This window comes from Callospermophilus lateralis, chromosome 3 (assembly GCF_048772815.1).
Source record: "Callospermophilus lateralis isolate mCalLat2 chromosome 3, mCalLat2.hap1, whole genome shotgun sequence".
NCBI classification, from domain to species: Eukaryota; Metazoa; Chordata; class Mammalia; order Rodentia; family Sciuridae; genus Callospermophilus; species Callospermophilus lateralis.
Genome location: NC_135307.1, coordinates 180,024,011 through 180,096,099, shown reverse-complemented (window position 1 = coordinate 180,096,099; position 72,089 = coordinate 180,024,011). Strand labels below are relative to the sequence as shown.

Sequence of the window (72,089 nt, the reverse complement as noted above, 5' to 3'; positions counted from 1 at the left end):
TCTATGTAAACTCACAATCTCATTATCCTGTCTCCTATAGATGGAGAGGATCAGAAATCCTAGGTGATGTGCCCAGTGTCACATTGCTGGTCAACGCTGGAGCAAGAACTTGCAACCACACACTCTGATTTTCCTATACTGTTTAGTTCCATTCTCAAGCCTGCAAACCAGAAAATGCCAATAGACTTTGTATCTTATTCCACATCCAAACATCCACCGAGCCCAAAGCAGTTTGTCCACTGTCATTTCTTCTGCACCTTCCAATTCAAAGTTTTGGAGCAGGGTTTCTGATTGGTTGGGCTTCAGTCACACACACCCATTTTCTAAGCTCACAAGAAGCACAGACAATGGATATCTTCCCTGTAGAGCTCTAGGTCAGAGTCAAGCTATGCCTTCTCCCCAGTCTCATACAGCAAGAAATTCTCCCAATACAGGAGAAGGTTCATGGAAAACGAGAAATATCCCTTAGCCTCTCCCAGATCTTCTCTGGGCATCTATGAGGCTTTTTGCATAATCTCACAGTCTTCCCGTTGTTCTATTCTGATTGCAATCAGGATTTCATGATTGAGCATTAGGTTCCTATCTTAACCCAACCACTCTGTCTGCTCTAAGAATGCTGGGATCTGTTGTGCATGTGCCTTCTCTGATGACCCCAGTGCCAGGAACACCTATGATACCAAAGCCTCTGTGAAGTCTTCGATGTCCTACAGGCAGCTAGACTATAAGCAAGAGGGGTACTGTCTTAGGCCATTTGAGTTACTAAAACAAAACATCGGAGCTGGAAGGTTTAGAACTATTTCTCGTAGTTCTGGAGAATGAGTAGTCCAAGATGAAGTACCAGCAGATTCCCCGTTTGGCGAAGTCCCACCTTCTGTGTCACAGATGAACTCTTCTCACTGTATCCTCACAGGGTAGAAGGGTCAAATGAGCTCTCAGGGATTTCTTTTATACAGTCAGTATTCCCATCGATGAGGGCTAAACCTTCATGACTTATCAACCCCCCTGAAGGCTGTACCTCCCAACACCATCAGATTGGAGATCAGGTTTCAACATGTGCATTTTGGTGGGTCACAAATCTTATTCTATAGGAGAGGCAAGGCTTCTCTCTGCCCCCTCTGGGTAGCACTGTGCCCCCGAGCTCTAAATCACCAGTCTCATGCCCTGATTTCTAGGGGACTCCAGCTCCTTTGCTTCTTTAACCTGCAGCTTCCTTTTCCTCTCTCCACCATGTTTAAGAATGATTCCATGGGCCTCCAACAAGAAGTCCCTCTCCATGGATTCTCTAAAGTCTTTTCTTTCATCCCTCTTCACCATAGCTGTGTGTGTGCAAACCCTTTCCACTTTCTCATTTTATCCAATAGCTTTCCTGCAAAGCATGTGTCTCCAGTCCTAATGGTTCTGTGCCATGTGTAATTTTAAAACAGGGTAAAGCCAGACACAGGCTAACCAAAGGCCTAAGCCAAGGGATCTGGGAGGAAAAGGAATGACTGGCAAGGTACCTTGGAAGGTGCATAATGTCAATTGCCTTCAGAGTGTGGCTGGCCAGCCCTGTGTGTGCCATGCCAACACACATCTGTCTGCATCTGCTTATTTCCAGCTCAGCGTCCACCGTCATCTCACACCTGGAAGAGGGGTCACCAGGTTCCTCTGCTCCCTTTACTCCATTTTTCCACCGGAGCCAAAGAGGTTGTAAGATAACCAACATTGCCCAGCTCCTTAAATCCTCCAAAAGCTTCCCATAGCACTTGGCGTTAAGTTGAATCAAGCCCAAACTCCCACAAAAGATATGCTGAAGTGCTAACTCTCAACCCGTAAATGTGACATCATCTCCTTTAGAAACAGGTTTTTTGACAATGAGGTGGGATCAAGTTGAGATGAGGTGACCGGGGCGGGCCTTAGTCCAGCATGACTGGTGTCCTTCTAAGAACAGGGAAATTTGGACACAGGCACAGATTGGGGAGATGAGGCAGGGACTGAGGTGTGCTAGGATAAACCAAGAGCTGTAGGAACTCCAGAGCCACAAGAGGAAAGGGAAAGATTCTTTCCAGGGGCTTTGGAGCCTATTTGGCCCTGCAACACCTTGATTTGGGGTTTCTTCCTTCAGAACCGTGAGGCAATAAATTTCTGGTTTTTGAGCACCTGTTATATAGTACTTTGTTATGACATCCCTAAGCAACTAGTATGCTTGGAATACAATTCAGACTCTTTATATGACCACAAAGCCACACATGATCTGGCACTCACATTCCACCTTCATCTCTTATTATTTTTCCCAAAAATGTCTCCATGTTTTGCGTGTGTGCTGGCTGTCCTAGACTGTGCCAAAGTCTCTCCTTTGGCTTCTTAGAACAACTGTCTCCTCTATCTGGTGCTTCCCCCACACCTCACATACCACCCCTTTATGCCTTGGTCTAAATAGCCTTCACTCTGAAGGACCACCCTGACTCCTTGGTTGGATCCCCCAACTCTCCACCTACTTTATCTTCACTAGAGGCTCCATTAATTTATTTCGTAACCCATACCACAATCTGTAGTTCTTCATTTCCTGAACTGTTGGCTATTTTAATAGCTTGCTTCTGCATTGGAATGTCAGCTCTAGGAGAGCAGGGACTTTGGTTTTCAGAGGGCTGGGCACATAGCGTAGACCACATGAATGTGTGTCATATGAATTAGGCAAGTTGCAAACAGGGGAAACAGTGTGGACATACCCACAGCCCAGAACAGCTCTGGGTGTTCTCAGACTGTCAAGCAGCACAGTACTGAAGGAGAGAAGAGGGTCGCCACCTTTTGGGAGACACATAGTGGATGTTACCTGTTGGCAAGGAGTCTGATTGACACCCACTAAGGGCATTCTGAATTAAAATGGGGACCATTAAATATCTTTTATTTGTATATTTTTTACCTTTTCTCTTAATATGATGTACTTTTCCCACGTTTTTTATTGGTACATTATAGTTGTACACAATGATGGGATTTGTTGTTATGTATTTGTTCATGCACACGACGTAACAATATAATTGGGCCAATATCACTCCCCCGCTTCCTCCCCACCTTCCACCCCCTGGCTTCTTTCCTCTACTGATCTTCCTTGGATTTTCATGAGATTCCCTCCCACCACCTGCCTTTCTCTTCCTTTTTCCTCTCTAGCTTCATCATATGAGAGAAAATATATGGCCTTTGACCTTCTGAGAAAGGCTTTTTTTCACTTAACTAAATGATCTCTAGTTTCATTCATTTTCCTGCAAATGACATAATTTCATTTTTCTTTGAGGATGGATAAAACCTGTGTGTGTGTGTGTGTGTGTGTGTGTATGTGTGAGTGTGTGTGTGTATGTGTGTGTATGTGTGTGTGTGTGTGTGTGTGTGTGGCATTTTCTTTATCCATTAATGGACACCTAGGCTGGTTCCATAGTTTGGCTATTGTGAATCATGCCACTATAAATGTAGGTATACATGCACACCTGTAGTATGCTGACTTGAATTCTTTAGGATAAATACTGAGGAGTGATATATCTGGGTCATATGGTGGTTCCATGCCTAGTCTTTTAAGGAATCTCCATACTGATTTCCATAATTGTTGTACTAATTTACAATTCCACCAACAGTGTAAAAGTGTCCCATTTCCTCCACATCCTCTCCAGCATTTATTATTATTTGTATTCTTGATGACTGCCATTTTGACTGATACGAGAGGAAATCTATGTAGTTTTGATTTGTATTTGCTCAATTGCTAAAGATGTTGAACACTTTTTTCATAGATTTGTTGGACCATCAAAGATTTTTTTAACAACAACCTACCCTGACCTACAGTATGAGGAGATCTCTCAGGTAGGAGCAGGGAAAATGGATTAAACAGGGAGGTAGCTAAAACCAAGTAACCCAGCAAGATGTCTATTAAATACCCCAGTTAAGAGATATAGCTTGACCCACGACAGGAGCAGAGGGATGGAAAGGAGCCCAAGATGCAGAGGCTCAATCGACCGAATTTAGTAAATGATTGCATGTGAGAGTGGGAACTCTGGGAGGTTAGGAAGACAAGGAGAGTCTCTGCAGCCAGTTACTGCACACATGGAAAAGGCCCTCCAGTTACCTGGGGAGGTAGCTTTCTAGGAAATGTGTCATCTATTCCCCCAAAGTGAGTAAGAAAATGCTTTTATTGGTTCCTGGTAAATTAAATGGCTCAAGCTTAACTAGCCAGGCCAGTGGCATCTTTAAGACTTTTCTTTCAAAAATACAATAAATTAGAGTTGATTCTTCTGTGTGTCTCCCCTCTTTCAGGGAGAGCTTGGCCATCTGGACCAAAAGGTAAACCATGGAACTGTGGCCAGCCAGCAGGGCCAGCAATGTCCAGCCCAACTCCTGAGCCAAAACCACTCTACTTAGAACTACTCTGAGGCCTCTCCCCTCCCACTGAGCCAGGATGAATTTTTAACTCACTATTGATCAGGCAATTTTAAAATCAATTTTAATTAAATGAAAGATTTCTATCAGGATTGCTTTCTTCTGGACAGTAAATTGAACCTTGTAATAATACTTACATTGGAACATCTCTCATACAAGTAACAGAGCCCATCATAAATAAGTAAAGACCCTTCTCCTTACTTTGCATCTGGGGGAAACAGAGGTTAGAGGTTTTGCCTGAGGCCCTGCAGTAATGGGAACGTAATCAGGAGCCTGAATCATGGGGATGCCAACATCAAATCCCACTAATACCACGCTCAGCCTCCAAAAGCAGAATACAGAGAAAATAGATCCTTGTCAGTTACTGGGGAAGGGAAAATGGGGGCATTTAACTGACAAAGATGAAGCCCATTCCCTGAATGGCGTGTATAGAAGATGCTTTATTATCAGAAGGCATTTCCTATTTAGAAATGGTCATGCTTGGTTGGCCTGTAGAAATATTGCCCCAACAGGAAGAGCTCCTACTTAAATCACTCCTTTACATGAATTACTGAAGCAATCCTGTTCCTTATCTTAGGGCAGTTGCTTGGATCTCATATGAGGGAGACTGGGCTGCTTAGGCCTTTGCTCAGAACCTGTCATCTGAGCAAGTTCTTGCCCCAAATTGCTTTATCTGGGCATTTTGTCATCCTCCATCAGTAGACTCAGCCCTTTCCATTTCCTGAATCAGCCCTGACTAAGCTTCAACCAACCACATGTGAGGTCAAGACTTCATCTTGCTTCCACAGGCCTGAGACTCTATGACACAGGATGAAGTGTGAGTAGAGATTGTGTCAGGACCTGCTATACACCAGGAGGTGTCCTTGTGCATTCTCCAGAGTACACCCAGGTGCTTCTCAACACACAACCTTCAGATTACAGTTTAGGACATGGTCCTTCATCTTGTATCCCAGTTGCTGTCTGAAACTTAATTGTAGTCAAATTTAATAAGGTATAATTCATATACAGAAAAACACCTATTTTTAATGTATGGTTTTATGACATTTGACAAACACATAGTTGTATAACCAGCACCATAATCAATATATATATATAACAACTCCATTAACCACCTCCCATCCAAATTTCCTCATACCTCTTTTTAAAAATGTTTTTAATTAATCAATTTATGTTAATTAGGGATATATGACAGCAGAATGCATTTTGAGTCATTGTACACAATTGCAGCACAACTTTTCATTTCTCTGGTTGTACACAACATAGCATCGAACCATATGTGCAGTTGTACATGTACTCAAGGTAATGATGTCCATATTCCTCATGCCTCTTTATAATAAACTCTTCTCCAAGCTCCTGATGGGCAAAGCTGGCCTGTTTTGTTTCCATAATTTGATTTTTCCAGGCCACCATATGAATGGAACCATACAGAGCACCACCTTTTGAGTCTGGTTTCTTTTACTTATCATAATCCATCTGAGATTCATCTTTGTCACTGTGGATATCAGTTGTCCATCTCTTTTTATTAATAAATAGTAATTCATTGTTTAGATAAACACCGCTTGTTCATTCTTTTCCCAGTCAAAGGACAAGTGGGTTGTTTTTAATTCATTATGAATATTAGTAAAGCTACTACCTATTCACATATAGGTTTTTGTGTTTACTCTTGGTTAAATACTTAGTGGTGGGATTCCCAGATGGCATAGAAGGTATATAAATTTTTAAGAAACTGACTATTGTCACTATACCAATTGGTAATGTCCCAGTGATGTCTGAGAGCTCCAGTTGTTCCACATCTGTGACAGCACCTGATATCCAAGTTTCTCTTTCCCATTCTAGTACATGTGATGGCCACACACTCCCTGCCTTTAGAAACACTGTCTGCTGTGTATCCACTAACCATTCCACCCTTCTTCCTTGCTATCAGAATCAAGATATTTTTTCACTTTCATCCTAATGACTATGTTCTTCGGAGTAAATAGGGCACATTCCCAACCCCTGTTAATGAGAAAGTCCAGATCAGTGGAAACCAGTGTTTTATTCATATTCCTAAGGCTAGGAATCACTTACAGCACTTATTACAGATAAAGTCCATGGCCACTGTCCCGGTAGCTTCTGACTCAGTAAATAGAGAATGTGGGCCAGGAACTTGGACTTCAGTAAGCATCCTGGGGAGTTCCACAGTCAGGAGTCCTGGAGAGTAGAAGGTCCAAATATCTTTCATGGCAGCGACCGTTTCCCTCACCCTGGGATCACCTAGGGTTGGACAGAAGAAAGAGAAGATGTTTGTAGAGGAAGCCCTGGAGTGCTCTAACAATGCAAAGCTAAAAAAGAAGAGAATTCAGCAAAAATGTTAAAAGACTTGACAGTGAGATAGGAGAAAACCTGCCAAGTGTGGAGTCCTCAAGCTGAGTGTAAGGAGGAATGAAAGAAGCTATGACCAGTGGAGAAATGGGAGAACTGAGAAGAATTGTGCATTAGATTTAACAACATAAAGATCAGAAGAGCCTGCAAGAGCTGTTTCCCTAGAATGGTGGGGAAGAAGGGCCATGGGATTAATTCAACAGGGGAGAGAAGGGAAGGATAGGAATTGAAGACCATGAGTATGGACAATTATTCTAAGCAGTTTTCTGTTTTTATTTTCTTTAAATGTGAGGCAGAGAGGGAGGAATAGTGGCTGGAAGATAATGTGGGCTCAAGTTCAGGTTTTCTTAGGGTCAGAGATGTGGCAATGTGCTGGTGGAAATGGAACCTAGTAGCAAAGGGAAAGTTGATGATGTAGGAAGTAGGGAGTCCAATGACTGGGAAGGTGCTCTTGAGCATGGAAAGTGGGATGGGATCCAAGGCATGAACTGGGAAGAGACTGACCTGCCACAGTATCATGAAGAGCTCTCGAGTCGTACCAGCAGGGAAGCTAAGATGCAGATAAGTGAGTAACGTGGTAGCAGGAAAACATGGAAACGCTTTCCTGATTGCTTCAAGTTTTCTCAGCAAGCGTGGGGATGGGAGGTAGATGCCTGACACATGAGGGGAAGGAAGAGAGCTAGAACAGCTGTCCTGGGGATGGGAGAGTGGATTAACTAGTGAAACAGTAAAATTCCCAGGTAGAACTAAGAACCCGCATGATGCCAGTGGTCTCAACTTTAAGGTAAAACCTGTCAATATGGTTGTGTTTTCCTCCCGCCAACTTGGGCACCAGTGCAGAGAAAGTAGAGAATTAGATTTAAGTATGGTTAGAGTTTTAACAGGGCAAGAATGGTGGAACAGAATAACAGTGTGGGAGCTGAGGATATGTTCAAGGGAAGGATTCTGTGGCATGTGACGGATACACAGGGCTGTGCATAATGCCCTGTGCATAAAGGGAGGGTCTCTTCAGCACAGGAGCATCCCTAACAGCTCCTTTGAACTGGAGCTTAGTTCTACTAGTACCAGTCTTTTCCAATCCTCTTCCTACCTTCAGTCCAGACTGTCGATTGTCTAAAAGGAATTTACCAAATCCCCAGCAGGATCGACTAAGGGAGTAAATGTCAGTTTGATGTGAGGTGTCAGTGAAAACCTTATCCAACTGATCATGGATTTTATTCCTGAGATGTCTCACAGAGGCAGAGTTCAGGATAGAGTCATCGTGCCTGGTCTTAAGGCATGGCTCCAATGCTTACTAGCCAGTAACCTTGGGCAGTTACTTAAATTCATAAAGCCTCTCATTTTCCTCTGCAAAAATACGGGTAACTGTAGAATCTACCTTGAAAGTTGATGACGGAGTCCAATGAGTCAACATATGGAAGGTCTCAACCCTGTGCCCAGCAGACAAATGTTATTATTGTATCATCAAATGATCTCTCACTTCCTGCATCATCCTGACCACATGTAGTACTGAAGAAGTTTATACCCCAGGAAAGAGATATTTAAAGACAATCAACCAGATTAAAATCTCACACAAAGATCCAAAACAATTTACTTGTCTCTTGGACAAATAAACAAATGTAAAAGAACTTCATTCTCAAAAAAAGAAGAAAGAAAGAAAAGAGAAAGAAAGCCAGCTACCCCATATAGAGGGCTCGTAGAGGAGACACCTCAATAGTTTCTTTGAACCCACGATTTGCCAGATGTGGGTCTGTGAAGCTGTATACATATGGCAGCCACATCAGACTCTGGCACCAGTAGATAAGGATTGGCCCAAAATGATTTCTTCTCCAGGCACAATCCCAACCCATGACCAGTCATGGCTACTGGGGGTCCTGTTGCCCATTAGTGAGAGGAATCTCCTGTTGATTGTAAGATTGAAGGGGTCTAATTTTGATTTTGGACCATTTACTTTATATTCTAGATGTACTGTGGAACATCTGTGTTCTTAAAGAAAACTGTCTAGCCCTCCCATTTAAGTCTTGGCAATATATGGCTGTCCCCAGGCTCCAGACAAATAAAGGGGAAATAGTAGATAAGACATTGAGAGAATCTAAACACTGTTGGTTTAGGCTCTGATCTCATATTCTAGAAGAACTGCAGATGTTTTCCAAGAATAACTAGTTCTTTAAGACCTTATACAAGTGTTTCTCACCAATTAGCACACTATCTCTATTAGAGGTATCTGGAAGTAGGCTCCAGAATCTGAAATACAACAAGTTCTCCAGATCGTTATTAAACACATTCAAGTTTGAAAACCACGGCTTTGAAAAGATGCTGCACTCTGGAGCATGAGTCAAATCCTGCCTCTGCCTGTTTTTATGAGTAAAGTTTTGTTGGAACATAGAGAGCCACATTCATTTGTTTGCTTAGAGTCTGTCGCTGCTTTGTGCTAAAGCGATTACTGAGTAGTGGTGAGAGAAAGGGTAAGGCCTGCAAAGCCTAAATATTTACTATCTTATTCTTAACTGAAAGAAAGGTATCAATCCCCACTCTATAGAAAAATGTCATATGATATTTTCATTAAAGTAATAGCATGAAAAATAGGAAAACATTCTAGGTCTATTAACCATGGATTGTTATCCTGCCTCTTATTCTGTATAAATATCATTTTAACTAATAATGTCAGACAATCAACACATATGTATTGAGCATCTCTTACAGGCCCACAGTGTGCTATGTGTTGAAATATGGTGGTCTCGGTCCCCATAGAGCCTCTGGGAGGCTTATAGATACAATTTGTTTTATCAAATCTGAGTCATCATTGATTAAAGGCATATTATTTTATACACTAAGGAAAAAAATGCTACATGTTAAATCATGTCACAGCATTTCCTTATACTGTAGAAATTTTATTTTCTAATTATTAAAAAGCTCTTTTAGATTTATTTTCATCACTCCTGGCAGCCATAAAAATCATATGCAATATTACGGGTTAAAAGCTACAGTCTCTGGGATACTCTTCCATCTCATTGACCCCTCACTCTGCAAGTCTCTTGCAGGCATCCTCTTGGTCTTATCAGAAAGTATCAATAAAAAATTTTCAGAACAAGTCCACATATGTGACAAATGTGTCACAACTGTGCTGGGCCAACAGTGTTTGCAAGAGTCAATCAATTACAGCTTCTTTTCAGATATGTTCAAAGGTTTTTAAAATATGTGCATCATAGAACTGACAAGATACAACTTATTGCTTGATGAAGAAGAAGTCAAGAGATATAGGCCAAGTCCCACACTGGCCGAAGGAGTGGGAGGATGCAGAACTCCTTCCTTGTGACAGGAAGAAGCAAGGATGTCCTCCAGCTGTCCCCAGCACCCCAGTCCACAGCACACTGTACTGCTTGCACATCAATAAGTTGTCTGTTTCCTCTTGAGACTCTGATAGGCTTCAGGGTATCGGCTGGGCCTCCTCTAGTTCTGAGCACTAAAAGAATGAACAGGATGCTGGAAAACAGCTCATAGTTCTTGTTTGTTTCTTAAATGAACAAGTGAAGAGATTCACAAAGGAAACAAAAAGGAGGGGATTTTGCAAAAGGAGCCCCAACGATGAATCCATGGAGCAAGGTCATGTGAGCAGAGGTGATTGGGAGTCCCAGAGTTGAAGAGGATCCTCGGCAGGAGCTTGGTCCAGGCTAGAGGCTGCTTCATGGACAGACACAGAGACACTTCAAAGGAAAGGCTTGGGCCAGTGGCACAGCAGGGCTGTACCTGCATATGGACCTTATCCTCTGGCCACTATGCAACCCCAGAAGGCCTGCAGTAGAAATCTACTGTTATTATCGGTTCAGTGTCACAGTGTCAGGGAAGTGTCACAATGTCAGTGATTCCATTGGGAATGACAATTGTGGGCCTTGCCCTTCCCTGAATGATCCCAAGAATAGGCATGTCCAACTTCTAACCATAGTAGACGCTATACCTGTGGCCAACAAACCTTTTTAGGGGCTCAGGGAAGTGTTCTAATTTCTGTGAAAATCAGAACATGGGTAACCCAGCCTGGATCCTATTTGAACTTTCTTATACCACTCTAATCATAAAATATATTTTTAATTGTTTTAATGGAGAAAGGAGTCATTAAGATAAAATTGAAGTCATGATGAGGCCATGATGGCAGGCATATGACACAAGAACACCTCAGTCTTCCCCAGCAATTCAGCTCTTGGGGTAAGAATTATGCTGACATCTGGATCAAGACAGAGGTAATCCACCACATTGCTTATAAAGATGCACATAAATCAGAAACTCTGGAAGCACGTACAAGTTCAAAGTGGTGTTCACCTCTGGACTGTGAGTAGACAGACAGATGAGACTTGAAGCTGAGAAGAAGTTATGTTGGTTCCGTACCACTTGATTAGCAAAACCAAACAAGGATGGAGAACAAAACCAATAAGAAAACCACAACAACAAAAAAAAGATCAGCAGAAGCAAATAAAGCAAAATGAATGCTAACTCACTAATTCTGACTGGACAGAAAAAAGAATTCTTGATTTGTTATTTCTGTTTATATGTTTTTATTCACCCTTCCCCCAAAAGGGCAACTTACAAAAATCTCCAAGTGAAAGATGATAGTGGCCATCTTTTAAATTGTCCCTTTCCTTTCTGAGACATAGTGGCTCGATTTTTTTCTTTAAATCTATGAACTACAGTTAGAACTAGGCTCTGTATTTGCTTCATTCCACTTAATCCTGAGGCTATCTCTGTTCCTTACAGCCAACGAGCCTTAATTCATCCAAGTTCACCATCAGCTGTTGGTGATGAAGGTGAATAATTTTCTAAGGTGGAAGGGATTCATTAACTTGGCTCTAATCCAAACTGGAGGCCCTTAGATGCTAGTTTTATGTGGCACTGTTAGGTCTGGGATGACCACTAGGCCAAGCTAGCTGACCCACCCCAGCATCATCTCTAGACTGGGCTGGGCAAAGTGTTCCTTATGAAAAATTACTCTGCTTTCCCAAGAGAATTGGAGTTGGGAAATAAGAACAACCCTAGGGGGTTTGAACTTTCAGCCCTACTCCCAGACCTCTCAGTTAATAATCTCCAGGCCAATCATTTCCTATTATGAAAACTCTGTAAAAAGAACTCTATATGATAGAGTTCAGTTCCCAGTTGGTGAACACATCAAAAAGCTCTGAGTTCCTGTATCCATGTCTTACCCTATCCATCTCTTCCATCTGACCAGTCCTGATATGTTTTATTCTTAAATGGATCATCCAGATCAGTATACACTTAAGAATAAAACTGGGCAAGAAACCCAATCAGAACAGTCCTCGGCTGTCAAGATGTGTGGCCACCTCAGTTATGAACTTAGTCACATGCCTCACCTAACACCATAGAACTAATCAGTGGGCAAGCTGGGCTCTATCTGGGTTTATCTACAAGGAGAAAACTCTTACTGGGAATTCTGAGATTCCATGTGTTGGGGGCAGAATTGTATTTCCTTAAAATTCATATGTTGAAGTCCTTACCCCCAATACCTCTGGGAACGTACCCATATTTGAAGACAAAGTCTTTAAAGAGATGATTAAGTTAAAGTGAGGCCTTCAGAACCAACAGCTGATGCCCTTATAAGAAGATGAAACTTGGACTCATGGCGAGACAACAGGAAAGACCACATGAGAATTCAGAGAGGAAGCGGCCATCTGCAAGCCTGGGAGAGAGGCCCCAGGAGAAACCAAGCCTGTCAGGACCTTGATCTTAGACTTCCAACCTCCAGAACTGGGCAGGATGCATTTCTGTTGCTTAGATCACCTCGTCTGTAGTGTTTAATTAAAAGAGCCCCAGAAAACTAACACACAGTAGAAGGAGAGCCAGCCGTGGCCGTGCAGACTCTGGGACTGTGGAACCCTCGCCATCTGCCCTGCTGTGTCCCTGTGGAGATCAGCGGTAACGCACTCCACCCTGAGGAGCCCTGTGTGCTGGTACTCCTGGACAGTGCACCCTAGGCTGCCACTCAGCAGCCAGAAACAGTCACTGGCAGGATGAGCAGCGACAGTCCTCAAGAGGACAGGGAAGGGGGCTGTGTCCACTGGTGAAAGAAGCACTTCAGGAGCCCGCTGAGCCCAGGGCAGCCCCCACCCCCACACCTCCCCACAGACTTGAAAGTCAGAAGGTCTGTGCTCCATCCCCCGCCCCCCACCAGACTCCAGGAAGATTCAATTACATTTAGAGACACAATGTCTGCCTCCCCTGGATTAATTTCCGGATCCTGCCAAAGCTTGTCCTTATCTCTTTTTTCGTGCTGAGAGTAAGAACCCTATAAAATTGTTTCTAACAGGGACCAAGAAATGAGCCAGGGTAAAGTGAACATGAGGAGCAGGGCCTGTGTCTTTCCTCTAGAAGGCCCCAAGCATGACAATAGGCCCTGGAGCTCACACACCTCCATTCTGTCCAAAGGGATCTGTTCGTTAGGGCAGTGCCCGGTGGCCAGTCACATACTCTATCTCAAAGCCTGCAGGACCCCAGGTTCTATGTCACTGCTCTTAAGGATCTTTATAACAACATTAGTAGCAAAGAAGACAACAAAAGATGGCATGGTGCTGACCAAATGCTAGCCTCTTCCATGCATTGCCTTATTTAATCTGCCCAACAGCCCTGTGAAGTAGATAACATTTTTACCCCCAATTTGTAGACTGATAAACTGTACTTTGAACAAATTAAGCAGCTTGGCTCCAGTCATGTAAGCGATAAGGAGAAAACAAAAATCGTTTTTGATGCTGACACCAATAGCAATGATCATCTCAAGAATCAGTATAAGGTACTCCATAGAGTGTGAAGTTATGACCAAATGCTGATGGACACTGTGAGTTTGAAATATATGTATATGAAACATTCATTGAGTAGATACTACGTGCCCACATTTTACATTCTTTGCTCATTTAAACTCTACAGCAACCTGTGCATTTTTCAACATCACTATTTCACAGGTTAGAAAGATCTCGCCGAGGTTAACCAGCAAGGAAGTGGAAGAACACAAATTCTAAGTTCAACACATTACTCTTCCTTCTGATTCTATTTTCTGTTCTCATTCTTCTACTGAGATGTTTTTCAGGTTGACCAGTTGGCCTCCTGGGTGAGGTAAAAGACATATGATGTGGTATAGCCAGAGCTACATGCTGTAACACAGTCCCTAGAGCATGGCTTTCCCCAAAATTCAGTTGAAAATGTATGTCTCCCCTACCCAGCTCAAATTCCCTAAGAAGGCTGGACGGTATTGGATTTCTCAGATGTTGTACTGTTTAATGTTCTTTCAAAGTGTGTTAGACCCCATCGCCCACGATTACTCCCAGGTGCAAAATTGTATGCACAAACAGTTGCGGCAGCAATTTACTGACTGTGAGCTCAATCAGCCAATTGTGAGCACAATTAGCTGCTCCCTGCTCATTTGGAAGGAGCTGGGGCGATGATTGCCTATGCAATTAGCCAGTTGTGGGCAGCTCGGTTTGCTTGTGCAATTTTGCACCCTCAGACAGGGAATGTGCAAAAGTGATACATGCTCAGAAACTTTACACTCTGGGCTCCAAATATCCAACCTGACGTCCACTCACCAGTCTCTACACATGGCCAACAGGGCCTGCCTCTCTAGAGGCTGAAGCCTTAGAAAGAGAATGAGAACAAACCTCACAGAACACTACACCGATTGTAGAAACACACCTTTCCATTTTGGCAGAGGTCAGAGGAAAAGAAGTGAAACACTAAGTTGGACTGGCAAAGGGAAGATGTGCCCATGATTGGAAAAGACTTAATCATTAACAATTTGTAGTCAAGAAAGATCCACATGAAAAATTTTCAGCTCAGGATTGGGAAATATTTGTATCATCAGATTGGGATTCAATAGAAACCAGAAAGTAAATTAAATTTTAAGTCACTAGTTGCCATCAATAATTTTCTGTTCCTTCTTCCTGTATCCTGCTGAAAAAAGAACAAATCATATGACTGGAGTTGAACTGTTTGCTACCCACCTGTCCCTGCTGTCGGAAACCTGGAAACTCAGAAATTTGCAGCCATCCACAAAATGAACCACAATCTGATTGAATTTGTTCTAGTTTTCCTTTAATTATGAGTTGATTTAAAAAACAACAGTTTACTGTATTTTAAGTGAGATTGTGTTGCATTGATAGGCCTTTATAACTAGAAGCAATCTGTTCATAGGATTATAAAGGAAACCAAAAGTAATGGTAACTCACTGTATCAGACTTAACTATTTGGTTACCCAACCATCCTATGTGACTTCTGTGAACCAAGGGTATGGATTCACTCTTCCTAACTACTCTAGGCCTACTAGAACAGCACTGTATTATTAATAACAGCCAAATATGGAAACAACCAAAGATTCATCAACTGATTGATAAACAAAGTGTGGTATGTCCATACACTAGAATATTATTCAACCATAAAACAGAATGAAATACTGATGAGCTTTGACAACATTATGTTAAGAGAAAAAAATCTAGGAGTAAAGGCAACTATTGCATGATTCCATTTATATGAAATGTTCAGAAGAGGCATGTCCATGGAGACATACGTTGAATCATGATTTCCACTTTGGGGTAAATGAGAATCAGGAATAACTCTTAATGGATTTGAGGTTCTTCTTGGAGTGATTGCAATGTTCTGGAATTAGTGTTGCATAACCTAGTGAACATACTAAAACCACTGAGTTATATACTTTTAAAAGTTAAACTTTATGATGCATTAATTGTACCTTAATTTTTTTAAGTTATTAGAATAGAGAAAAGTTGCCCTTGAAGAGATTAGGAATGGATTGAACCAGGGTAAGGACATCTTTCATTGACCTGTCAACAGGCCAGTCAGGGACCCCTGAGAAACAACCAGAACAGAGAGAACTCAAAGGTTGTCTCTTATGTGTGTCACGTGCCATTCATCAAAATTAATTATTGAATTCCTACTACAGACACAATTATTTAGTGACCATTGAGAAGAAGGACTCAGTGCATTTAATCCAGTGGCAGGGTCAGGGTGTGTACGTAAGGGGAAGTTTAAATAAATAAGTAGCCTCCCCTAGGGTCAATATTTCCAAGTTTCCATTCAACATTTTGACTCACATGGTACATTTCCTTGAAACATAATGGAAAGCAAGAGTTGACAAGTGAATTATTCTGAGCTGCAACACATTAGCTGGAATAAAGTGAGCTCAGTCAAGGGTACACGTTGGTTCTTAATCTCTCTTCTATTGAGTATACTGAAGTTTTCATTTCTCTACTGGATGTTTGACAAGGTGTGGATTTTAAGCCAAGCAGACATGCAGAAGAAGGGTGGACCAGCTCAGTATAAAGGGAAGCATCAGTGCCCTACCCTTGACAGTCACTTTCTCCCACTGAGTGGCAGTCTAAGAAGCCGTACACATAAGGAACAATAGTCAAGTGGGAACAAATATTTCATTGTCAGTGACTGACAGGTCAGTTCCCCCAGATCTCTCTTCACCCCACTATTCTGAGACGTATTTCCTGGAAGTGGTAGAAATGCACATTGTCTTCATGACTCCACTGCACCCTCATTTGTGCTTGGCTCTGGTGTTTCTTCCATTACTCCACCAATCTGTATCTGGTTGATTGTGCCAGAAACATGTGAATCCTGATGTCACTCAGGGTTGTGTAGCAGAGGTTGTGTGCAATTCATAATTAGGATCTACAACCTCAGGGTTTTAGTCTTCTACTTTCCACTCTGATATATCTCCATTGTATCCCTTTAATCCAAGTCTTGATTATCCCATCCTGGAAGACGTTAGAGACCTGCTCCTTGATGGCCTGATTCCATCCACACTTGCTCCGCGTCATCGCTGAGCCAGCTTAAAATGAGTACATCTGGTCATATTGGTCCCTTAGTTAAGACCCTTCACTTGGTGACCAATGTTCTTAGAACAAAGATTAGAATTCTTTCCTGATTCAAATGCCAATGCGACCAGATGTAAAGCAAATATTTCTGAAATGTAAATATAATCTGTTTTTCTTCCCCATCCACCATTACTGCCTAAGCAGGTTTCAAGTAACAGAGGGGGTTGACATGTATATGGAGGGGGAAGGAACATTCTGAAGTGACATGGAAAGATAGATGTTTCCTAACTCCTCTTTCAAAGCCCTCTTCTTAGAAACACAGGAAGACTACATTTCCCAGGCTCCCTCAGTGTTGGGTCAGGGCCATGTGACTAGGTAGAGCCAATGAAGCATGAGCAGAAGTGATATTAGCCAGTGAGTCTTAAATTTAACTATGCATTGGAATAACCTAGGAGAGTATATAACATACTGATGCATGGGTCTTAGCCTTGGAAATTCTAACTTAATTGATATGCAGTATAACTTGGCCTTCAACATTTTTAAAAGCTACCCTGATAATGATTTTTTAAGGCCCAACCAAATTTGAGAGCCATTATAAACCACTCCCAGTCCTTGAAATTACAGATGTTTTATCCTTTTATACCTTTCTTTGTGACTTAAGGGTCCAGGCATTCCAGGTATTAGAAAATATCAGCACAGGAATCTGAGTGATTCATGAGTCTATATTGAACATGTAACCTGACCAAGAAATACATTTTTATTAACTTAAAAATTAATTTGTTATCATAGCACAGCTTCTCTTATTCTGACTAATGTAGTGAAAATTACCTTCAGCATGCTTTAAGAAATTGTCCTCGGTGGAGTGATCAACACAGCCCATTTTTCTTCCTGCGCTTCAGAAAAGAAATAAAAAGAATTCTGAGCTCACATTTAAAAGATATATTACATGAAAATACAAATTATAAATATTAAAATTATAATATGATTCTCATGTCAAAAGCAGTGGACAGGGCTTGGGGTTTAGCTTAATAGTAAAGTGCTTGCCTAGTATCTGTAAAGCCATGGGTTTGTTCCCTAGCACTATGAAAAAGAATAAGGAGGAGAAAGTGGCAGTAACCTGATGGAAGAACAGTGAATGCCCTTTGTCTAGCTAACATTTATTATAGGACAGTGGCTCTCACGCTAGTGACATGACTTAGAAGAACCCATGCAGCTTTTAAAATATGCCTTAAGCCACAGCATTGTAGCCCAAGCACTGAACTCTGGATAATGCGACTGTACAAGTTCTTATTCAAGGAGGTGAAATGGAAATCATTCACACCACCAAGCAAGTGTTTCTGAATTTTCACATGGGTGTTTTCCAAATTTGGTAAGATGCTTTGTCTTCCAATAGCCCAATGAACTCAAATTTCATTCTTCATTTACCTTTCCTATTTCTCTTTACTGGGCTGTTAAATCAAAATGTAGAAAGGATAGATGACTCTCAAAATTATTGTTTTTAACAAAGGAAGGCAGATATAAAAAGTACCTTCTATACAATTCCATTTGCATGAAGTTCAAGAACAGACATGCTGATCTATGTTAACAGGGATCAGAGGAGTGGGTGTCTATTGGGTGGAGCAGAAGTATAGAGATCGACTCAAAAAGGGTGAAAAAAATTTAGGGATGTAGCCTTGCTCTTAGAAATATGCTTCATCTTGATAGAAATGGCAGCTACATGCATATAATACCTATATCATGTGTCAATTGATTCTTAGTGAATTATATACCTAAAATATACATAAATCACTATACATAAACGCTATCTTGGTAAATTTAAAAAAAAAAAAGATAGTAAAATCAAGGTCAACAATACTGTCAGGGCAATGTGCTCCTCAAGACCCATAACCCTCCTAGGCTGCTTGTCAGTCTTCTTCTATTAAACCCTAAGGGTTGACGCTGTCTTGTCCATGATCAATGCACATCACCACGAAGGGCCTTCCTGAGCAGGACAACTTACACATGACAGTCCCTGGCCATAGGAATTAGCAGCCAATCAAGAACAAATTCCTCCTTCATGCCACTCCCCGCTCATCCCTACAAGAACACATAGAAAGCCTGGGACAGAAGCAAGATGGGGGCAGATCCAGAGAAGATTGGATTAAAAGGCTCTCAGTGGGCACCCTCAAGAAGCTGAAGGCTACAGTATTACATTTGAAGAAGACAGAAGAGACTAGGCCTGCTTTGCTCATTGCAGAGCACGAGATAAGGATCGGGGATGTGTTCCGACCAAAAAATCTCTTTTGCCCAACAAAGCTGGTTAAAAACCCCCAGCTGGAGGTTCCTCTGAGGGAAAGATAAACCCCAAGGATTGGAAGAGGAGAGGAAGGACGTTTAAGCTATTGGACTGTCCTGTCATTCGCACCTCCAGGTTAGAATAGGTCAATCAATAGACGGCCTCCTCGTAATAGCTGCTTGGAGTCAGCCACCCTCAGGTCACTTGGGTGGGTCTTTGCACTGTTCTTAATGATGACCCTTCTTCTGGAAACATCCATGTGGAAGGGCAGCTAAAAATCCATGATCAATCCTGTGACTTTAATAAGTCATCTGCATTTCTAGATTTCCCTGACTTGTTATTACTATGAAAAACAGAATACTGCTAAAATGTCAAATTAACATTTGTAGTGGGTGCTGGTTGTGGACATGCATGCCACTCTTATTATTAGAATGTCATTTAGAGTTAGGCTTACTAATGACTAGTTTTTGAGGAGATGTAGAAAAGCTATTGGCTTTCTTCAATTAAGTTTGTGTTTAGTTATTTTTATATTGAAGATAAACAATTTCCAGTTGTTTTATTCCTAGGAAAAACGTCGTATCTCCTTCTATCCAATTGTTTATTTTCTATCATATTTCCTTGTCCAGAATTTGTCAAGTGAAAGAAATACTTATTGACTCTGTACCTCCTCTTTTTATATGAGTGCCTCACATAAATAAAAATGTTACTGTTAAATATGATATTGATGTTGGCTTGCATTTTTCAAAACATATTTAAAGAATTTTCTTACATGTTTTCCTTATAAGATTATGGTGAGCTGATAATGGCTGCCAAAGACATGTCCATACCCTAATCTTTGGGACATATGAATGTTGCCCTTTATGGTAAAGTTTTGACTGGTGTAATTAAATCAAAAGTTTTGAGATGAGATGATCCTGGATTTCCTGGTGGGTCTCACTTATTTTCATGTGAGACAGAGGGAGATAGACACATAAGGAAGAGAAGTTGATCTAAAGACAAAGCAGAGATTGAAGTGATGCAGCCCTTAGCCAAGGAATGCGGGCAGCCACCAAGCTAGAAGAGGCAAATAAGTACTCTGCCTCAGCCTCCGGAGGATACATAGTCCTGCTGATACCTCAATTCAGACTTCTGGCCTCCAGAACTTTGAGAGGATAAACGTCTGCTGTTTTAAGCTGCTAATTTTGGAGCAATTTGTTACAGCAGCTCTGAAAAACTAACACAAAGCCCAAAAGAGCAACAGGTAATGATGTCCACTGTAATCGATTCAAACAGTGCCAAAAGATCCGACCACCAAAAAAGAATCAATTTTAATAATGCAAATTCTGTTAAATGTTTTGATAGTTCTTAAGTGGACATATGAGCATGTTTATTCTCTCAATGTTATTAAAACTTACGAACTCTAATCTAAAGGGGAATAAGTATAATGGACTCCAAGAGGTGCTGTCAGAGTGAGATAGCTAGGGATAACCAAAGACCACCTTGTTAGGAAAGGATCCTGGGATATATATAATGTCCCATATTTGCAGCATTTCTCTTACTAATATTGCCTTTGTATTCCTAGTAAAATATTTGGTCATGAAATATTAAACTTGTGACACATAACTCTATTCAATAATGTAAGATTCTTGCAGTGGCAGTCACAACTGTTATTGGTCCCCACACACTACAGTGGGGACTACACTGCAAAGATTACTTTAATCTTTCATCGGTAAAAATAGTGGCTAATACATAATGACCCCTTCATTATGGGCCAGGTACCATGTCAAGGACTTTTCAAGCAACACTGACTTTGAGGCATCACAATCCTATTTGATGCATCACAATACTATTGTTGTACCCATTTCAAAGATTGAGCAGTGCCTCACAGCATCAGAATTCAACTCTGGCAAGATTTTTAAGGTTATTTTATTGCATTTGGAACAAACTCTGGGTTGGCTCAACCAAAGGTATATTTCAAGACTTGTCTATTTAACACAAAATCCTAGCAATCATGAATAAGTAAAATGCCATTATCCTCATGCCCAGCAGATGAGGGAAGTTTTGGAAAGCGGCTTCCACCTCTTTAGATGCTGGCCAACAGAACTCAGTTTCTGTTGAACAGAGACAAAAAAGGGATCGGTGGTGTTCAAAACATCTCAGCCAAAGGAGGACTGAGAATGGGCATACACAGAGCCCACAGGTCTCTTTTGTTTCAAACTCATGCTCCTTGGAGTCCATTCAGCAAATATGGATTGAAATGGTTTCTGAAAATGCAAACAGATTCTACTGGGCTTAGAATGAAAACTTTTCCATCCTACAAGAAATTGCAAAGCTTGGGGCTGGGGTTGTGCCTCAACACTTACCTCACACATGTGAGGCACTGGGTTTGATCCTCAGCGCCACATAAAAATAAATAAATAAAATAAAGGTATTGCATCCATCTACAACTAAAAAACAAATTTTAAAAAAAACTTTTAAAAAATTGCATATCTTCACTGTGGCTTGCAAGGGGGTGTCTGCTGGGCACCTGCTTACCTCTCTAGCCTCATTTCATGCTGTGACTCATTCTTACCATAGACTCCAGGCGCATGGTCCTCCTTCTGCTTCTTCAATGGACCAAGGTAGATCCCACCTCAAGGTCTTTCCCCTTGATGTCCCCTTGATGTCAAAGGCACTCTTCCTCTGCCTTTGGCAAGCCACACTGCTTCTCCCTATCCAGAGCTTGAGTCACCTATAACCTTCTAGAGACCTCTTCCTTCTCAGAGACATGCCATCCCAAGCTCCCTCCCAGGCTCTCTGTCTATCTCCGTGTGTCTCTGTAGCCGTCACTCTCTCTCCACACACACTCCAAGGCACCCACTGATATTCTCATCACATCGACATGTTTCATATTCTCAGTAAAGCTTGTCACTGTCTCCAATTATCTTTTGTATCCATTTATGTACTCATCTACTCTGAACCGCTCTGTGTACAGATCTATCTTCGGCAAATATATACCTGGAACATAGTATGAGCTTCATCAATATTTGTTGAATGAATAAACGGCTTTCTAAAATGTACAACGGTCTCAGGGATCTGACATGAAACTTGATAAAAAGGGGATAATGAATAACAACCCCTAACTACCAGAAAAATCCTAAGTATAGGCCATGAAATTAAAACTTTGGAGGAGGTAGAAGAGAGGTGGTGTGGAAATTTCTGCATGAGCTCCAATTGGGAAAAGCAAACAAGGTTCCGCTAAAATTCTTTCTTCTAAATATCTCTTTGCCTCCAGGGTTTGGTCAAAGTAAATAATGGTGAACTTAGGAAAAGAACTCTATTATTTTAATATGAAGAAGCAGAAATAGAAACTCAAATAATTTGACCAAAAAAAAAAAAAAACACCCCCCAAAACTAGTAAGGAGTCAATAAGGAGTCAATAAAACATATGTTTTCTATTTTAAGATGTATTTTGATCATCAATAAGATCAAATTGATTGTGCTCTGGTTGGCAAAAGTAGAAAGCATTGAGAATAGTAGAAAGCAAGGAAAGATACCCCACCCCACTCATAAAGAACCAAGCTCCCAAATTTATGCACGTGTCCTCCAGGTTGGTTTTCTCTGGCTTATTTTAGTTTCTCAGAGCAGAATTTGGGCTGATATTTGAGCCCAAAGATGGCAAGCCCAGCTCAGGGTTGCTGCTAGAGGTGGCTTGGCTGTGAGAAGGCCCATCTCTGCCCACTTTTAAATAATGCTTGAAGCAGCTCCCTTTTCAGATGTGATTTCTCTTTTAATCACTTTCAGACCTTGCAGGGAAACTCTAAAAAGAGACATCTTTAGTTTGACTTTGAAGTAAGTTGTTTGTTTTGAAAGGCTAGCTGCAAATTAGCAGAAATTTTAATGGTGGATGTTTCTCAGGATGATTTGTGCTTGGTGGTCTGTGTGGTTGCTTGGCAGAGTGAGAATCAATGCTCTGGGTCTAAAACTCTGATCCTTCCACCGATCTAAGGAGCGGGGACCCCAGCAGCAGTGTGGGTGCTACTCCTGTCTCCAACTGAGTTCCAACCATACTTTGTCCTGGAAAACCCCCGAAATACATTTGGCCCTGGGCACTTTTTCCCCTTGATTTTTAATCTTGAGAGCAATTTAAAGAAAATTTAATCCATATGTTTCTGATTCATTTAAATCACAAAAACATTGGGTTTTGAGAGTTATTTGATGTCAAAAATGCCTTTTGAGATTTTTTTTTTTCTTTTAATAAACTTTCCAAGTCTTATTGCTTTAAAGACACATACTCACGTTTTGCCAAGGGTGAACAGATTCAGGCTTCAAGGATTTGGATTGAATTTGAAATTCTGAACTCATAAATTATGACCACGTTAAGATAAAGTCTGTGTCTACACAGTACCCAAGCAGCCCCATAGGAAGCCAGAATTTTAGGTTGTCATCCAGATGTTGCACAACTTCTCCTGCATGGTGAAACATCAGCGAAACACCAGGGTGGTTTACTAACTTTCCCCCTCGTTACTCAGATGTCTGCTGTCCCAGAATTAAGGACCTGGGCAGCAGCTGTCCATCCTGGCACACGGTGAGGAGTTTATTTTACAAGAATCTCTATGCAGATGTGGAGCACAATGTCTACCGGGTGGGAGGAGGAAGGACAGAAAAGCAGGTTATGCTAGTAAATTGCAAACTCCGGAGGGCAGAGGAAAGAAGCATCCACAGGTGTCTGAACAGTCCTCAAGGACAGTGAGGAAGGTGGCTGAGTGCTCCCGTAACAGATTTGCAATATTTTTCTTCTCAGAAGGAATATGTGGTAATGTGGAAAGGCAAAAGCAATGAGGAAGGGTTTTGCAATTGCAATTTTGGAATGGCCCATGTTGGGATACTAATAGCTGTATGGATTTTTAAAGAATGAAAATTTTTGAAAAATTTAAAATTAAGAAAAGAAAGGATTTCATGATACTTTCTCCCAATAGGGAGAAGATTTGGGAGTGACTCACATATAACAAAGGCAATTTCAGGTCCTTCATGAGATGAAGAAAACATAATAATTTTTATATATAGGTATTTCATGAGATCAAAAGAACAATAATAATTGAAGCAATGATATACTAACCTATAAGCTTATATAGATCTTTCATGGTCTATATATTATTCAGTGATAATAAGAAAAAGAAGAAGAAGAAGAAGAAACCTAACTCATGGGTGAAGTATAATAAGTACATGCTGCTCTAAGAACTTTTTTAGATGTTTACATTTAATACTCGGACAATCTATGAGGTGCATACTGCTCTTTCTATAAAGAGGACCATTTACTTCATGGCCACCAAGAACAAACAACAAGTTATACTCTCAACAAAAGCAGATAGACAAATGGTCCTCAATCGGTGATGACTCTTGCATCCAAGAGGATACCTGGCAATGTATGCAGACATTTTGACTGACACAGTTGGGGGTGGGCAGTGTCCCTGCATCTAGTAAGTAACTGCTGCTAAACATCTTACTTTGTACAAGGCCCTGATAACAAAACAATTAACCAGCCCCAAATGTCATTACTGCTGAGATCCAGAAGGAAGCCTGAGATGGACAAGAGAACTGTGAAAGCTCTTGACATTCAAGTTCTAAGCTCTTGGCTGACAACTTTAAGCAGATTGGAATTGCAAAGCTTTTCAACACCTGGAACACTGCAAGTTAAGGAAAGTGAAATTGTACTTGAGCAGTGATACCAAACGTGAACAGCACACATCAGAACCGCCTGAAACAATAGTTAAAATGTGGATTTCCCTAGAGCCTGCCTGTGATCCAGAGGGTCTGGAAGGGCTTAAGACCCTGCATTTCTAACAAGTGCTTGGAAGATGTTGACGCCGCCGGTCTACTGACCACATTCTGAGAATCACTGTCTTCGGGCAGGAGGGCTGGGATATGAAATCTGAAAAAATATATTTTCTAATATTTAGCCCCAGAATTTTAAAAAATGTGATGAACCACTACCCCCAAAATGGGTTTCTGCCCTAGTAAAACCTACAGCATGAAGCTGTGGCATAAAGAAGCAGAGTAGAATATGTGTTCTTTACAAGCACCTCACTCTGCCCTAAAGAGAAGAGGGAAATGGCTGACCTGTGCATCTCAAGTCCTACTCCCAAATTCCCCACAGGGAAGGTTGTCAAGGGAGGAGAAAAGCTTGTATAGAGGAGTGAAAGGGAGCAGAACAGGCCAGTTAGCTCTCCCTCCTGGGATAAGACTTCAATACTGGGTAAGAACTACCCCTGTGATGCCTAATCTAAACTGTCAACTTGATTGGATTAAGAGATGCCTGAGATGAAGAGGATTCTGGGTGTGTCAGTGAGGATGTCTCCAGGAATGATTGGCATGTGGGACAGCAAACTGAGGGGAAGACCCTCCCTAAATATGGGCAGCACAGTCCAAAAGTGTGGGGCCTGGACGGATCAAAAAGTTGGAAGAACAAGGAAGCAGCTGCTCATCTTGAGCAGCTTCTTGATTGCTACTGCGATCACCTGAGGACATCAGACACCAGCCCCTTTCCGCTTCCAAAGTGGACTCTAACTAGTGCCTCTCCAGGGAGTTCCCAGGCCTTCAGTTTGGGGATGGGGTTGCATCATTGGTCTCCTTGTTCCTAGGCTCCAGCTTCTTGAACTGAGCAGCTACTGGTTCCTCCAGCTCTCCAGCTGCAGATGACCTTTGGGGACTATCCAGCTTCTGGTCATGTAAGCCAATCTAATAAATCTCCTTACCTTTTTCATAATCATATAGAAGCCTGCTGGTTCTGTTCCGATAGAGAACTATGACTAATAGAATCCTCCCAAAGAACAAGTCAGGCCTCTCTTTATTCCTCAGAAATGTTCTTCCTGGCCACAGAACTCAAAGTTGGTCCTCTCCCCCTCCCTCAGCACCTCCCTACCAACTCAGCCAGCCACATTTTCTGTAGCAGATATTATTATCTGAAGCCCTGTCTTTCATGTTCTACGGTCTTCTCCCTTTCATCCCACACACAAAATTCATGCAGATAACAGACTTCTTATCTCTCTACCACTATGGCATCTCCAGCTCCCAGACGAATACCTGAAACAGAGAAGGCGCTCTATAAATGTCTAAGTAAAGTTTCCTCTCCAGGCCTCCGCTCTCTCTCCTAACATCCTGTGTTCTCCCTTCTCCTCTTGGCTCCAATCTTTGTTCTTTTCTTCCCCTTTCACCATAGAGTCCTCACATGCCAAGGTTGACTGATGTGCTTCTCTGAGAGTTCACAAAACCATAAGGACCTGGGATGGACAATTCTTTGGAGCTCATCTTACCCATCATATACCATCAAACCAGCCTGGAAGAAAAGAAAGCCCATGCACTAACCTGGGACACCCAGAAATGACAGCAATCATAGAAACCACACAATGAAACCATAATACTACCTGATACTTTCGGAGTCTTTGCAACTCATCTGGTTCCCACAACAACCCAATGAGTTAAATGCAATTATTTTCCTTAGAGGAAGAAATTGGGGCTCAGAGAGTTTCGAGAACTCTCCCAAGGATAAGTCACTTTTTACATGGAAAACTTGAATTTTCAGTTCAGGCATCTAATTCCAAGGTCTGTGTTCTTAGCCAAAATTGGAGATCAATAAATAGTTGCTGATTGATTGATTGATTGGTTGACTCAAGCAGAATTCCAGGTTGAGGGTTGTCACCATCTGTACTCATCTGTCATTAGGTTGCCATGAGAGATGAAGATTATTTGTCTTTCTGGAGCCAGTTCTTGTCACTGATCTTTCAGTAAAACTCCTGTCTAACCTGTCATATTAATGTTATTTTTGCCACTTTAAAAGTTAACTGAGTAACAAAGAAGTACTTGATTCTAATTGCAACAAAAAAAGAGTCTATCTCCTTGGAATACTGTGCATTCCGCAACTTTCGGTGCCTAAAGCAAGTTTCCAATGGAAAGAAAAAGACAACTAAATCCAGACACATAGACATCTTTTTATACTTAAATTCTTTTTTAACTGATACATAAAAACATAAAAAAAAATTGTTTTTCATGTTTATGGAGTGCTATGTGGTACATGCATGTATTGTGTCATGTTTAAATCAGGTTAAACATATCCATCTTCTCAAACATTTTTCATTTCTTTATGATGAAAATGTTTTAAAATCTTTTCTTCTGGCTTTTTGAAATGTACAGCATATTATCTTTATCTATAGCCACTCTAATGTCACAGCAAAACTACTTATTTCTCTATGCCAATGCACATCCATGAGCCTTTTCCTGACCCTCTTCCCCCTACTCTCCTGAGCCTCTGGTAACCACCATTCTACTCTCAACTTCTATGAGATCAACATTTTCAGATTCTACACAGGAGTGAGATCAGATGGTATTTGTTTTCTGTGCCAAGCTTATTTCACTTAACATAATGATTTCCATTTTTATCCATGTTGTCACCAATGGCAAGATTTCATTCTTGTTTATATGGCTGAGGAGTATTCCACAGCATGTATGTACCACAAGTACCCTAACCTTTGATCAGCTGATGGACACCTAGGTTGTTTGCACTTTGTGGCTACAGAGAATAATGCTGAGGTAAACATGAGAGTGCAGATGCCACTTCTATCACTTCTTTCAACCTCTTTCATTTCTTTTGGATACCTACCTAGTGGTGGGATTGCTGGATTATATGGTAGTTCTATTTTTAATTCTTTGAGGAACCTCCCTACTGTTTTCCAAATCTATATTTGTTCAAATTCCTACCAACAGTGTTAGCATTCTCTTTTCTCCACATTCTCACTACCACTGTTTTTTTGTTGTTGTTGTTTGTTTTTTTTTGTTTTTTTTTGTTTTGTTTTGTTTTTTATAATAGCCTATACCTTGGCTATACCTCATGGTGGCTGTAATTTGAATTTCCCTGATGACCGGTGATGTTGAATATTTTTTCATATATCTGTTGGCCATGTTCAGTCATTAGAAAGATGTTTATTTAGGTCAGTTGCCCATTTTTTTTTAAATCAGTTTATTTGCTATTGAATTTTCCTTATACACACTGAATATTTCCCCCTTGTCTATTATATAGTTTGAAAATATTGTTTCCCCTTCTGTAGGCTATATCTTCACTCTGCTGTTTCCTTTTCTGTGCAAAAGCTTTTTAGTTTGATGTAATTTTATTGGACCACTTTTTGCTTTTGTTTTCTATCCTTTGGGAATATTGTCAAAAAAAAAAAAAATCCTTGCCTATTCCAATGTCCTGAAGCATTTCACTTACTGTCTTCGTCTAATGGTTTAGAGTTTTGCTGTTGTTGTTGTATCTTACATTTAACTCCTTAATCCATTTTGAGTTGGGTTTTCAAACTAGTGAAAAATGGAATCCAGTTTCATTCTTCTGCACATGGCTATCCACTTTTCCCAGCACCATTTATGAAATTGGATGTTCTTACCAACTTAGGTGAAAGTCAGTTAGCTAGAGATATAGGATTGACTAGGTTCTCCAATCAGTTCTCCTGGTCTGTGTGTGAATCTTCATGCCAGTATCATGCTGTTGGATTATTCCAGGGTTATAGTATGTTTTAAAGTCAGGGTACATGATGCCTTTTGCTTTGTTTAGTTTATTGTTGTTGTTAGCTAAAAATTGCTTTGGGTATTATAGGTAGAGTTCCATACAGATTTTAAACTTTAAGTATTCTAGTTCTGTGATGAATATTAACAGGGCCACATTGTCTAATGGATAAGGTGGACATATAGTTATCTTCAGACATGTAGGAGTCTTTGCCCATGTAGCTCCCCAGGGAATCATAAAGCAAAAAGACAGGTTTAGTGAGAAAATTAATTTTATTCTTTGACATTTTGTCTAGATTTTCCAGAAGCTCTGTAACCTTATAAACTAGGATTCTGGATTATGGCCAAGGTGAGGTTGACCTCTAGGTAAAAGCAGGAGCAAAGCTAGCTTCCATATGGCTTTAAAGACCCCGGGGTAGTTTACCTAACATGATTTTAGAGGATAAAATATTCTTCTTTAAAATAGAAAGGCTCTAGTGGGTGGGGAATGGCAGTCAGCAACCTAACCCCAACTTGTCTTATCTGCTTCCCGGGCACTTCTTGTTCAGAGATCTTTCCTGGATCCATGGGTACCCCCACTGTTTCTCACTGTTGTGACCTGCTCACATGCTTCCTTTCTTTATTTCAAAACAATCTTTTTCATGCTATTTTCTGCTTAGCCCACCAGCTAGAAAGACAGTGTTAGGTGCCATTTCTGTAATTAATTTTATAAAATATTAAGTACAGTGCCTGAATATTCTTAGATGTTTTAATCCTCTCTATTCTGTTTCTCTACCACTGTTCTTCCAGCTGCCCACTGCATGATCTCACCCATTCTTACTCTTTGACTTTCATTAAGGTTTTGAGAATTTCCAGATCCCCATCTCCAGCAGGGATCACCGTGGTGAGACACAGTGCCCAACGTGTGCCAGCTGAGGTCTCAAATGCAGCACTGCATCACACTCCTCCAAATCTGCCTTCCATACTTCCCCTCCTCCTCAGTTCTCTGAGTCAGCCAGGGGAACCAATATTTGTCCAACCCCTTGAGCCAAATTCTGAGAATCACCCCAATTTTTCTTTGCATTCCCCTAATCAGTTCCGAGGCCTTGTTGACATTCCCTCACCATCTCCCAAGCTCCTTCCTCATCTCCACCTTATCACCATCACCTCACAAGAGACTCCCATCATCTCTTCCCTGGACCACTACAGTCAGGTCCCAGCTGACCTTCTTGACCTCAGTTCTGTCCTTCCTCTTTAGCCCTACCCTCAATATAGCTACCACAGCATTTTACCTGAAATGATTCTTACCTTGATATTTGGCAGTCTAAAAGCTCTCCATTGATTCCTACCTTTTAAATCACAAATCCCAAGCTTCTCATATAGCCCACTGTGCAATGCTTTCCATGATTCCAGGCCTCTCCATTCCCAGATTCCTGCTTATAAACTATAAGCTCCAGCAATACTGAACTTCCTGGAGTTTTCTGGACGCTCCACAGTATGCAAGCATCAGTGTCTTTGCTTATACTGTACCCCTCTGTCCCTTTTATCCTTGGTTACCATGACACTTTTGGATTTGAGGTTTAAAGTCACCTCTTCCTAGAAGCTTCCTTGCTATACATTCCCACCAATTTAGGTTAAATGATCCACGTCTGATCTCTTACTGTATTCTATGCTTTTCCGAATCCCAGCCTTCTCCATAGGGCATAATAATTTCCTATCCACTTATTATTTCCAAAATATAATGAGATTCCACAAAGCAAGGAATGTATATTTATTTATATGTCCCCAGGCCTCACATAATTGCCTCATGGTCAAGGGCATGACTTTTGGAACCAGGAAAACCATGATTTTGCTACTAACATATCACATTGGAAATGGGCTTTGCTTCTATGGACTTCAGATTCCATATGGGGATAAAAATGGTGCTTAGCTCATTGTGTTATTGTAGAGTCCAATGAGAATTGTATATAACATAATTTACACAGTGCCTGGAACATGGTAAACATTATATAGGAAATATTCAATAAATTATCATTATTATTGTTGCATAAACATTTTGAATGGGATAAGTCTATTTATAGAAGTAAATGTCTTTCATGAGTGACAAGGGCCCTACTATTTTTGCACACCAACCAGAAACCCCTCATGTCTTAAGAGACCATTCTGATCCTCCTGGGGGAAATGGAACAGAGAATGAAACCCCATTAAAGTTCCTGATCCTATCTACCTTCTGCTAAGACACCTTCCCAGCTCCTCCAGCTAGAATCATAACCTTGACATTTACGCTCCCTTCTCAGCTTTGTTTTCTCCACTATACTTATTGCCACCTAAAATTATATTATATATTTAATTGTTAACATTTATTATCTGCCTCCTCAGCTAGAATGTCCATAAAAGCAAAGGCTTTGTCTCATTGTCTTCCATTCCCTACAATCCACAATAAATAGGGCCTGGTATACAGTGGGTACTCAATCCTTGAGCAAACAAACACATCAACATATGTTAGAATTGGGTTTATGATTGTGGGCCTCTTTAAAAAGTATCACTACTCCAAAGAGCTGCGTTCACGTGGGTTGTGCCTATTGGTACAAATCATATTAAACTTTAAAACCAAAATGCACACCCACACATCTTCCTTGCCATTGCACCAGGGCATGTAAAATAGCCTTTGCAAACTCCACTCTGTGCTTGTAAAATAAAGAACATCAATAGGTAAAACAACACCTTTGTCTCATCCGGAAGAAGGTTTTGACAACATGGACTTCCGAGAGTGTAGTCCACGCTTTGAGAATTGTTGGAGTCAGCAGCCCAGAAGAAGAGAGAACTTTTTAGACTGAATTGTTGGAGGAGAGCCATTGTGCGGACCCCTCTGCAGGTTTGCTGGCCACTCACAGCAGGAAGAGCCACTTCTGAGTAGAGCACCCAGAAGCAGCCAGCTCTGAGCACTGTGTCCCTTCCAGACTGCCAACGCACAACAAGCAAGGATTTGTTCTGAGCAGGCAGGAAGCTGAACATGGAGGAAAGATTCACTGTCTCAGGAAAGCAGCTGGGCAGGTCTGAGAGGTGCATGGTGAAGCTTGCGCACCCAGGAGAGGTGTCTGCACGGAGAGCCACAGTGGGAATGAACAGAGCTCATCTGGAGGGCACTGGGATAATCAAATCCATAGCCTGGACCCTTAGTGCCCCACAGAGGTCCATGTGTGGAAGGATTGGTCCTGGGGTGGCACTTTCAGAAGGTGGCAGAATATGCAAGAACTGGACCTCTCAAAGACCTTGTGAAGGTCTTTAGGTCATTTGGGGGTACCCTTGGTGAGGACTATGGGAGTCTGATCCTTTCTCTCTGCTTTGTTTCTGACTTGTGGTGAGTGGATCTGCTCTGCCATGTGCTCCCTCCATGATGCGCTGACTTGCCATGGCCCAAAGTAACAGGGCTAAGTCATGGACTGACCCTCCAAAACTGTGAGCCCAAATAAACTTCCCCTTTTTATAACTTTGCTATCTCTGGTACTTCGTTATAGTAAAAGAAAGCTGACTAACACACTCTCATACGATTGGGAAAATAAAGGGGTCCAATGGGCATTCCCAGTGATCCCAAGGGGGCAGACTAAGGATCAAAGGACTTACCTATTTACTGCCCTTCATATTTCCACTGGACATTCTGGGAAGATGGCTGCTCGACCTTTCTTTCCAGATTTTCAGTTAGGTTGGCTCAGAACAACTGAACTGGCCAAAGTATGGAATTCAGAGAGGGAACCTGAGCACACGGAGGGCTTGAGATTCTGTGGGAAAGACAGTGGGATGAGGAGAAAGGGTAAGACGGGGTTAAGACAGGCAGAGTACGAACCTTCCAGAACCAGACCGTACATAGAATTCCCATTTCTATGGATGCAGAGTGAATTCATCCCCACGAGACGATGAAGAAACATCCTTCCTTCTTAAAGTGACTCAGTAACATGAGAGGGGGCCTGGGAACAGCTGTTCCTGTTGAGGCAGAGTCAGAACAAGGGAAGAAAAACTAACTTTGATAGGAAAATAGTGTTCCCTCTCAAAGAGATGTGATTGAGGAGGAACTGTTTTTTTAGAATTTTAAAATTTAGACTAGACATGGTGATATATGACTTTAAAACTCCAGCCATCCTGCAGACTGAGGCAGGAGGATTGCCAAGTTCAAGGGCAGCCTGAAAACTTAGTGAGACCCTGTCTCAAAAGATAAAAAAGGGAGAAATGTAATTCAGTAATAAAGCCTCCCCAGGTTCAATCTCCAGTACTGCACACACAAAAAAAAAAAAAATTAATAAAAATAGAAATAAAAATTTAGTAGAAGATTTAGAAATGTAAAAAGCCACTCCTGAGGCCTGAGTTAGTGTTTAGTAAGACCACTTAGAAGAAAAATCTTATAAATCATTGCAAACATAAATACAAATGCTTTAGAACTTAAATGGGCCAGGCATGGCGGCACACGCCTGTAATCCCAGGCGGAGGCATTAGGATCCCAAGTTCAAAGCCAGCTTCAGCAACTTAGCTAGGCCCTAGGCAACTTAGTGTGACCTTGTCTCAAAATAAAAAATAAAAAGAGTCAGGGATGCAGCTCAGTGGTCAAGTACTCCTGGGTTCATTCCTTGGTAGCAAGAAAAAAAAAGTTCAAGGATGAACCAATAAGATATTTTGGATAAATATAGAGAGTCTTCATAAGTAATCAAAACAGGAGAGAAAGAATAATAAAAATAGAAGAAAACCGAATTGGAGCCCATGCTGATCTAGTCTTCAGACTGAAAGGGTTCACCGAGCCCCAGGCAGAGCTAATAAAAAAAGACATGTACTCGGGGTATCTTGTGAAATTCTCAAACTTCAAAGGTAAAGAGAGATCCTTACAAGTTTTCAGAAAGAAAACAAGATTTTTAAACGATTTTTACCCACAGGCCTCAGGCTGGAAGAGCTTGGGGGAGCAAATGTTAAACATTTAACTAACTATAACCAGAGCTGGCTGGGAACAGGGCTAAAGGAGCAGACGGATAAGGTTAGGGAAGCAGAAGGAGCAGGGAGTTGCACAAGAAGCATGGCTGGCGGCCGAGTTCACCTGTGCTCACAGGAGGGCAACAGAACCTTCAGGCAGCTCTTCACGGCAGCGTGTGCCCTGCGGGTCACGGATCCCCACCTGAGGCTCACTGCTGGGGGAGCCTCACCTCTGCTTTTCATGCATGCATAGCATTCACTTTTCCACCCAACTCACGTTGGTTGAGTAACTACTATGTCCCAGGCATTGGGACTAAGCTCTAGGGTTGGAGCTGGGAACAGACAGGTTTCTGCCTTTATGTGATTTATTTTAGTAGAAAAGATAGACAAGCCAGTGGATAGATGAGCAGACGAGATAATCAATAAATGAAATCCATGTTAAATAGAAATAAGCAACCGGAGAGCGAAGACAGGGCTAATGATCCAGACTGTGGTGGTCACGGAAGGAAGGCTACATGGTGTACAACCAGAGAAATAAAGAGTTGTGCTGCAATTGTGTACAGTGAATCAAAATGCATTCCGCTGTCACACAGACCTAATTAGAACAAACAAATAAATAAATCTAAAAACACTACTGAGAAAAAGATATAAAAATAAACACACACACACACACACACACACACACACACACACACAAAGAATGAATCAGGGAAGGAACTGGCAAGGATCGAAGGCCAGCCCACGGAACAGCAACGGGGAAAGGCCAGAGGCACAGAAGGTTGTGGTGTGTTTTAGAACATGAAGAAGATGGTTGTGGTTAGAAATCAAAGGGGAGGGACAGGGAACTGTGGAATCACAGACTTAGGAGGCTGAGGCAGGAGGATCGCCAGTTCAAAAAGAGCCTCAGCAACTTAATGAGGCCCTGTCCCAAACTAAAGTATTTTTTATAAAGGGCTGAGGATGTGGCTCAGTGGTTCCATTCCCTGGGTTGAATCCCCTGTTCCTGGAGAAGAAAAGACAAAGCAATCAGAGGGGAGGGTAGAAGACCAGGAAGAGAAGGATGGCAGCATGGGATCCAAGCTGCACAGGGCCAGCCCTTGGAAGGCTGGCCAAGGAGGTATCTGTCCTGAGCGCCCTGTCCTGAATGAGGTCCAGGACTTGGGGGGAGGGAAGCTCAGAAGTGGGGGTGGAGGGCTGCCTGTGGTGCCTGTCACACCTGGTGGGCTGAGGAAGCTGTCATTATGGAGCATTAGCATAAGAAAGGGAGGCTCCCTGTGTTTGGGCTTGTCACCCTGCAGTGACAGGGTGCACAAATGTGGGCAGGCAGGGGGAACAGAGGCCTTCAGCGTCTGCACTGACAATGTTGGGTACCACAGCTGTCACTCTGCCGGGGCTGGCCCGCCCCCACTACCCACGCTGCCATTAGAAACAGCAGCTACTCGCCCACTGCTTTTATTTCCACACAATGTGTCAATAGTCACTTGGCAGGTCTTTCCTGAGAGACGGGGTGGCAGCACACCTACCTGCTCGTTGGGGCAGAAGAGGATGCAGGCATCCACCTCCTTCCCCTCCGCCCCAGGATTCAGGAGTCTGCCATAGGCTGGGATGGAAGAGTTTCCTTGACCTCAGCCCCCACTTCCTTGAATACCTACTGAGACTAAAAGGAGTTAAAAAGGACCAACAATAAAGCAAGAAATGGGTTATTTATAAAGGAGATTCACAAAGAGTTCAAGAAATCAGGTTGTGGGGGTTTTTTTGGGGGGAGGGGTGCTTTTTTATGTCAAGACCTCCCTTTGCGTCTGGTCCAGCCTTCTGTTACAAATAGGAAACTGGACAAGATTGTAGCATTCCATGAACCTGGAAAAGTATAGAACAGAATAAAGATAGTTAGGGAGAACCAATATCTACTGGGGGTTCACTATAACCAAACATAGCAACAGTACCAAATGGACGGCTGTACCAACCCTGCTAGAACTCTCTGATATTGATAGGATGCTTGCAAGGAGCTGGACACTAGACTCTGTGTTAAAACTCTGATTCTCCCAAAACCTTTGCAGGGAAACACAGGCCCAGGGAAGGTAAAGAACCAACCCTGAGTTCACGGTGAGTTCAGAGTAGGGCCATGAGCTTTGGTTGCCTGAATGCACAGCCTGACTTCTCATTATCATCCTCAGGATGACCCAGTGAGCTAGGAGTTAAGGATTCAGAAACAGATCAAGTAAGGTTTGCAGCCAGTGCCAGGATTCAAACCAGACCTTGCTCTTTCACTTTTCTTCTTGGTTTTAGAACAGCTGCTAAGACTCGCGCTTCGCTGGGGCCGGCTTCGCATTGGGATCCTGTGTTGCTGCTTCCAGATGTTTGACACCAAGCAGACTTCAGCTGCCAGAGTGAAGCAAGATGCAAGTGCAGGCAGGAAGTGGGGCTCCAGCTCCCACAGACCTGCCTCCAACCCTTCTCCACACCCTCCCATTTTTTCCTGAGGATCACTGTCCTCTCGATTGTAAGACAAGGGCATTGAGGTGTAGAGAGAGGACACACAATTTTGTGCTTGCAAAATTCAGAGTGGCAAAGCTAGAAGGCCCAGCGGGACCACCCAATGCTCCCCCCTCATTTTACAGCTGAGGAAACAAGACCCCAAGGTTAAGTAACTGCCCCAAGGTCACACAACCCATTAACGGCAGAGCCCAGATGGGAATCCCCAGACCCAAGTTTTGGGCCTGAAGGAGCAAGCCAAGTGGAAAAACAGATGCAAATGCTTGCCTATGCCTCTGGGAGCTGGAGTCTGGGTGGCATCCATGGAAACCATTCTCCAAGGCTCCGCCTCGTGCCTGGCTTGGGCCTGCTGCCTGGCTGCCCCACCCTGCCCAGTGTAGGCACATACGGGCACTCTTTAAAAAGCTGCTGCTACTGCTGCTCAGGTGTCCTCAAGCTGATGTGCAGAGGATTACAGTGATCACACCTTATAAATATGCTCAGTTCCTTCGTTGTATTAACGGCACAGCATGAAGCTGCTCGGTGCAGACACAGAGCAATAAGCCTGAATCCTACCCTCCATCCAAAAGCTTGATGGCATTAAGGAACAGGTTGCCAAGTACACAGCAACATGCTCTTATTAAACCCTTTTTGCTTCTAGTTCTAGGCCTCCTAGAATTATAGTCCCTAAGATAAGCTTTCCCAAGAAGACTCAAGTCCCCTTAAGGTTAACCATATTGCCCATAAAGAGAAGTTTGGAAAAATAGAGGGGTGGGGGAGATGATAACAAATTCACCCTTGTATTGTAGCTTCTTATGAACTTTTTTTTTTCTCCTTCTTACCAGTCTGGGAGATCTTGAAGGTAAGATTGTCTCATTGATTGCTACCATTCCTCTGTGCTCACAGAGAACGCTGCACACAGAAGACATTCAATAAATATTTGTTTTATGATAGAGCTGAGATCCAAATAAAGACTGCTCAAACAGAAAGCTCCATTTTGTCAAGTAGTTAGCTCAGCAGCAGGCAGGACAGTGAGATAAGGGTAAAGTACATGTCCAGAAAGTGCCCCCTGCTCAAAGGAGCTACCTGGGCACATGGGTGTACAATACAATGAGATTTCAAAAGATCCTGATTGGTTGCTCAAAGCACTCAGCTAGACTAACAAGGCAAATGCTCATGTCCTCACGCCTGCTCACCACGGGACTCATTCTCAGGCCAGATCCTGCTTTCCCAGTTCAGCAAACAGCACAGAAGTCCCTTCTCCAGAAGGTTCTGTTCTGGTGCAGTTCTGATTGGGTTAAAGTACAAAAGTCATCTACTAATCCATGTGGGTTCTCACCAGGGAATGGAGTCTGGAAGTAGACTTGTTGCCATAAAAACTTTGTGGTGAGCTACTATTATGAGCTGGCCATTTTCTTGGCCCCCCAAATCCATTATTTGCCATTCTTCACCCTGCTCTTAGTTCCGGTGTACTGACCTTTGTGGACAGCCCCAGTGGGACCTCTTATCTTCTGACTCACAGTGGGAGTCGGTCAATGGAAGGGCAGCAGAGGTGGCCAGAGGGTGGGAGAAGAGTGAGATAACCATACTTGCACCCCCAGATCCTCCCTGCTGACCTTTGCTAGCACCCACTTTTCTCTAACTACAGTCCCAATTACTGTCATTTGCCCTTCCCACAGCTATGGCTTTCCTGGTGACATCTACCAGCAGCACTCTCTCCCAGCCTCTTCAGCCTAGGGATCGCAGTTCCCCCACCTTCCTCCCCACTGACTGCCACACCCCAGCTGTTTCACCATCCCCTTTGGGCTCGCCTTACCCTGCCCACATGCCTATGAACAGTTCCTTAAACTCTACCCTACTACTCCATTTGACTCTGCCATCTGTTTCCCATCAGGACCTCAACTATGCACAGTGGGGTGACAGAGTAGTAGCCATTATTTTTCACTCCATCATGCTTACACGTTCCACATAACAGATTATTTTAAATTTCTTCATTTTCCTACTGGACATAGAATTTTATCCTGTACCCTTCACCCACCACACTTTGGCCCTCTTCTCCATCAGAGAGTCCTAGCGGGGGAGGTCCCAGCTGCTGATTTCCTCAGACCATGATGCAGCCCTTGGCTGACCTCAGCCATTGCCCAATGCTTGTGCTTCCTAGTGCTTTTCCCACAGGGTTGGAGTTCTTTGGAACAGACACCTTCACACTATGGATCTTATTATCCATGAACATAATAAATCTCCCTCCTAGATTTACTTTTATGACCTTCAATAAATTATTCTAACTTTTTCTAAAATATTGCACATAGTATTCCTACACCATTTGTCGTTTTGCTGCTATTATAAATAATATGTATTTTATATCATGGTTTCTAATTGTTCATGATACATATAAATCTAAATTTTTCATACATTGGTTTCATATGCAACAAACTCACTGAGCTCTCTTATTAATTGTAATAAGTAAATTATTTTAGAGTTTCTACTTGAACATTCATACTGTTTGAAAAGAATGATCTTTATGTTTATTCCTTCTCAAGCCTCATACCTTTTATTCCTTTACATTGTATTATTATACTGGTTGAAGTTTCCAACATAATGCTGGACAAAAGTAATAACAGGTATCCATGGCTTTTCCTTGGTCTTAAAGAGGATTTCCTTTAAGGGAGTGTTTGCAGGGAGTGCATAATGTAATTTGTTACATTAACTGTATTACTTGCTGTCATTTTACAGAAGATTCTATTTATCAGGTTAGGAAATTATTTTCCTGACTAACTAAAAGATGTTTTTAAAAAATCTTAATGCCAAAAGAAAACGTAAATTACTCTATCAAGTTACATTGCTACATTTATTTCATTACAATATATAATTTTTCACTTATTTTATACGTAATGTTTCTCCTTTTTAAATATCTTAATGTAGTGAATTAGATTAATAGACACAAATCAAACATCCTCCTATGCCTAGGATATGATCTTAGTTGGTCAATTTGTCACATTAATATATGCTCTTTACATTCATAGGTGATATAAAGCTTGAAGTCACGCAGAGAATATGATAAATAACTAGAATTAATATCGGAGCATCGTCACCATCAGGTGATTTGATACATATTTGTCAAATGAAGGAACAGAACAAATAAGTTAAAATTGAAAAAAGAATTCTGAAATAAATGGGAAGATGGATAGTATCTAATACAATACAGCAAGATGATAGAAATGTACACACTGATACCTAAGTCAATAAGTCAAAGAACAAAATGGAAACAAGGCTGAAGACAAACAGGGTGAAACATCTCAGAAGGGCAGATGAATGGTATGTTCACTATGAGACACTTCATGAGAAAGCTGAGCAATATATTCAACCTTGGGCTGCATTCACTTTCTCTCCAGCTGGGTGTCTTCTCTTTTGATACTAGTATATTTTGAGACTGTGCCCTCCATGAGATATCCTCTCTATTCACATTTCAAAAGTGCTATTGCTAACGTGCAGGATCAGTTTAGGGTAGACAAAGCATCTGGAAACCATGTCAAAGGAAAATAATAGAAGGACTTATTGCTGTTTGCGGGGAATACCTAAGACTTTCAGGATCGGAAGATCTTTAGGTAGCTTTATCGAAATAATTAGCACCAGCATGCAGAAGAGGAATTAGGTGCAGCTATAGAATTTCAAAGGGTCAATAAGAATACTCAATAGGGAAATTGAATTTGTTTAATATAATGAAAACCTCTCAGAAAAGTGAAGTGCTTGGTAATGAACTGAATCACCTTACACGGTACTGAGTACTTCTCTATTAGATGTGTTATTGCCATTTACCCAGGAGGTTTTATGGAGAAAAGGCATATACACATAGACTCTAATAATGGCTGCTAAGGCCCCTTCAAATTCCAAAATCATGTGAGCTCACAATCAGGTAGTTAGTGGCCTGGATCTAACATGTTACATGTAATGCAGACAAATAAAAATCCCTGATCAACATGGACTTAGTGTAATGCCCTAATAATGGTTTTTAGAATGTTTAATATTTTTGATAACAAAAAGACTGCATCAGATCCAAAAACATAATCTGTCTGCTGAGTTATCACAGTGAAGTTTGACTCCAAACCATTTGCTAGGGCAGAGGTTAAAAACTTTCAGCCCAAGGGATACATTCAGCCCACAGAAATTTTGTTTGGCCTTCACAGTGAGTGTGTGTGTGTGTGTGTGTGTGTGTGTGTATGCACATGAACACTTAAAAATAGGAAATTGCATATAAAAATCCTAACTCCCAGCTTCTCTTGAAAAACATGATGATTTGGCAAGGCTGGGTCAGTATTTCCATCCAGCAGCAATCAGCTCCATTAGACCAGGCACCCATGCTCCAGGGGAGCACTTTCCACCACATTCTGTGGTCTTCCACCTGGACCAAAGCATTCAGTTTCTCTCCCCACCAGAAAGAGATGAATATACAGTCTGAAAGATGTGCAGCAAACAATGAAAACATGAAATGAGAAGTATTTTAGTGGATGTAGATCTTGGTATAGACACATATAGATTTGGCAGCTAACTTCACCTATGGGATTTCAGGAAACAATCTCAGAAGCAGTGGCCTGAAAGTGAAGAATCAGAAGGATTCTGACAGTCAGAGAATTGAAAACAGGGCAATAAGACATGGCAGTCAGAATGAGTTCACAGACACGTAGGAGAGCTGTCTGAGCATTGGTTAAAAGTTCAGTAGAAACAAAGTACAAGCTTCATGCCAAAAGATGGAGGGGAGGAGGTAAACAGGCAGCAGATTGTGAAGAATCTTAAACACAAAGTTTAGGAGTTAGAATTTTTATCTTTTGTTTGATAAGGAGTTATTCAATGACTTGAAGTATGAGAATGACAGTCAGATTTTTTTTTTAATGCCAGCATGGGAATTTCATCTCCAGCCATATTACTAGACATTTCCCTCTTTCCATTAGTAACTAGAAAACTGAAATACATAGGAAGCAATGTTTTCAGACAGTGGATGATAGGCAACAGAAGCACATGAGGAGCTCCCTAAGTCCGTCTCTGATCTTTTCATGTGCAGTTTCCTGCTATGTCGCATGGAGGTGGAGAATTCAAGTGGAGCAGAAGTGTCCTGAGTGTGGAGGTGGACAATAAAGTTCGGTGTTGTTGAACCTATTAGAAGGGTGTGATCCATGGTAATAAATAAGGGAGCTCTGGAAGTCTATGTGGGAGTTACTGTAGAGGCCTGGCTAGGGGTTTGGCTGAACATGTACAGGGAAAGCCTCCATGAGACCTAGCAGGCAATGGTTGTCAGTGGGGCGAGAGTGTCCGAGAGTTTCCCCAGTGATCAGAGATGGTATCTCAGTGTAGCCAAATGGAGGCACTTCAGTAACACCCTCGATATTTAACTGAAATACCAGAAAAACCACAGGCCCATGACTTGTTTCTGTTTGGCCCAGAACCTAAGGATGCTTTTTATATTTTTAAAAGGTTGCCAAATAAAATGAATAAGAATATGTGGCAGATACCATATGTGGCCCACCAAATCTACAATATTTTCTACTGGGACCTTTACAGAGAGCACACCAACTCTTACACTACAGTAAGAGCTACTCTGAACCCAATTAATTAAACCTATCAACTATTTCCCAGAAATAGAGAAAAACAATGAATCATCAGGGAGCAACCAACATACAATAAAAAATTGACTGGTAATATGAAAAAACAGGAAAGCTAGACAATAAGAAATACAAAAAAGACCTTAATTAAGATGCTAGAGTTAACCAAAAAAAAGGATTTGAGCAATTTTTACAAATATATTCAAGAACATACAGAAAATGAGAGAATACATTGGCAACATCATGAAAGTAAGGGTAGGAAACAATAAAAGAGAAAAATAAAAATTCAAGAACAGAAAAGTTACCTGAAATGAAAAATTAGCTTAATGAGCTGAGCAGACAATTATAGATAGCAAAAGAACTTGTAAAATTAATGACAAATTCATAGGAATTATCCATTTTGATAAAAAATAGAAAAAAAAGATGGAAACTATTCTCAGAGGTTCAGTGATTTGTAGGACAATATCCAGCTGTTCAACATACGTGTAATTGGATTCCCAGAGGGATGGGAGACAGAGAGTGTGGCATGAAATATATCTGAAGAAATATGGTGAAAATTTTCTATAAAAAACATTCTAATGACTGAAAATTGAAAAGGCTGAGCTGAAGAGACCAAAAATTATGCCTAAAATTAGGACCATGTTAATTAGAACAAGAATAAAGTGGGTCTAAGAGATAACTTTAGCATTGAATCAAGGAGATATTTGACTTTTATGGAAAACATACCATTTTAAAAATCAAAATGGGGGGTGGCTATGAGTGTACTTCAGTGGTAGAGCACATGCCGAACATGTATGACGCACTTGGTTCAATCCTCAGTACAGCATTAAAATAAAGGTATTGTATCTATCTACAACTAAAAAAAAAATCAAGAGGAAAAGTAATTAGATGTCTAAAAATTTAGGGAAATGTATACATACAATGTGTGTTATAAATGCAAAATATTGTACATATATGTAATGTATATAATTTATAAAATGAATATATGCATATATGTGTAAGTATGTTTGTGTGTGTGTGTGTGTGTGTGTGTGTGTGTGTGTGTGTGTGTATATATATATATATATATATATATATATATATGCACATGGAGGGAGAGAGAGAGAGAAAAGAAACTTAAGGTATATACAATTCAACAGGAGTCCAACCATTATCAGCCCTATATACTGATAATGTAGATCCACTTTAGACAGCTAAGAATGGCTCTATTAAAAAGCCTATTATTATATACTGTTTTTGTATTTTTAATGAGTCCAAATTCTGCAGCCAGAATTGGCTCTGCCTGAAGGGGCAGGAAGAGAAGGAGAAAAGACTTAATTTTACTCTTTGATCAGTGCATGCATGCCTGAACTTTGAGGACAGCTGCACAGGTAGCAGATTTCCTAAGTACCTGTAGGATCCTTCCCTAAAGACACTCATGACTACACCCAGAAAGGGCTTGAATTCTGCACTAATTGGGTTTGTGTTGCTGCAACCAAAACACCTGACAAGAACTTCTTAGAAGGGAAAAAGATCATCTTTGGCTCAGAGTCCCAGAGGTCCACTCTGTGGTGGGCCAACTCCATTGTTCTGGGCCAAAGATGAAGCAGGACATTATGGTGAGAAGGTCTGGCAGAGTGAGGCTGCTCCATTCCTGGCAGCCAGGAAGCAGGGAGAGATGGGCAGGGCCCCAGGGAAGACGAGCCTTTCCAGGACAGGACCCCAGGCACTCACCTCTTCTAGCCATGCTCCACCTGCCCACCACCCAGTTAGTTACCACCCAGTCAGTCCATTCAAATGAGAATGACTGACTAGTTACAGCTCTCACAATTCAATAATTTCACTTCTGAACATCCCTACGTTAACACAGGGGCTTTGGAGGGAACACCTCATATCAACACCGTAATAAATTTCTAAATTCTTTAGGAGGTGACATGAGTTTTAGGTGATTATTTTCACACATCATTTTGTTAAATACAAGAAATTATGGAGAAGAAAGTCTCCTAAAATGTCCCAAATCTAATGTATCAGGTTTATTTTTTCTGAAGTTCCTCTCTATTAAATAGCTGTAACGTTAACAAAGTTTTTACTAAAAAAAAAACGTGTACAAATCCGTATGACTTTTTTCACTAAGATTATAATCTATTTTATATTTTTCTGTTGCCTACAAAGTAGCTTAAACAGTTGTGAAATAATTACTAGGTACTAAGTCAGAGATTGGCCAACTTTCTTAAAGAGCTGTTCAGTAAATGGTTTAGGATTCCCAGGCCATGTGGTCTCTAATGCTCAACTCTGTGGTCTAGCATAAAAGCAGCTATAGATAATATGTATCAAAGTACCAGCTGTATCTCAGTAAAACTTTATTTACAAAAATGAGTACCAGGTCAAGTGCTATCATTTTCAGGAATCTGTACTAGATTTTAACCCTCCCAGGCATTGTACTATCTTCTCTGTACCCTTTATTTTCATTTGTCTTTTACACATTGTGAAGCAAGAATCTTTAGCCTTATTTTATATAATATAAAAGAAATAGACATCAAATTTTCTTATGCAAGTTTACTTAAAGGAGTCAGAATGTGAACCAAGGTTTGTCTGATTTCCAACATGCTCTGCTATGGTTTGAACATATGCCTTCCAAAATGTAGGCATTGCCAATGCAGTATTATTTAGAGATAGATCATTTAAGAGGTGATTAGGTCGTGAGCATTTCTTTGCTTTTAATGGGATTGGGTGTGCTTTTAAAAGGGTTTAACGGAGGGAGTTCATTCTGTTTGCCCTTCTGCCTTCTGCCATGTGAGGATGCAGTATCCCTCCCCTCTGGAGTAAACAGCAGTAAGGTATCATCATGGAGGCAGAGAGCAGCTCTCATCAGACAGCCTAACCCTCTGACCCTGGATTTCCTAATCTCCAGAACTGTGAGAAAATAAACCTCCAACTTTTTAAATAAATTATCCAATCTGTGGTATTTTGATATAGCACCACAAATAGACTAAGAGATGCTTAAAGATTATTTTATAATATACCATTGAGCTGCATGCTTGACACAACATTTAATTTCTATGGGGCATTTATGACATAGCTTTGCCTTTGATATGTTAGTAATCTACAATGAATTTCTTAAGACGTGAGATTATTTTTTTCCACTTTTGAGACTGTTTTTTTAGACAATAAGTAAGAGAAAATGGGCATGGGAAAATTGTCAAAAGTAGGATTTATGGGATAAAGATCTCTGACCTCAAAATTGGCACATCTGGATAATAACCAGATATCTCCCTATCTCTGCAAGGACATGTAAATGTCTTGTTTTCTTCTTTAAGTACTGCCTGTCTATAATATATAACTATGCATTTGCTGGTGTCCAAATTTATTTATTTATTTATTTATTTGTTTATTTATTTATTTATTTTTTTAGAGAGAGAGAGAGAGAGTTTTTTTTAATATTTATTTATTGCTTTAGTTTTCAGCAGACACAACATCTTTGTTTGTATGTGGTGCTGAGGATCCAACCTGGGCCGCATGCATGCCAGGTGAGCGCGCTACCGCTTGAGCCACATCCCCAGCTCTTGTGTCCAAATTTATAGGAGTTCTGGGTTTTTGTTTTTTTTCTATTAGGTACTCACCTATAAAACATAATTATGGATTTCCTTCTACCTGGATAAGTAGAGAAGGTAGTTTTGAGAATTGTAAGGAAGACAGGTCCTGAAGCAGCATGAACTGAAATGCTAATCCATGCTGCTGCTCACATAAAATTAACAGGGTCAAGAAAGATCCACTAGGGGCTGCATGACAGTAGATCAGCAACATGGGAATTGTGAGTAGAAGATGAGTTCATTGTTACTTAGGTTTACATACTTCTGCAATCTTTAAAATATCAGGGTTAGTCTGCACTTTTTCAATTGTTGGAAGTAAACAGGTTTGACTTTTGTATTTCCCATTTCAACCAAAGGACTCAGACTATTCCTCCAAAGCCGGTGCATGTTTTTCTGATCACAGAAGCTTCGTGTACAGTATACTGAAAATACATATCTATATAACCAGTACCTGCTGGTTCTCCTGTCATTCCGTTATAGATGTCTTTAAACTGGTAATAGAAATGATAATAAGAAATGATACATAAACAGCATTTTCCCTAAAATTTTGACTGAAGCTCCAACTTATCAAGTAAACAGAACATTAAAGTATGTGTGATGGGCTTGCAAGTATATTTCAGAAAGGAATTTTGCCCTCACTAACAATATTCAGCTACCTGAACTCAAAAGCCACCTTTTGCATGTCCTTTGCATATCAGTCTCTCTTGCTGGAAATTCTAGCCATTTCTATAAGTCATGAGAAATAAATAAGGTGTAGAGATTGGAAGGAAAACAAATTTTGTATTTACAGATTACGTGACAGTCTAAATAGAAAATCTTAAGATAGCAACAAAAGAAACATTACTAAAACTAATAAATGTTTACTAATAAACAAAAAATTACTAAACTAATAAATAAATGTGTTCACTAAAGTCACAAGATAAAGAATCAACACACACACACACACACACACACAGCCATTTCTAAATGTTGACAATGAATAAATGAGAAAACAAAATTTAAAATACAGTATCATTTATAACCATATAACACTGGGTTGTACCCTGGAAGGGTTCATCTTTTCTGAATCCCCTTCTCTCTGTCTTCTTCCTGGATCCCATGAGCTGAGTAGCCAGCCTCTACCGTGCCCATCAGCCTTGATGCTCCATGTCACCTTGGAACCAGAGAGATAGAATTGGCTGATCATGAACGGAACCTATGGAACTCTGAGCCCAAAATAAACTTTTACTTCTCCAAGCTTTTCTTAGCAAGCAGTTACTTTGGTCACAATGATGTAAAGCTCACACACACACACACACACACACACTATTGAATCAGGGACCCACCTTTATGACCTCATTTAACTATAATTGCTCCAATAAAAGTCCTATCTTCAAATATCAACACATTGAGGATTAGGACTGCAACATAGATTTTGGGGGAAATAAAAAATTTCAGTCCACAACAATTAACAGACATTTAAAATAGAAGACAGCAAGATGACTTATTTCTTTTTTAGATGCTCAAAAAAAAAAAGCCTATCTGTTCTAAAATGTTTCAACTCATTAAATTTAACCTGAGTTCCCTCTAATACAAGAAATCTCACATGTTCCTCTTAGATCTTCCCCAATTTTTCCAATCCCTGAGGATCCAGTAGTCCAAAGCAGACCATGACTGAAGGGGGAGCTGTAGGCACAAGGTCTTGCCATTGCTTCACTGCCATCCGTGATGCTGGCGGTAGCTAAACGTCCACAGGATGTAATGGTCCCCTCCTTGGGGAGCCTCAGAGGTCCAGAGGGAGGACCGGAAGCCACGTACAACTTGACCCTTCCTCACCAGGCTGAAGGGAGGGACCCTGACAGCTTTCTGCTGACTTTCTGCTAAAGTCACCGAAACTCAACCTCAGAACATGTCTGGACTTTCTATTGCTCCTAGAAGGGAAAAAGGAAGTGGTTAAAGAAAGGATGGAATTAAAACCAAATCAGAAAAAAAAAAAAATCTGAAACAGCTGTGTTTTAGAAAGCAAACCTCTGAGGTACAGTTTTTATCTCTAATAGACCTGTTCCAAAATCCAAAATTGAAAATGACCTGGTCACAGATTTATTAAGAAAAGAGTACAAAAGAACACCTTGTTCTCAAAGCAGAAGCGTTGCAAATGTGTGGGTCAAATCTGTCTCACCAGTCAAGACACAGTCTGGAGGCTTTGTCCCATTCAGCAACTGAGACATTTGATTAATAAATCAAATCCTTTCTCTCTCTCTCTCTCTCTCTCTCTCTCTCTCTCTCTCTCTCTCTCATACACACACACACACACACACACACACACACACACACACAGGCATACCATTAGGAAGAAGAAATCAAATTACAAGATCTTCAATAAAAGATTAATCCATCTAGTCAAAACTGCCCACTCCTCTTCCAACACACTGTTATAAAATTACACATAGACAAAGTCTACTTGAGAGAACACAGGTTAGTGAAGATCAGATGCTTAAGTTGAATTTAGAGTGACAATTCTTCTAGCTCTGTGCTGAGTTTGGGGGCGGGGGTGGCCACACAGAAGGTATCTGTCTGTTATGAGTTCCCAGGTGAGTAAGACTGACAGCCATGGACACAACACAGTGCAATCCACAATTCTAAAGAACAAAGTGATCTGGGGGCCCAGAAGCAGAAGTTTCTAACTGCCTAGAAGTCATTGAGAAAGTCTCCTCACAGATCATATATTTAAAATATGTCTCCAAGGAGGGAAAGTAGTTCCTTTTCCAAAAAAAATCTTTTTTTTAATTTTGCATCACTTGGGAGTTTTCTGAAATAAACACACACACACGCACACACACACACAAACTAGACATATGAAGGTTTAAGTAGCTCATAAAGGTAAAAGCTCTTCTCTGCTATTTAGCCAACCTTTCATGGCACTAGGACCAGATAAAAATTTCTCCCAGAAGTCTTCATAAAGAATACAATGTATGTTATAATAAACACCATTTTATAGCATCATTAAAATGGACTTAACTACAACCTAATAGGTCTGTTTCTTATCAGAACCTCAAAATGGACTAGCAAAAGGCCATTCCGTGGAGGTAAATCTACAAGGTGCCATTACAATGTCCAAGTACCCAGCTCTGCTTCCCTGGCTTATTCCAATAAAACATTTGAGAGTATTTAAGAGAGGAAGATGGCAGATTCTTCAGGCATGGAATCTTTCTTGACTATTACCTCTCCAAAAGTATTGTAAGAAGGGCTGAGGAACTGTGACCACCAGAGTTCACTCAAATGTTGGTAATGGAGCCATCCTGTGCTGTACTTTGGGAATGGCCCCAATGACCAAGGCAAGCACTCTTAGGATAGTGTTAATGTCACTTTGTGAAAGTCAAGGAGGTGAGAGGGGATGTGGGCTCCAGTGGGTGGGGAGAACCATCAAAACTCTGTCCTATCAGATGATGGTGGTAAGCACCATGCCTGCAGGAGCAAACAGGAAACAAAAGTTACAGAGATTACCCAGGCTCCCCTTCTTGGAATAAAACATCCTCTCCTACTTACAGTCAACCACCTGCAAGAAAGTTCTTACCAGTCATGTAATAATTTCTTGGGCACCTGCTATATGTTATAAAATGCACCAGTTGGCATTAGAGGTATCTAAAGTCTAATTTCTGCCCTTGATGCAGGCAAGTAACTTACAATATAATAATATAATACAATATAATAAACACCTCAAAGGTCTGCCAGGTTTTGCAATTCTATTGTTAATCATGAGGCAGAGCAGAGAAACCTGCCCTCGTAGATAGGATTCCTTAAGTTTTCCATGAAGGTCACAGAAACAACCCAGACTTATAGATGTTTTCCAAGGGTGAGCAGAGGATCCCTGTGTACTTTGAGGAATAGCATCTCACCACAAAGAAGACAGATGAAAGATCAGGGGGCCCAGACAAAACATCTCTACCTGCTTTCCCAGTGCCAACCTCACACTGATAAAAGACTGTCTAATTTATCATCTTTACTGGTAAATGTCCACTGATCCTGTGGAACAATAGGGCTGGGTAGAAGTGATGGGCCAGCATTGCTACCAAGACCTCCTAACCCTCCTTAATAAACTCAATAGCAGCACCAAGGTATCTCAGGAGGCAGCAGGTTATAAGAAGTGCTTTTCCTTAGGGTGTAATTGCATGTTCTTTTTCTGTGCAAAAATAATGTATTTATTCCAAGTATTTTTCCTAAAGTCAGTTAGCTGTGCTCTTTGAGTGGGATCCTAAATTGACAAATTCCAGGCTGCTGGGACTTGTCATCTAGAGGAAGAAAAAATTGAGAAGCCAGTAATCAATCTGTATTGTGTGAAGATTAACATGCCTGCCCCTCAGGTTAACCAGACCTAAATGCAAATTGAATTGAAATGTTCAGAAAGTGTTCCTAATCATGCACACTGTGATTACGAATCCTATGTTTATTTATCACTCTTTTGAATCACCAGACACCAGGCAACTAGAAGAAGACAGAGGTCAACAAACCCAAAATGAACTATTATCCCAGCGAGGTGGCAGGCAGCAGATTCACTGGAGCAATACCAGGTGGCTGCCGGTCCAGAAAAGATGCAAATGCTTTCTCCAGCAGAGGGCGCTAAGCGGTAGCCTCGCCCTAGCCCTGGGATGGGCGGCTATGCAAGAGCAAATCCGGGAGAAGGGAGGGTTCCGGCATAGGTGAGTTATGTGAGTAACACCCATACCGACTTTTTCTAAACTCTCAGGTCCATGGGGGAAAAGAGCTCCCAAAAGCAGACATGTGGAGCTTGATGGAGAACCTTGGGATTGGAGGGGAATCCAGAAGTACTTTTGCTTAATTACAGCACCGGATCTCTTGCTTGAGCTCCATATTTTTCCAGCCACTATGCATGCCTGTGACTGTGTGTGTGTGTGTGTGTGTGTGTGTGTGTGTTTTCGGGTCAGTGTGGATGTTGTTAAGCATGAGGCATTAACATATTTTACGTTAATATAAGCAGGGGAACGCATGGCTATTTGAATTGAGTGCATGCATGATGTGGGTCTGATTGGGTACATGGTTTGTGTTAAACTCATCAATAAGCAATGCCTAACTTCAAAATAGGCTATATTTTTAAAATTCACCTAAGCCAATGGCTTGTGTCTTAAAACACTTTCCCAAAGAAATAATGTTCCACCAAGTGTCCGGTTTTCTTCAAAGTTCACAACTTACCTGAAGGGCATAGCATTGAAACACATGGTGGGTAGTCCCAATTATCTTATAATTAGCATAGGATTCAATTAATACAGCAGCAAGTATTCAATGTCATGCTAAGTGGTTTGGGCTTTATTATGTGGGTCAGTGGTTCTCAAACTTTTATTTCAAACACTAAATTTAAAAAAAAAATTAAGAGACTAGCATTTAGTGACCAACTTTTTATTTTGCTTAGTAAGGATTTTAACAGCAAGAAACAACAAACAAGCTACTTCCGTTATTTTATTAAAGAAAGGACATTTTTAGCACCAGAAAGTAGGAAGGATATAAATTTGAGGAAAGAAAAAGAGAGCAAGAAGGAAGGGTGGGTATAGAGATAGTTCCATAAACATAATCAATTTACCTGTAGGACAATCTTACCATGTAAACCCTACTTTGTCACATTTTTTTTGCTGAGAATCTGTGAAAGACTCTCTATAGTCAAAGGTACTAACACTCGGACATGGGTTTGGGGAGCTGATAGCTTCAGGGACCTGACATAGCTCCATATATCAGGGTGCAGGGCAACCATATTACAAATCCTGAGACTGGGAAACCAGGCAGAGAGGGTTCTGCCACCAGCCTTTACCCTATGGCCAAAAGGGATCCACAAGGGTCTTGATTTGAGGATTGAAAAAGCCGCAAAAGCATTTTGTAAAGATTATTTGGACAGAAGAGTAGAAAGATTGGAAGTGGTAACCCAGTTATCACAGCTATGCCACAAATCACCCCAAACTTAATGGCCCAAAACAACCGTTCACTGTGCCCTCAGATTCCGTGGGTCAGAATTCAAATAGGAGGCAGCAAGGACGGCTTGACTCTGCAGCACTGTCTCTGGGGTCTGGGGCACAAAGGCTAGGGGCTGGGACCTCACTGACAGGTCCAGAGGTAGGAGGTGGGCAGGGGGTGGCATACACACAGGCAGCCATCTTTGGAACATGCCATCCGCCACAGAGCCCATGATGGAAATAAACGGAAATGGGCAAGTCATTAATTCCTGTAGGTCAACTTGACTAGACCATGAGGTGAGCAGCTCTTGGTGAGACTGTCAGGGAATCGGCAGAATGAGTAAAGAAGATTGCCCTCAGTGTGAGTGAGCCTCATCCAATCCATGGGAGGGAGGCCTGAACGGAACAAAAGGGGGTCATTGATAACTCGCTGTCTCCCCTGACTGTTTTGGAGCTGGGACATCAGCCTTCTCCAGCGCTCAGACTGGAACTTACAAACCAATTCTGGCTCCCCGGCCTTTGGACTTGGACTGGAGCTACACCATGGGCTCTCCTAGGTTTCCAGCTGGCAGGTGGCAGGCAGACCAGCAGCCTTCTGGGCCTCTGTGGTGACATGAGCATAACAAGTGAGTGTGTAAATGAGCCCATTGAAACCAACTGCAAAGGTGTGGTGCCATGCTAGGTGCATTTGTGTCTGTGATATATGCACACAGCCTCTTAGCTCTGTTTCTCTGGAAGACCCTCTGTCAAGTGTGTTTGTGCAGGGGTATCGTAAACGCATGTGCACAGAGCACAACACCACACCTTTGCATTTGGTTTCAGTAGGCTTATTAATCCCCTGAAGATCACTATGACCCCCAAGACAGAAAGCCCCATTCGTGGGCATTTCCTCATATCCTAACATGTCTGTCTTTCCTACACAGTTCCACCAGTGGCCTTCAGTAGAATTGGCACTGGTCTTAGAGTCAAAAACACCCATGTCAAATCCTGGATCTTGTCTCCCATTAGGTGGTACTACATGTGGCCCAAGAGCTCCCTGAGTTTCGCTTGCAGATCAGCATAATGGGTATCATAGTATTTGTTTACTATAATAGAGGTCCCTGCTTACTGACTTATTTTTCTTTTGGCCCTATTTCTTCTTTGTCCCTCTTTCCCGATTCATCAAGAATCTTGCAGCTGGTGCCACCTCATCTCCCTCCGCTTACTCCTTCTCTCTCTGCCACAGGCCTCACTGGCCCGGACACTGCCCATGGATCATCTTCAGCATTTCTCTGAAGGAAGACAAGGTGGGATTTGAAGTCATGCCACCACCTCTGGCCCCACACTTTAGATATGGACTATAGGAAATGCAGCTGAATAAATATTAATCCCAGTTCCATGATACAGGTAGGGGTTGGTTATGAAAGATTTCCTAGTATTCTATTTTCATAGTTCAGAGAATTTGTTCAGATAAGCAGAGACATCGATGCTGCCTTTGTTGAAGATATAATATGGTTTAACACCATATTACATTCCAGCCTCTAGATATACCCCTTACAAGCTGTGTGACCTTGGGCATGCTATTTAACCTCACAGTCTCCGTGTTCTCAAAATGAAGACAATAATAGTACTTACCACAGAGAGTAATTTTGAGGAAGAGATGAGATAAAACCCTAAAAGCCTTTGGCACAATCTAGCAAAATGATGCTCAAGCTTTAGCATACATGAGAATCACCTGAAAGATTTGTTAAAATAAAAATTTCTGGGCCCGACTCCAGAGTTTCTGATTTATTAGGTCTAAGACGGGTACTAACATTTTGCATTTCGAACAAGTTATCAAGTGATGCTCATGCTACTGGGGCAGGACCACACTTTGAAAAACACTGATCTAACACAGTGGTATCCACTTTGATTTTGATGATGATGATGATGATGATGCTTCATCAAGATGGCCAGGATGATTGTAATGGTGGTGATTAGGATGATTTCTATAAGGGACTCTCACCTTAGATAAATGATAAGGTTAAATATAAATATGTTTCATAGACCTTCAACATTTTGGCATGTTTCATGTTATAGTCTGGAAACTATTGCTACCACCTTCAATGTCATAGTTCAATGTATTAAGCTTTACCTTTGTATGAAGTTCTTAGGATATGAATCAGATCTAATAGTCCAGACAGAACATGGAACATTAGTGGAATGACGACAGTTTTGCTGAGAAAAGGACAGAATGGGGCAGAGTGAGAAGAACGTGGCCCTCTCTGTTATTTCCTGTGCAAAATTATAGGATTGAGTGAAATCAACTCGAGGATCCAGCCCAGTTCTGCCAAGCAGAGATTCTATAAGTAATTACAATCTTGTCCCCAGGAAACCTCTCATAGTTAAAAACCTTTGACCCATTCCCCAGGAAGCCCCAGCAGACAATGTTTCTTTCCATCCAAGATCAGCATCACTCAGCAGTTGAAGCTTCTTGGGGGCCTGGGGAAGCTGGCTACTTATTGCACCAGGGTCTCAGAGGTCTGTGAAGTGAGGAAATCCGCACCTATTCCTCACTTTTCTGAACTGAAATTGGAAACTTGAAGTCCAAGGATTATTTTTAGCAAATGACTTCATAAGCCTCATTTTATATCCAGACTAGAGGAAAAGGAAAGTCCCAATCTGCCACGCCCAGCCCAGCCCACATGAGCTGTTCCTGCTGATGTGATGTCAGAACAGGATCTTGATCACATGCCATTTGGCTTCCTTAGGTGGCTAATGGATTCCTCCAAATACAAACAAGTTAGAAAGCCACTAGGGCTACCACTGTGGACACTCTGGTCCCAACCTTCAAAATCCCTCTCATGCTCATGGATCAGCCCACAGTCACTCCACCCACTCATACAAAGAGATGCAGCATGGTGTAGTCAACAGCACAGAGGGTCTGGCCTCAGAGCTGAGGTCTCAGGAAAACCAGGAGAGAGAACAGACAGTGAGAGCCTGTCAGTCTGACTCTCTGCTCACGCTCTGGAGAGCCTCATCACATCTTCATAGAAGTCCTCCTTAGCAGAGGGCTCAGCCCTCATTATTCCTAAAAACACTCCTCCAGGGAAAGGGCATTGACTCAATTCCCAGATTATTTAATAGTCCTCTATTTACTCCTCCCAAGTCTCAATGCACCTGTTTGCCAAATAAGGAGAATGAACTAACAATGCTTATAGGCTTAGTCCCAACCACATGTATAAGGTCACAGATACACACACTCCAGATTCTAATGGCAATACAATCCTCTCCTTTATTGAACAACCACTAACTTGGAAATATCTATTAAAGATCAGCTGATACTTAAAATGATGAAACAAGTCCAATTCCCATCATACATATGCTAAGTGAAATAACAAGGCACAGAAGGACAAACACTGCATGATCTTACTTTGGTAGAGATTCTGAAAAAGCCAAACTGGTAGAGCAGAGTATGGCGGCCAGGGCCTGTGAGAGGAAGAATAAAAAGATGTCTGTCAAAGGGCGCGAAGTTTCAGTTACACCGAACAAATAAGTTTGGGGGATCTATTGCACAAGACGATGACTGCGGTTAATAATATTGAATTGTTTTCCTGAAATTTGCTGAGAAAGAAGATCTCATCCCACCCCGCCACACACACACATGCACACAAACAGTAACTATGTGAGATTATGGACATATTAATTAGTTTGATTGTGCTAATCATTTCACAGTGTATACATATGTAAACATCACATTGACACTATAAAATATACAATTTTTATTTGTCAATTATACCTCAGTAAAGCAAGAAAAAACTAAGTCTTTTATGAATTTTACTATTACCTGATTGATTTAAGTAAGTACCTTTCAACCCTATCTGTGCAGTACAATGACCTAATAAGCTTTGGGGGAAAGAAAACAAACTGGTTCCCACCCCCACCCACAGAGATCTTATTCTAGGGTGAAATTCCCACATTTGTATTTATCAACTTTCCTGGCTGATTCTAACAGCTCACGGATCTAAACCTGCCAAGAATAGGTCTGTCATTATCTGTTAATGGAACATTATTTACTCGCTCCACATGAGCCTTAAACACTGGATATTCAGTTGGATGCAGAGGCACAGGCCTATAATCCCAGCAGCTCAGGAGGCTGAAGGGGGAGGATTACAAGTTCAAAGCCAGCCACAGCAACTTAGAAGACCCTACGCAACTTAGTGAGACCCTGTCTCAAAACAAAATTTATAAAGTCTGGGGATGTGATTCAGTGGTTAAGCAGATGCCCTGTGTTCAGGACATCTGAACCTTAGTGCCTTCAGAAGGTCAGATATGCTAATGAACTAACCCGCTTATTTGTACATGGGGTGATGCGGAGGCTGAAGTAGTGCCCTCCAAGATCAGCAGGCTCCGTCACATCCTCGTCCTTCATGTTAGCAGCATCCCGGGTATAGGCCTTAATTCTGACTCTCCAAGGGTCAGATGAGGTCAGAAAGCATAAGGTATTTCTGTCCCCATCATTCAGTGGGTCAAAAACGCCTCTTCTACTCATTTCCATTTTGTGTAGGATGAGGACACAGGGACAAATCATTTGATTCCTGGGCTCTGATCCTCACCAATGTGCCCCCCATAACCAACTTAGTAGCTGCTCTTCTATCGACTCTCCCAAGATGATCATCAAGTCCATTCTTTGAGCCCCCACTGTGTGCCAAGTTCTATTGGAAGTGTTCAAACATTGTCCACCCCTTTTTCAAAAAGAGCTTTCCTCTGTTTACCCAAAACCACAGGCCAATGTACCAACAATACCTCATGCTGCCCTCCTTTTTACCAGTATATTACATCTGGCACAAGAGGCCCCCAGGAATGGCTGTTCCACTATTGATCACTGTTACACCCTGTCATCTTACAGAGAAATCCATCAGGAATAATGGAAAGCTGTTTGCAGCTTTTATTGACCACTCATTGGCCTTTGACTATGAGCAGGAACCAGCTATGGGTTAAGCCTCATAAACTCCACATCGTCTTTCAGTAATTGAAGCTCAGTCCTGAGCCATGTGAAACAAGGCTCGCACCTTCCTCCCCACCATAAATGTCAGGATGTTGCTTTTGGATAACATGTTTCCCTGCGGCAATAAATAGAAATGCCGTGTCATCTTAAATAGTGATGAAAGGATTTGTCATCGTCGACTGACGTGTGATGCCAACCCACTGATTACTCAGTGTTTCCTGCAGACCTACTATGTACTGCCACCATGCTAGGTTCTAGGGATGCAGTAATTAATAAGATCAGCACAGTGCCTCCCTCGATGAGTCAGGAGGAAGACAGATAAATAACCTGCCAATAAAAATAGATTCTGAGAAGTGCTTTTGGCAGGGTCAACACAGGTGCTTCAGAACAGCTCCTTGGTGAATCTGTTCAGTTGCTCGCATCATCAATCTGAGAAGCTTCCTGTCCTCTCTACTTCCTTTCTCTTCACCACCAGATCCCATCGCTTCTGCATCCTGAATATCAAAGCCTGAATATCTGTCCTGGATAGTACAATTCTACGTCAAACAATATTCCATGAACATCAATCCTATCAGCTTTGACTCCTGATATGAGCTAAAGAGGTTTCACCTTCCTTTGCTCATTTATTCATTTCCCTCATCCAAAACAACACCTTTGAGCACTTCCATGTACCAGGCCCTGGAAAGGTGATGGCAAGAAAGCATGCATAGTTCCTGACCACAGATGTCGATACAGACCTTGACACATCCAAGCTGATCCATTGAAAATGGAATTGGAAAACTAATTTCAGTGAATTGGCCTCAAAAGGCTGCTCCGATACAACCCTAGATTTCTCAGCCTATGCTGCATGTCCCCGGAATTTATCAGAACAACTTTAGTTGATCTTTCCTCCCACTCTTTATGTGCCTGCCCCACTTGGATTTATATGCTTTAACATCATTTATTCTGATGTCTGACTTCAGCCTTTGAGGACCCAAAGAATTAATTTCACAATCCGAAGGGCAAAATTCTGGTTGGCCTAGTTCCTGAGGTGGTCACTGTGGCTTTCCTGGTGACAAATGTGACAAGTGATAGAAATAGCATGCTACCTAAAGCCAGGACTCACACCAATCACCACAAAGAAATAGCATCTGTCACTAGATAAAGAATGGCAAACACCTGGCTTGTTTACAACCATTCCTGTTCCCGTGTCAGACATAACTAATAGATCACAGATTTCTTTTCCTGCTGACCCCATGCCTGACCCGACATCCGTTCCTAACCCAGCACTCCAGCAGTCACTGCCAGTCAATCAGGCTTGGGCCCTGAGATAAAATCTATCATACCTGCATTAGAACCAGTGAACAGGGAATGAGACACTTCATAAAACAGGACAAATTGACTGAGGCGGAGCCACACAAAAACAGGAGCAATGCAGGGTGAAAACTGCAACTTCCTGGTCTTTGCCACTTGCAGGAGTGACTCCTCCCCCAAAATGTCACATGATCCCCCAAGAAGGTTTCTGCTGGGTTCATTCTGGACCAGTCTCTGTGTCCAAGAGGGTGATGACCTCTACTGGCCAGTCTGGGACAAAGAAGCAAGGTCCTTGGTTAAACACCCACCAGAACCTCCAAGGAACAGAAGAGGGGCCAAAAGAAAGAGACATGATCTGGACCAGATAATTAGTGCTCTCTCCAGAAACACAAAAAGAATTGAAGCATGGAGGAGGAAGAGCTGTCATTTGATGGCAGGGGGACCTCCGACAAGACTTCACAAACGCTGAGACATTTGAGATCAGGGTGGACAGGAAGGTGGTGGGGGGCAGTGTAAGAAGTCCACACAGACAAAGTGGTGTACATGGAGAGACTGAACTGTCATCGATCCCTCATGTTCACAGCCTCCATCCTGGCCATCTATAATCTAGTTGTTTGCCTAGGACTGAGCCATCCGGGTTGGCTGCGGGTAATCAGATGTGAGCAATTGTACTGAAGATCAAACTCAGTTAATTTGTATGATTAGGGAATTAGCAAGTGCCTTCTTTGATCTCAACAATTATTCAAAACACAAAAAAATGCTCAGATTGAAATTGAAATAAAAGTGGCATGCTTTTAGGTACAAATTAAAGTTCAACTGAATATTGCCTACAATAATGTGTTGTAGAGATTTATAGTAAGAGGTCATTCTCCCTAGGGTCTCACTTTCCATAAGGTATTCTCTGCTTCTTTCTCTACCCCATCTTCCTTCTCTCTCTCTCTCTCTCTCTCTCTCTCTCTCTCTCTCCACACACACACACACACACACACACACACACACACAGAGGCACACACCCTCTCTTGGCCCTTTGAACTGGAACAGCGATCTGTTCCCTGTGATTAAATTAGTGTAAGTAATAAGATATCATAGATTTGATTGATTTCCTCAGCAATGGTTATTAACCAGCCCAATTCAGAGCCAAGCAGGACCATTATTCTAAACATTGATTTCTGAACAGGCATGCAGGGGAAGGAAATTCTCAGCTACAGAAATATTCCATAAGGAATTATCAGATAGGATGATATATAGTGAGGATTCCCAGACATGGCAACAAACTCCGTGGAATGCTCCAACACCACGATGCACAGATGTCAGGGTCCACGGGGAGACTGAGTGATGTGGTACATATACTCACCAACATTCTCAGAGAAATACTTCTTAGAAGCACCACAAAATGTAAGAACTCAGAACTGTATCATATTCCCGTCACTACATTTAACCCGGAAAATATATACTTAGTAACTTCTCTAAACCACATTTGCCAGAGTCTCGGGAGACAAGAAGAAACCTGGCCACTGATTTCAAGAAGCTCACAGACGACATGTTGTTTCTCAAGAAAGCTTGGAGGCACCCTCCACTTAGAAAGGAAGGTGGATCAGAGGGTTCTCCTTGGCAGATGGCTGCCATCTTTCAACAAGGTATCAGAGGTGGCACACACCAGATGGAAGACTCTCATGGCACTGAAGGGGCATCTCTTTGACAAGATACAAGGTGGACAGAGCTGTAAACCATGGCATGAATTTCTTGGAGCTCCTGAAAAAAAATAAATCTGAAAAGTAAATGTGAGTTTATTTTCCTGCTCTTTAAACCCCATGGCTTCTTCTGTCCACTGAGTAGAAGGGAAAGGGAACGGAAATGGCTTGGTGAGGTTCCTGTCATGGCTTTCCATGTCATATCCAAAAGCCAGAGGAACACCTGTACTTCAATCAGGCATTAAACCTGAAAAGTTATTTGAGCTCTACACATAGTTTTTTCTTCCTGTGATAAGGGCAACAAACTCATGAGAGTGGTATTTTAAAAAACAGACTCTGGAGTTAGACTTCCTAGGTTTGGATCCTAGGCCCAACATTTTTGGGCACATATCAATCAAACTCTTTAATTCTCAGTTTCCTCATCTGTAGTATGGGATTAGTAATAGAAATTGCTTGGAAAGTTTGTTGTAAGGGTAAGATAATATACATATACAAAGAACTTATTCTGGTACCTCGCACATAGTGAGGCTCAAAAACTGTTGCCATAATGAGTCTTGTTCTTTTTTTCTAAGGAAGAAAACACATGAAATGGTCTATAACTTTAAAAGGTGATAAATGAATTACAGAGTTCTGTCATCCTTCCCTTGTTATTTTTGACACTAGAGGCACAGCCAGAGCCCATGAAAATGTTTCAGAGAAGCAGGTTTCTCTAGCATTAGAAAACACCCATTAACCATTACAGTTGTGCCACAATACGATGGACTACCTGAGGAGATAATGAGTTCCCTGTCATTAGAAGTATTCACGCAAAGGCTTGAAGAGCTACTGTAGTCTCAGAGATTTCTGTCTTATTATTAGGAATGAATGACATCCTATGATGGCTGGAGTCTCTCCTAATTTAATCGGCTGTGATTTGGTGACCGTATGCAAGTGTTTTGCTCTGGCCACCCATAGAATGATACTGAAATTCAGTCAAGAAGCAGAAGTGAAGAGTTCTATCTGTTTCATTTCTTACCCCCAGCATCCAACAGAGAGCTGGTGAAGAAGAAGAATTCAGTGACTCTTAATTAAACTAAAAATAAAAGGAGTGCAAATGGAATTAATGGATATTGATGTTTCAGTGTTTTCAGAATACAAGATCTGAGTTTCCTAAATACAGAATCTGCAGATGGCTTCTTTGTACATGTTTGGGGGTTTTGTTCATAAAAGCTACACACACCTTCTAACCCCCTGCGTAACATGCATTTCAGTTTTAAAAGTGTTTGTGTGTGCATGCACATGTGTGTGTGTTTGTGTGTGTGTGTGTGTGTGTGTGTGTGTGGCTCGTGTGCCTATGGGACTTTTTCAAGTTTCGTATTTGTCTGAATGCCATCGATTTTTTGCCTAATTGTTATTCACTATGCTAATTTCACCCACAAATCTCACATTCTATTGATCAAAAAGTAATAAACTCTCCAACAAACAAAACAAGCATTATTGCAATGTTGGGAAAACATCAGTTAATATCAATAGCATATTTACAATTATCTTTAACCCAAATTTTACTCATGATGCAGTAAATAGGCAGCTTCAGGGACCTAGGCTGGAGGCACAGGCCAAAAGGATTTTTCTGCCTTTTACTTGGTTGAACAAAGGGAAGCAAGTACAACCAGGAAACCCATAAAGAAGGAGTCAATGGCTAGAACAAAAGTGATTATCACAATGGAGAAATCCATCATCTCTCTCCTGTTTTTTTTTTTTTTGCCCCCTCTTCCTATTTTCTCCTTTAATTTAAGTGCTTTGGTAATCATTGTGAGAAGTACAAAGGTGAGCAAGGCATCTTTTACCATGCTCCAAAGTTAAAGTTTCCTTAAAAAGAAGAGAATGTGATTATTTTAGTAGGTGCTCATAGCCTTACTGAGTTGGCTCGTCCAGGGCAGGTCACCACAGTAGGTGTAGTTTAATCTGGGATGGCAGTACCACCCTCTTCCTTTTAGAGAACTCCTTTCTCCCACACTCCAACCATCCAGCTGCAGAGAGAATAACCACAGTCTCCACCTGGGTGGCCATATTCCATTGGTCCAGCATAGATGAATAGGCTGGGCAGTCAGAGGGGCCGTAGCAAGATCAGCCTTAGTAAAGGGAAGTTGATGCTACTAAACCCACTTGCAGTCTCCATCTGTGCCACCATAATCCCTATTTCACATGGGTGTAGTTCTGGGATGGCCAATGATAAAGTCTGGGAAAGGTCAACTGGCCAAGTCATCCTGTCTAATTGGTAATTCAAGGTTTGTTCCATGGTGAATGTTTTAAGAAATGTGAACCCTGACAGATGACACAAGCACCTTCAATTCTGTGTCCACCCATATGCCTTTATACCAGACATCCTCTTCTCTGATTTTCTAGTTCCTCTCCTTCCAGCTCTCTGACCACTACCCCCAAACCTGCATGTATTCTCAGGCCACTTCTCCTCTCCTTTAAACTCCACTTTCTGGAATCCTTTTCCTCCCTTCTGTCTTCATAGACACTGTTCCCCCACATTTTCCAAATGCCTGATTCATTACACCAACAAGAATGGTCCACACTTAAGAATGTGGTTCTGGGCTGGTGCCAGTAACATTTTAGGGATAGGGCCATCTTCTTCCTCCTTCTCCACCCTTTACTCCACTTGAGATGTTAATTCTCCTTGACAACTGCCAGTAAATGACTGTGTCTCTCACTGTGTTTCACCAGTCTTGGTACCAACAGTGCTAGTTCATGTGTTCTACAGAGGAGACACCAAGACTGAATTATATGTGCAATGGAGTTATTAAGGAAAATCTCATGAAGACAAAAGGAGGAGTTTGGATAGAATCTTAATATTGCAATATTGAGACATCTGTGAAAGGGGAGAGGGAAGGAGAAGCCTCAGACTGCCACTCTGAGAAAGTCTTGGCCAGCCCAATCGGGAGATCCAGAGCCAAGACGGCTCTTCTGAGAGTCCCATGTTGGGGAAGAACAAGTCCACACTCTGACACGCATTCCCTGGCTGGGAGGAGCACAGGGAGCCCAGGGCCTCCGCATGAGCACTGTGAAGTGTCTGAAGGTCAAGGGCTGCAGGCAGCACACCAATGGCCTTCTTCGCAGGGGTTCTCTTAAAGTGGTGAGTCTCGCAGCTATTATAAACCTGGGCTTTACTTTAATAAAATATCTAGTCACAAAGGGAATACATATTCATGGTGAACAATCAAAATAACTCCAAAGAATACAATACAAAAGATAATGGTTTCTCTCCTCCCCATTCTCTGACACCCAACTCACGTGCCATAATCAAATCTAGCAGTTTTTTTGTGCTTCTTTGCAGAAATGTTCCAAGACGAATACTCATTTTCTTTTAATTTATATAAATGGTTACATATTTTTTCATGTTGCTTTTACCCATTTAAAATTTTCTTTTCCATGATATAGAGCAAATTCCCTCCTTCACAACTCTGTGATATCCCATGACATACCTGTGCCTTAAAAAATTTAGTCAATCTTATATCAATGAATGTTTAGATTTTTCTCTAGTATTTTTCTAAAAACTAATGGCAGACCACCCAGGCATCATGGTATACTAATACAAGGACATCCATGGGGTAAATTTCTAGGTCAAAGGGCAGGTGCATTTTGTATTTTGACAGGTGTTGACTTGCAAATTGTTCTTAGAATTATGCACCCACACAGTGTTTGAGCATCAAAGCTTGCATTATTCTATGTTGCTTCAGATTAGGGGTAGAAGAGTGGAGTAACAGACAGAGATGAATACGTTGGTAGGAGCAGAAGCATCCATTTGCCATATGAAGAATCACAGGGCATTCAATAATTCTGTGTTGTTGGTGACAGAGTCCCTGACAGTGGCACAGTCCCTGGGAAAAACATATACTCACTTGCATTGAATATGCATTCAATAGTAATTTGTAGGAATTTCATCCCAGATTCAGTGGAATGAGCTGGAGAAGTTTATGCATATGAGTAAATTGTATGTGAAGATGGCTGAGAGGCTGCAGTCCCTCGAGCATCTAGCCCAGCTTCCCAGGAGAAAAATAAGATGTGTTGACTGGAAAAAGTTAACAAAACTTCCAGGGCAGATTGATGAAGGAGGTTGATTCTAATGAGAAGGAAGGGACATCAGGAATGGAGATTTGCAGATAGGGTCAGGATGCCATGGTCAGCAGAAGAAGGGATTGTGACGATGACATACAGGGAAAGGAAAAGAAAATGGTTTGCTGAAGAATGACCAGAATGTGATAGAGACCTCCCCATGAAGTCAGCAAGAGGTGTACCTCTGGAAAGAACCAGAAGAAAGGGTGCCACCAGCTACATCAATAGAAAAGCAGGAGCCCTGCCAGTCACGGTGGTACAGACCTGTGATCCCAGTGACTTGGGATGCTGAAGCAGGAGGATTCAAATTCCAGGTCATCCTGGGTCACTTAGAGAGACCCTGACTTAAATTTTTTTAAATAAAATAAAAAAAAGATGGGGATGTGGCTCAGTGGTAAAGTGGTTCTGGGTTCAATCCCCAGTATAGGGAAGGAAGGAAGGAAGGAAGGAAGGAAGGAAGGAGGGAGGGAGGGAGGGAGGGAGGGAGGGGGAGGAAAGAAGGATGAAAGGAAGCGGGCAGAGAGAGAAAGGAGGGAGAGAGAGGCAGGAACCATGAAGGTGTCCAGAGAAAAAACCCAGGGGAGCAGAGACAGGCTTCTGTGCAGGACACCGTGACTCATTCATGAGCCTCAAAGTTACAAGAGATTGTGAATTCTAGAAAGAAAGAAAGAAAGAAAAGAAAAGCCACTCATCAGGTACATTTTTCTGTCACTATTTTAACCTGTGCTATTCACCATTCTTTCTGATTGACCTTCTATGTCAATCTATCAGCCAAGAATTCTTTGTGGAGTTTTAGCCTATGGTAAGGAGCTTGGGTCCTGGAATCAGACACAGTTGGGTTTGAATCCTGTATCCTCCACTTATTAGCTGTGTGGTCCTAATTGGACAGATTCCTTATTTTCCACTAATCTTCTTATCTCCTCACCTATAAAATATGGATATTAAAAATGCACATCCCAGAGGACTGTTGGAAAACTCATGAAACATATGAAATGCGTTCCATACAGAACAGAGCATTTCACAGGTTCTCAATAGGTAGATATTGAATAGATGCATCAATCGGTGTTTTCTCTTACCATTGTTTTTATTAGATACGATGAAGTGATAGGTATATAGAATGTTCTTCTCAAAATCCTCCCACCCTAAAGATGCTGATATTAACCCCCATTCAGTCAAGGGGAGGTGGTTAATGAGAACTTCCGGGTGAAGGTGGAACCTGAGTCAACGCTTACATGAAAAAGAGAAGTTACTCAGATAAAGAAGCAGAGCGGTGCATTCCAGAAAGAAGGGGCATAAATGAGAGCATCGGGGAAAGAAAGGGCGTGGTGGATAGGATGAGCTGCAGACGGTGTACTGTTGCAGGAATTTGAACCGTGAACTGGGGGAGCGAGGGAAGAAGCAGGGGAGGCACTTGGGAGACCTGATTAAGATGCTCAGACTAAAGCTGATGGAAACTCTCGGTTATTTCAAGAAGACAAGTAGGAGGGACAGTTTCGCTTTTTAAATGGATCGCTCTGATAGCTGTACGAAGGGTAGCTTTGAAGAGGAACAAACTGGGGAAAAGGGGTCCCATTAAAATACATTTCCATCTAACTAAATGAAAGATAATAAAGTCGCACATTCCCTTAGAGACAATTTCAGCCTTTTCTGAAATACCTCTGATGCCAAAGGACGGACACTACCCCACCCAGTTCAGTGGTACTTCTGGCTGTGACAGAGGTCTACCTCATATTAAGTAGAAGTCTCTTTGTATCTTTTACCCATTGATTGTATCCATGGAGGAAATTTAGGATCCATCTAATCTGGGTTCCGCACAAGGATTTTTCAAAAACTTAGATGTAATGATTATGCTCCCAAAGAATCATCTTCTGGAAAAGCCCTTCTGCCTCTTCCAATAAAATCTCACGTGATGAGGTTTTGGGGGCTCTTCACTACATCTGGACGCAGGCTTCTGGAGGTAAAGATGTCCCAAGACACCAGAATGGACATGGACTCTTCTTTATCACCAGCCTCTATACTTCCCTAGAGCAGGCTGGGGTTGAGAGCACTTTCTCTGAAGTTACAGGGATGATTGACACCTGTCACCCAACCATGCAATATCTTCCCATCTGATGAAGTCAAGTGACTTCTTCCTCACAACTTTCTTTGTGATCATGAACTTTATATTTGCCCTATGTGTAAAATATTAGATCTATGTCTATTTAATTTTATACATGTGCAGTGGGGTTGGCCACTCTTGTTAAAAATCAAAAAATTATCAAATTTGTTCATAAAATAGGTAAAATGTTATATGAACAAAGGCACTGAAACCAAAGATGAAATATTAAACTTTGGAAAATGTTTACTATGTATGACATTAACGTGGCTGATATTCCTTATCAATAGATATACAAAGCAATTTTATATGAATATTCCAACATAATAACATGAGAAAGAACATAAACTGTCAAGATTCAATGTTTGACCTCACAAATAGACAAGAAATGCAAACTTAAACAAGGGCACGTCTTTTTGTGCCCATCAAATTGTCAAAGAGTAAAATGATCAGTGTTATCCCCTGTTGTTGAGGATGTGGGGAGAAGCGCCTTCAAACCATTGTGAGGCTTTTCCCTGAAACAGACTTTCTGGAAGGCAATTTACTAATATGAATCCAAACTACCTAACTGTAGCCATTAACTTTCTAGGACTTCATTCTAAGAAAATGATCAGGCAATTATACAAAGATATATGTACACAGACTTTCCTATCAGAGTTGTTTATAATAGCAAACCTGGAAAAATTCTTGGAGGGCTATTTATAGGACTGATAAATAAATTATTGCATCTAAAATATTCTGCGTCTTTTCAGACATATGTAATAAAGCTATGTTTAAAAAGAAACAGACGTGGAGATGTATTAAATACTATACTATGAAATGATATAAGCAGTTTACAAAACACTTCGTATGTGTTGTACACTAGCATGCAAAAGCCTACACAGGAAAAATCTGGAAAGCTATGGCCCAAAATATGGATAGTACTTATTTTTGTTAGATCTTATGACTTTTTTACATATCTGTATTTTTTACATTTTTACAAAATTTTTATAAAATTTTATTATGATGAGGAGGGGGACGCATGGGGGAAATGGAGAAACATTGGACAAAGGGGAGGGAGGGAGAGAGGAAGCATGGGGGCAGGAAAGATGGTGGAATGAGATGGACATCATTACCCTAGGTACATGTATGACTGCACATAGGGTGTGACGCTACATCATGTACAACCCTAGAAATGTAAAGTTGTACTGCAATTCTGTACATTGGATCAAAATGTATTCTGCTGTTATATGTACCTAATTAAAATAAGTAAATTAACTTAAAACATTTATTTCATAATTTATTTCAACATTTATTAGGAAATAAATGTTTTACAAAAAATTTATAATTTTACAAATTGCCTTATTTCAATAACCAGGAAAAATCAGTAAAGACATTTTCACTCAATAGAGGAAAAAAATTAAGAAGAATATTGTGGGAGGGTTGGGAATTCCAAAGAAGAAGAAAACCTGAGAATGTTTTCACTGATGTGAGGAAGAAGAGGGGAGGGATAGAGGGAGAGGCCCCAAGATCGATTGTTAATGCTTGGAATTGTTACATGAGGCTTCCCTCTCCTAAGGGTATACCTCTAAGTCCCTGTTCTTGTCAAGATCCCCCAAAAGAAATCCTATGTGGAAAACGTCCAGTGGTCACACATCTGGAACTCACTCGGGTATGCACACACAAACCGACACCCTTCGTGTGCCCTTCCCTAGGATCCAGAGCCCATTCCTTACTGATGCATCAATTTCACATGCACAAACCGTTTCCTTTCCAGTGAACTTACCAAAGTGGTCCAAGCTCCACACAGAGATCTGTGAAAACTTCCCAAGCATTACACACAGAAACAAAACCTGTTTAATGCATAATCTTTTGAATATATAGATAGATAGAGACACACTCTTTAATCACATCTATTCCTTTGTGTCTCTTCATGCACGGTTCTTCTGTGGCAGAGGCATTTTTCAAAAACACAGACCCTCTTTTGTTTAATTAATAATCCCCCCAGACATAAATCACCCCAGCGGCACCCTCTCTAAGCAGCCCTGTGGCAATGACCTACTTTAACAGCCTTTCATGTACAGCTTGGGTTTACTATGTATTTTGAAAATTACTGCTCAATAGCTATTTTGGGAGATCAGCGTTTTCCTCGGTAACTTTAGCAATGGGGACCCATTTTTCCCACCTGGGAAGGAAGGATAATAGAATAATAAAACGGAATTAAGAAATAATGAAAAAGGGCTACTCGCTTTCCTAGGAAACTAGTAATCATAATGCAGCTAATATCTAGGAGGCACTTTGCATGTACTGCCTCTTCAATTCTCCCAGAAACCCTGAGTATTAGACAATATTTATGGATCCCATTTAGCTGATTGGGAAACTGAGGTCGAGAAAGAAAGACTAAATAACTTCTCCAAACCCTACAACCAGCAAGTAGAAAAGACAGAATTCAGACTCATAGATTGGCTCTACAAACAATGCCCACCATCAAGCCCTGCACACCTCCCCGGTGGTTACAAAATTGATATTCATTTGCTACCAGAGATGTGCCAGACATCCAATAAGCAGGATTGCATTTAGTTCTCACAGGGACACTAAGTTGGCATTATCCCTATTTCCAGAGAAGTGAAATGAAGCTCAGAGAAGAACCGAGTGAGGTTTGGAGTATGCCCATTTTTTATCACTTCAGCACACTATGCATGATACCCTCTAGGCAGGGCTGTGAAACCGATTCCTAGAACTTACTCCTCCTGCAGAACAGAAGCTTTCTACCTATTGAATAATGAACGCCCACCACCATTCTCCCCAGTTTCTATGTGTTTGACTATTCTGTGTACTTCATAGAAGTGGCATCATGTGGTATTTGTCCTTCTGTTCCTAACGTATTTCATTTAGCATAGTGTCCTGACGGTCTGTCCATGTTGTCACTTGCAATGGGATTCCCTTCTTTTTTAAGAAGAACGCTATTCCACTGTGCATATATGCCACACTGTGTCTGTTCCTCCTGGAAACACAGTGGCTGGAAGACAGGGAAGGTCCAGAACCAAGAAGAAAAGCTGGTAGGGAATTGGGTGCTGAACATGAGACAACCAACTCCAATTGGACTACATAGAAAAGTGAGGATGGGTGAGAAAAGGAGCAGTTGTTGGAGGAGAAGGTGTTGTCAATACCACGTCTATCTTCTTATCGACCCTGATTTTAACCAAGATCCAGGTTACAAGTGGGAGAGGCTGTGGTTTCAATGATGCTATTAATTAAATAAAATCTTTGTCTTTTCCTGGAATGACCCAATTTCTTGGATGGTACACTAGATCCCAGTGAGTGTCCTGGCCACCTCACCTCAGCCAAGCAGCTATAAGCATCTATGGAATGGAGCATTCTAGAAGAAAACAACAACAAACCCAAATCTAACCTCCTCTTTGCTACAGAAATGATTTGAAAAATTGACTTGAATTTGAGAAGACTAAAATAGATGTGATGAATGTTATTTGAGAAATCTAAGATGTCATTATGCTTTGCATTTGTTTGCCCTAAATCCATTTTTATTAGGTTATTATTAATTAGCATTTGTTTAGCATCAACTATGTACTCAAAGCCAGACTAAATATGCAAGAGAATATCATAGCTAAGGATGGGCCACAAGTAGCAGTTTTCTGAACACCTCACCACCCACACTTAACCCCCCAGAGGAATTATACATACTCCAAAGTAATGTCCTGACAATAAATTATCAGGAAAACAACTCAAATGAAAAGAATCACTTCTCACCAAGGGGACTATGCATGTAATCACCATATGGGACAGGTAGAGTCTTATGCCAAATAAAATGTTAACGGAAAAATAAAGGTGAAATTTTGCAACAAAAGGATTCAAAATCTATTGGACTCAAAAAAAGTTTCCCTGAATGTTGAAAATAGATACTGGGCATAAAATTATTTTCTTTTAATTTTTGGTTGCAAGAACACTTACTAGAGATACAGGTAAATCTAATAACACATAAATGTCAAGGTTCAATCTAGAGAAAGAAATGAAAGCATCTCTCTGAACTGCATCATTAAAATAAAAATTCTTGGAAGTATTTTTGCCAAATTTAGAAGGTATGTATGAGGACAGTGTATGGTAGATGATCTTTGTTAGAATTCACCCCAAAACAGCAGTCCAAAAATGCTTGTCCATCACTGGTTATAAAACTCCCACAGGATGAATTTTTTAAATCTCAGATTGTATGTAGCCCGAGAAAGTCCTTGGGTAAGGAGATCAACACGTGCCTTGTGTGTCTTGGTCCACTTCAGTACATGTGTGTGCATATATACATCATATCTCATACACATAAGACAGCATAATACTTATGCTTTTGAACAAAGCAGGCATGGCTTCCTCCATTCTCTTTCTCCCACTGTATTCCCCCTTTAATTGAAACATCCTTGACAACTCTGCCTTCAAGGATCAGCAAAAACAAACAAACAAACAAAAAAACAGCAACCCATTAGACCACTGACCCCAAGGATCTAAGATGAATGTACTGTTCAGCCCTATCAATTATTTAGCCAGTAACAAAGGCAAGCATCATACCTGTGTCACATGTATCATGACTAAACCTGATCCTAAGATCAGGAGCCGGAGCATTTCACAACCTGGTGCATCTCTAAGTTAGTCTTGCTGCACCTGTTGGAGCACCCAGCTGTTCCATCCATCTCTGGGCATCACCACCTCCGAGATGGGCTGAGGATCCTGTGTGATAACACCTGTGACACTTTCCCTGGTCCTCTCAGGCAGGATTCATTCATCCTTCTCTTGTGTTTCCTTGGAGTTTGGGTATATCTGTGTCATCATTTATCACATCGTCCCCAAATTATTTGTTGACACATCTGGATCTCCAGTGAGTCTGTGATAGCCCCTGTCACGGACCAGTTATTCCACTCACTCTCACATTCACTTATTTGCTCATTAATTAACCAAGAAATACTCCCAGGTGCTTAGGTCTCAGCAGAACAGGCCAGGGGAGTCACCGTCCTCCCAGGGCTAAATTCCAGCTGCACAGACACCAAGGCTTATGCTGGACAGACAACCTCTAGCTCTGAGTCTCACCCCAGGCCCAGTTTCCCACTGAAGTACTTTTCCCTAACTCCCATTAAGGGAATAGTTTTGCAGCAAGCTCTTTCTATTCAATCCTTTTTGGGAAAACCACCAATTGGTGTTACCATTTATCTTCTCGAAAAGTTCACACAGGGAGCTCAGTTAGCAAGGGGCACACAGGCAAGTTGCTCCAGGTCACCACGCCTGTTTCTTCATATAGCATGAGCATAATGTGAAGACAAGGTGTTTAAATAAGGAATGAGATGGAGCCATCAAAGCACCTTAAATGATGCTTGGCAGAGTGCTTCTTAAACATAAACAAACATTAATATTACAAGCTACTTTCCTGCCGGTACTTGGTCTGTGTTCATCCTCTTTCGTAACTGATGAGATAAATATAGATAAATTTGTTCATTTAAGTGACTCCTTTCTCTTTTCGGGTGGTTGGGAGGAGTTGGGAATGGGGAAGAGGGGGACTGGTCAGTGCTAGGATGGGCCCAGTGAATGCCTTAGGGCCTTAGCAGAGCCCACCAAGACACATCTAGTCTGTCCCATCAAAGGACAGCAATAGAGAAGACATGAGAAGAGATATGAAACATGAGAGAAATACCCTCATAATTACTCCACGCTTCACCTCATGGGTTTCTCTGACCTGATGACTTTCTCCCCATCCACTTCTACTTGAAGGTCGAGTCATCACTACACCTATATTGGATGGAGCAGTCCTCTAATTGGTAGCAAAGTAGAGGTCGTAATATCATGCACTTGGGCTGGGATTGTGGCTCAGCGGTAGAGCGCTCGCCTAGCATGGGTGGGACCTGGGTTCGACCCTCAGTACCACATAAAAATAAAGGCATTGTGTTATGTTCATTTACACCTAAAAATAAATAAAATTTTTAAAAAAAGTCATACATCTGGGAGTGACCACTATGCAGAGGTGGAGGAGTCAAAATAAAGCAACGTTGCTGGAGATACGTGTGTTCTGTCAGTCCACTGAATGCACGGCCCTTCTTGACCTAAGTTCCAGGAGAGCATAAGGCCCTAAGGCATTCACTGTGGCCCATCCTAAGGAGACCCTGAAAAATATCTGCTCAAACCATGATCTGTGAGGTTTATTTCCTTTGCATAACCTGGTTGAGAAAGGCTGGAGCAGGCCTCTCCTCTAGGTCCAGGCAGCTTATGTTTTATATATTAGGATTTTGCTTAAGATGCACTTTGGGAAAAGGTTTTTATGAACTTAAAAATAATATTTATAGACTGATGTCTCATATAAATGATAGATGAGAATGATAAGTACAAATCCATCTCTCTTAGCAGCCCTAAACATTTATGCTCCAAACAACATAGTATCCTATTATATAAGGTAAGTAACTCTAAATATACAAAGAGAACTTGATTGGAGCACAATTATAATGGAAGAATTTAATATACTTCTCTCTCTCTGTTTAAGACTAAAAATCAGAACTGTATAAAGAGGCTCAAATAAAACCTTTGTCTTGGGTACTTTAAAAAGTAACCACGCTTCTAATTGCAGTAACATTGTAAAGAAAATTATAGGTTAATGGACCTAGTCAGGAACCCTTTCCCCTTGCTTTTCTACCATAAAACAGTTAAATTATTTAAAAAAGAAACATTCTCTTGAGTGGCGGCAGGTCACTTTGGATCAGCGAGGTTTCCCTCCGGAGTTTAGATGTGAAATATTAATAGGTCTGAGAGAGACAAGATTTATCAACTCGGGAGATTTATCTGCCTTGTCCATTCCGCCCTCTGGGAGAATTTTCCCTTTAACATCCCAGATCCTAGGATTTAGAGAATCAGAGTCAAAGGACTCAAGAAGAAAAAGAGGGCAGGCTAAGGGGCCAAGGGGAAGACCTTGGGACTAGAATGAAAAGTAGCCACTCTACCCCAGGCGTCAGGAGAACTGGAAAGGCACCTAAAAGCTTTTGAGAACCTTGCTCTGGCTTTTGTAACTGGTCTCTTTTAATGTTCCTTAAGAAAAAGGAGTCTAAAT

General features: G+C 41.4%; 2 long non-coding RNA genes across 5 annotated transcripts; both read right to left on the bottom strand.

Moving 5' to 3' along the window:
- Positions 1-28,628: 28,628 nt before the first annotated feature.
- Positions 28,629-37,537, bottom strand: LOC143395824 (uncharacterized). 4 transcript variants are annotated; one of them, XR_013090821.1, is made up of 7 exons: positions 37,256-37,537; positions 36,621-37,066; positions 35,562-35,685; positions 34,830-35,163; positions 33,431-34,309; positions 31,978-32,132; positions 28,629-31,451 (listed from the first exon to the last, which is right to left on the bottom strand). It is a non-coding gene; the product is annotated as an uncharacterized LOC143395824 (long non-coding RNA). The 4 variants fall into 4 exon arrangements; XR_013090819.1 differs by having other exon boundaries at positions 31,978-34,309; positions 36,621-36,690; positions 36,975-37,066; XR_013090818.1 differs by having other exon boundaries at positions 31,978-34,309.
- Positions 37,538-46,761: 9,224 nt separating this feature from the next.
- Positions 46,762-57,262, bottom strand: LOC143394445 (uncharacterized). Its single transcript, XR_013090694.1, has 3 exons — positions 57,169-57,262; positions 54,269-54,324; positions 46,762-46,851 (listed from the first exon to the last, which is right to left on the bottom strand). It is a non-coding gene; the product is annotated as an uncharacterized LOC143394445 (long non-coding RNA).
- Positions 57,263-72,089: the final 14,827 nt, after the last annotated feature.